The sequence below is a fragment of the Hemicordylus capensis genome, chromosome 5 (assembly GCF_027244095.1).
Source record: "Hemicordylus capensis ecotype Gifberg chromosome 5, rHemCap1.1.pri, whole genome shotgun sequence".
Lineage (NCBI taxonomy): Eukaryota > Metazoa > Chordata > Lepidosauria > Squamata > Cordylidae > Hemicordylus > Hemicordylus capensis.
In genome coordinates this window covers 10,170,862-10,242,950 of record NC_069661.1, presented here as the reverse complement: position 1 = coordinate 10,242,950, position 72,089 = coordinate 10,170,862, and the positions used below count along the sequence as shown (strand labels likewise).

The 72,089-nt window shown below is 45.9% G+C and overlaps 1 long non-coding RNA gene across 1 annotated transcript; it reads right to left on the bottom strand.

Annotated features, from left to right (window-relative positions):
• Positions 1-44,920: 44,920 nt before the first annotated feature.
• Positions 44,921-52,508, bottom strand: LOC128328012 (uncharacterized). The gene is made up of 3 exons (XR_008308945.1): positions 52,436-52,508; positions 51,069-51,189; positions 44,921-46,107 (listed from the first exon to the last, which is right to left on the bottom strand). It is a non-coding gene; the product is annotated as an uncharacterized LOC128328012 (long non-coding RNA).
• Positions 52,509-72,089: the final 19,581 nt, after the last annotated feature.

The window sequence follows — 72,089 nt, the reverse complement described above, 5'->3', positions numbered from 1 at the left end:
TCTACTTCTAATGTATTTAAATAAGCTTTTGTTATTCCCCTTGACACTTCTAGCTATATGCTCCTCAAACTCTTTCTTTGCATCCCTTATTGTCTCTTTGTATTTCTTTTCCAAGAGTTTATGTTCCTTCCTGTTCTCTTAATTTGGGCAGGACTTCTATGTGTGGATCAGTAACTGGTTGAAGGACAGGAAACAGAGCAGGAATAAATGGACAGTTTTCACAATGGAGGTATGTAGGAAGTGGGGTCTCCCAGGAATTGGTACTGGGACCAGTGCTCTTTAACTTGTTCATAAACGATCTAGAAGTTGGGGTGACCAGCGAAGTGGCCAAATTTGCAGATGACACTAAACTATTTAGAGTAGTAAAATTCACAATGGATTGTGAGGAGCTTCAAAAAGATCTCTCCTAACTGGGTGACAAAATGGCAAATGCAGTTCAATGTAAGCAAGTGTAAAGTGATGCACCTTGGAGCAAAAAACCAACTTCACATATACGCTGATGGGATCTGAGCTGTCGGTGTCTGATCAGAAGAGAGATCTTGGGCTCATGATGGACAGCTCATTGAAAGTGTCATCTCAGTGCGCAGCAGCTGTGAAAATGGTCAATTCCATGCTAGGGATCATTAGGAAGGAGATTTAAAATAAAACTGCTCATATTATAATTCCCTTATACAAAACTATGGTGCGGCCACACCTGGAGTACTATGTACAATTCTGGTCACCACATCTAAAAAAAGACATTGTAGAACTGGAAAAGGTGCAGAAGAGGGCAACCAAAATGATCAGGGGCCTGGAGCACCTACCTTATGAGGCTAGGCTACAGCATCTGGGGCTCCATGGGATGTGGTGATGGCCACCAGCTTGGATGGCTTTAAAAGGGGCTTAGACAGATTCATGGTGGACAGGTCTATTAATGGCTACTAGTCTGATGGCTGTGGGCCATCTCCAGCCTCAGAGGCATGATGCCTCTCAATACCAGTTGCAGGGGAGCAACAGCAGGAGAGAGAGCATGCACATACCTCTTGCCATGGGCTTCTCAGAGGCATCTTGTGGGCCACTGTGTGAACAGGATGCTGGACTAAATAGGCATTGGGCCTGATCCAGCAGGGCTGTTCTTATGTTCTTATGCTTGGGGAAGGGAACAATCCCCCCCCTCGGTTTTCTGCTATGTAAGCCACTCTGTGAACATTTTGTTGGAAAGTGCACTTGAAATATACTAAATGAAAAATAAATAAATAAATAAATAAATAAAACAATTGAATACAGCCTTGGAACATTTTCATATTAAAGGCAACAGATACAAATGAATGGATGGATGGATGGATGAAAAGCATCCCACACAAAAGAGAAAGAGAAAGGAATCATTCTGCTGTATCTGCTGCTGACACACCCAAGCCAGGTAAGGTCATCTGGAGTCTTAGAATCAGCTACAATTCTTGTGATTGTGAGAACCTGCCCATTTAAAACACATCACATACATTATTTAAATATTCTTCACAAGAGTCCTGTGAAGTGCTGGTTGTAAGCCCATCTCCCAGCACCAAATGCTATTGCATATAAATCGAATGAATGAATGAATAATATTGTTGCTAAGGGTCAGGGGGGGATATGACTGACTGCTCTCTGGGTAGCATGGCCAGTTTGCATGTTGGGCCTCCCTGTAGGGTTGGAGCTGGCTGTGAAGACCATGGTGATGAGGAAAGGTGGATCCTTGAGCAGGAAGGGATTCTGTTGTCAGCCCTGTCCATTATCTCTGGAGGCAAGGAGAAAGGAGGAAGTGAGAAGCTAGATACAACTCCACGTGCTGGCCGACCTACATGCTCCAAGAAGCCCGAGGGAAGCTACGAGTGGGGAGCCCTTGTGTACAGAGATGAGGAAAGCAACAAGTCCAGCCTTCTTAAGGAACCAAAATGCTTCCCAACATCCTTCAAAAAAAGCACCGCCACCTAAAACTACCATTTCCAGTACCCAGCCATGAGACTAGGAGGTTGGATCAGATTTGTTTATATACTTTGTTTATATTTTGATTTCAAGACAAGATAGCAGACATGCTCATATATTCATTCATTCGTTCGTTCGTTCGTTCATTTATTTGACATATTTCTATAATGGCCAAAACCTGCATCTGTTTTGGTTTTTTTCTCTCTGGAACAGTCTTCCCTGGGCCATTTCTCTCTCACCACAACCGCACACTGCAACAGTTTACTGCACTCATTGTGCCAGGTAGGACACTGGAGGGTGGACTCAGACCTCCAGGATTCTGCAAGCTCTGTCCTGTCCTGCCCTCTGCCCATGGACCACGTCTGAGGTCCTTGGCATATTATGTAGAGTAGAGATAGTCAACCCAGACACTCTAGCTCTTGCTGAACTACATCTCCCATCATACCCGGCCACAATTCATTGTGTACCATGAGTGCAGAAGGTGAGTTAAAATGACTAAGGTCATTTAGTATGTTTGTGGCAGAGAAAAGATTTCAAATGGGAACTTCTCAGTTCATGCTCTTAGCCACTATACTATGTTAGAATTAAGATTAAAATGGCAAAGTCCTTGGCTTTCCATTTCCTTTTCAAACACGCAAGTGCCCCACCTTCTCCAAATATGCTTTGAAATCTTTATATACCATTTCAGAAAGCCATTGTTTTTATCACGCAGAAAACACACACACACACACACAATATTACTTACCAAAGGCGAAGCAAGGATGCTGAGCTATCCAATTTGAAATAAAAATAATTTCCACATCAAAGGGCCTTCTTGATACAAAAGCCCCTTAGACAGCTAAGCTCAGTGAAGCTTGTTTGTTTAAAGTGCAGGGTACAGCTCCAATTTTAAGGATCATGATGAAGCGCCACAGTTGTGAGGGCATGCATGGTGTTATAACTGATGTGCAACTGGAAACTTTTTTTGAAAAAAAAAATCTTGATAAAAGGCATGATGAGGCCATTCACACAACCGCAAGGGGGTGGGTTCGGGGTAGGCAGGGCTACACTGCCCCCATGCCCGCAGAAGCAGTGTGGTGGCAAGCCCAATGGCAATCAAGAGCAGGTGGAAGGCAGCTGGGCTGCCAGATATCCCACAATGCACAGCGTGAGCAGCACAGTGCATTGGGGAAACTCCACACTGCCCAGCCACTCCTTTCCCTTGCTTTATGACCAAGATAGTTGCTGGCAGCCCTTTGAGCAGCTGCTGGCAAGACGGAGATCCAGCTGACCAGTGAGCAAGGTAGGAGGCAGGGTCTTATCCTCCAACCTCACTTTAAGCCTGGGTAGCAGATCAGGGCTACCCAGGGGAGGAGCAGCGGGAGCAGGAGTGAGGCCGGGGCTTCTCACGACCAGTTCTACCTGGGCTTGCCCTGTCCTACCCAGGTAGGGCTGGACGTGAGAACGACCTCCATAAATATCAAATGGAGTCACAACACGTTGACCACTTCTGGAAGAGCACACTTGGTTCTTTTCGATGGCCGACATCCTGACTTCACTTGAGCTTGTGCTACACTAGTGCAAACTTAGATGAGCTTGTACAACAAGGCATGCAACCTGTGACACGCCACATATGTTTTTCAGGGACGTTTTTCACGAGAGCACAGTTCTGATACCTGGTTCAGATATTATGCTGTTCAAGTGTACAGATGTCTGTACACTCGTACATGCGTTTGTGTGAATGACCATACCTCGGTTTGTTTTAAAAGTGAACCTAGATATAGTCATTTCAAATGCATGGTACAGGTAGGAAATGTACTTCTGGATCTGCCTTCGACATAACTTGTGAATTACTGTACCTGTGTACAGATATGTACACTTGTTATATGAGTGTTGAATATAATATGTGAATTGGACTTCAAAGTCCCTGTCTTTTAGTGTATCTACAGCCACAGTGTCAGGAAAAGGGGATTATTTTCTTCTCATTCTGACTAGGTACATTTTGGGCTGCTTCCCTTGGCTAGTACTACTGGGTAAGTGGAGTAGATAAGGCTGAAGTTGTTTGCAAGAGAGAAGAAAGGGGAAATCCTGGTCCCCCACTAAACTAGTTTAGGCATATGAAGGACTTCAGATGTAGGAACACAGGAAGCTGCCTTATGCTGAGCTAGACCATTGGTCTATCTAACTCCATGTTGTCTGACTGGCAGTGGCTTGCCAAGGTGTCAGACTTAGAGGTCTTTCCCAGCTTGACCTGAACATTCCAGGATTGGAACGTGGGACTTCCTGCCTGCAAAACAGACACTCTGCCACTGTGGCCCAGATATGCCTGAGGTCTATTTGGTCTGAAAGGGAAATCCCTGAGGAATGTGACAGCCTCAGTTCTTCTCCTGTGGAGGAGACCTGGTCCTGTGGTAGGAAGCATGAATTGCCCCCTTTGCTGAGCAGGGCCTTCCTGGTTTGCATTTGAATGGGAAACTACACGTGTAAGCATTGTGAAATATCCTCCCTAGGGGATGGGGCAGCTCGGGGAAGAACATCTGCATACAGAAGGTTCCAAGTTCTCTCCTTGGCCTCTCTACACTCTCTAGGGCAGGGATTCTCAATCTTGGGTCCTCAGGTGTTATTGGACTTCAACTCCCATAATCCCCAGCCCCAGTGGCCTTTGGTTGAGGATTATGGGAGTTGAAGTCCAATAACATCTGGGGACCCAACTTTGAGAACCACTGCTCTAGCGAGACTCCTGCCTCAGAGAATCTCGGAGAAGCTGCTGCCAGTTTGTGTAGACAATACTGAGCTAAATGGACTAATGGTCTGACTCAGTAGGAGGCAGCTTCCTATGTTCCTATGTTCCCATTTCCCTCCAGAAAAAGTATATTCTAGCCATACTTATCAAAAACACCCTTTAAAGATCAGATGATTTATGGTACTACTGTCAGAGCAAAGGGAGGCTTGACTAAGAAGAGGTCCATATTGGAGCAGGCACAACTACCACATAAATGTATATACTGCTTTTCAACAAACTTTCTCAAAATGGTTTACACAGAAAAATGATAATGCTATAAATAATAAAGATAGCTCCCTGTTCTCAAAGATGCTCACCGTCTAAAATGAAACATGAGGTAGACACCAGCAACAGCCAGTTACTTTCCCCCTACTAAACATATGAGAATCACCCCTTTAAAAGGTGCCCTTTTGCTCACTTAGCAGAGGCCATGCCCTAAGACATCTAGGAACCAAATCTCTTAGAGCAGGGGTTCCCACCTTTTATGAATCCAAAGGGGAAGGTCTCCAGATTTATCTAGAAACATTAAGGGTGGGTTATTTGTTTGTTTGTTTATTATTAAAAATTTTATATCGCCCTTCCAAAAGGCTCATGGCGGTTTACATTAAAACACCATTAAAACCAATTAACAATTAAAACAGAAATTATAAAACTGCATAAAATAATAATTAACAATTAAAACATCATAAAACACCAATTAAATTGCCCAAGCAATTTAAAAAACAAGTTTTAAAAAGCTGAGAAAGCTTGGTTTAAGAGATGTGTTTTCAGAAGTTTCTTAAAAATTGCCAGAGATGGGGAGGCTCGTATCTTAGTAGCGAGCGTTTTCCACAATCTCGGGGCAGCAGCTGAGAAGGCCTGTCTCTGTGTAGCCACCAAACGAATTAGAACTTTTGGGGTGCTGTGTGGCTTAGCAGCAAGCCATCACATTATCATATTCCCATGGAGTACCAGCAGGAGACCTCCCTGACTTTGTGTTTCCCAAACCCTTCATCAGCTGCAGCTTGAATTTCAGATGGCATGAAAGCTCAAATCTTCCACTCCCAAATGAGAGAAAACGGCACTGCCTCTGCAAGCTTGGAGAGGCCACTGCCAGTCTGTGCAGACAATACTGAACTAGATGGACCACTGGTCTGATTCGGTAGAAGGCAGTTTCCTATGTTCCTGTGTAACTGACCACCCAGGAGACTGTCAATCAATTGGTCACAGAAGCAAGGTGCCCTTCAAAGGCAGAAGCAGAATTTATTGGAAATGTGTGGGAAAACAATAAATAAAGATGGAGCAAGGTACAGAGAGTGATTCCCACTGGGAACGCTCCTTAGCACAGATGACAAAGGCAGATCCAAGAGAGATGTAGCATCCTTCCAAGCAGGAGGCAGATGCTTTATTTAGCAGCTTCAGCGATGAGCTCTGGGAATTTGCAGGTATTCAATTAGTCAGCAGGGGGAGCCCCTATTATTCCATAAATGCTGCCGAAGCATGCTGTGCATTAGGAGGGGAACAAATTGTCCATCATGGGGCGCGGGAGTTCAGGAAACCTGCTGTGTGTGGCACTGAGACACAGGCACAGTGTAATTCAGGATTGCAGTAATTTGCTAGAAAGCGTCACAAGGGTTGGTATTATTGTTCATTCAAGGAATAGACCACTGTGATTTTCATCATCATCATCAGCTTCAATCCAGACACCCTTGTCGGCATGCAGAATCAAGACTCTGTATGTAGAGCCGCTGTTCTCTTTAAGCATGTGTTGCATGCAAAGATCTTGTGCAAGGAGAAACAAGCTGCATCCAAAGAGCATTCTCCACAGCCAGAAAGAAGCTCGATTCACACGCAGTTCATTGTGGGTGCATGGATTCATGCTGCTGCATGCAAAACTGTACAGGGATTTTTTTTCCCCTCCCTTGTGCTTGAAAACCGCTGGGTCCCAGCCATCAACTCCATGACTTCCGGGCTCATTATGAAAGGCAGTGTCAGAGTTATCCCTCTCACCAACTTGAATGGAACACCCTTATCCTATGTTTAGCTTAGCCCTCCTCCTTGGAGGTAAGCCAAACTTGAAATGGCTTGCACCCCACCTCAGCTGATCCCTTACTCTCTTGGTTGTGGTGCCCACTCTCTCTATTTCTCCACTTTTTCAACTTCCCCAAGGGGGACAATACCATTCGAAAACTGGGGTGTGGGGTCAGGACAGGCAGGCCAAAGGAGCCTCTCCTCAGTTACAAATGACAAGCTCTGGCCTGATAAGAACAGAAGAACAGAAGAATAGCTCTGCTGGATTGTGCCCAAGGCCCATCTAGTCCAGAATCCTGTTTAACACAGTGGCCCACCAGATGCCACTGGAAGTCTACAGCAGGAGTTGAGGGCGTGCCCTCTCTCCTGCTGTTACTCCCCTGCAACTGGTACTCAGAGGCATCCTACCTTTGAGGCTGGAGGTGGCCTATAGCCCTCCGACTAGTAGCCATTGATAGACTTCTCCTCCATGAAGTTATCGAAGCCCCTCTTAAAGCCATCCAGGTTGTTGGCTGTCTCCACATCTCATGGCAGAGAATTCCACAAGTTGATTATGTGTTGTGTGAAAAAGTACCTCTGTTTGTTGGTCCTAGATTTCCTGGCAATCAATTTCATGGGATGACCCCTCGTTCTAATGTTATGTGAAAGGGAGAAGAATTTCTCTCTATCCACTTTCTCCACTCCATGCATGATTTTATAGACCTCTGTCTCCCTGGAATCTTTTTTCTAACTATGAATCACATTGCAGACATTTGTCCGACCATGGTTCAGCAACCTCCATTTTCAGGGCAGGGGATGTTCTCCCTGGTCTGCCAAGGCTGCATCCCAGCATGCTCCATGGCTCTTGTGTTGCCAGACTGTGGGCAACGTGTCAGTATGTCACAAGAGTGGCAGCCATTGGCCATGAACTTGAAGGGGCCATGCTGAGCATGATCATGCCTTTTAGGAATGGTCTGTCCACCCTCAGCAGAGAAAGCACCTTTAGATCTCTTTAAATGCCATGCTAATTGCTGTCGTCTTCTGACAGCAATTGCTCCTAAGAGCCCCGAAACAAAAGTGTCTCATACAAGCACAATTTCTGGTGGGGTGTGGGGTCTTGGGGGCACTATTTTCCTGTTACTCAGGAAAGGGAAGAGAGTTTGATGATTTCCTAGGAGGGGATATGTATCTGAGGGAGGGCAAAGGATCCTCGGGTCTGACCTGTTGTGACCAAGAATGCTCTTGTGAGGGCTCATCCTGGCAAAGCAGTCCATGGAGACCAAAACACACTCCTACCCCATGGCAACTTGCTGCCAGGGAACTAGCACTCTCATGAAAGGTCCAGTTCACTGGGGAGGACCTAAGGCTCACCAAAACCTTTGGTCTTCCATCGGATTGTGTGCTCATGAGTTGAGCTAACCCAACAAAGGGCCCCTGCTTGTGTGCGGTCCCCGCTCTCTCTGCTTAAAGATAGAAATTTTGCACTTCTTCAGGGGAGGCTTTCACACATCCAAAGGAGATTTTAACATTCCATGTGTCCAGGCGTAGCTGGGTGTGCACACTGGGGAAACACTGGGATCAGGGACAGAGCTTGACTCTGATTTGAAATTTGTTGATTCGGGCCAGCATTACATCATATGCAGATCTACCACTGCAGGGAATCATGGGAGAGGGGAGCCCTGATTTCCAGCAACTCTGGGAAAGCTGGGTTGGCATTCTGGGCAAAAAAAAAAGGTGGATATGTTCAAATTGGTGGACAGGCTGAGAGAGGGCATACTTTGACAGATTTTTAGTGGTAGTGGCTTAGACTGGAAGAGCAGTTGGTGGGATACCCATCCACGTGGCTTGCTTGGGATTGTTGTCACACACTATTAGTGATTCTGCTCAACACCCCTGTCCCCACAGGCAGTTCTTCTCCTGAGTTGTGAAGGGGTATCCCCATTGCCTTACTTACACTTTCATGAGTTAGCAGTCTGCTCAAGAACAGCATCCATCCTCATCACAAAGGAGGAAATCACTCCTTTCACTGGGGCAATGATGATCCTGCTGCCCTGCCCGTCTCAAGAGTAAGACTAGAGACACCCAGGTACCCTCAAGGGGAAGCAGCTGGGCCTCCCTTCCCCAACATCACTGTACAAAAAGTAGACCTTAGCCATTTAAGAATTCCTGGTTGGGGCTGCCTGTTACACCCAACCTTGGGTATCACCACCCTGCCATATACTGCCGTACCAGCACACTAATGAGGTTGCCCTGTTTCTGTTTCCATCTTGAGTGAATGTGTTTGTGAACAGACATCTTTACATAAGAACAGAAGAACAGCCCTGCTGGATCAGGCCCAAGAATGCCTATCTAGTCCGGCATCCTGTTTTGCATAGTGGCCCATCAGATGCCGCTGGAAGCCACAGGCAGGAGTTGAGGGCATGCCCTCCCTCCTGCTGTTACTCCCCTGCAACTTTGTTGCCATCCTGTCCCATTTCTCTCCTGATTGCCCGGAGGGAGGAGCTACCCAGGTTTTCCTTTTACCTTGCTTCCACACAACTGAAAATTGGGCATGCACACAGCTCCCAAACCCGGGTAGAACACAGCTTTTGATTGTGTGAATGACCTGACTGTCTTCTTCATTAACTCATGTGTGTGAGAATCAAAGTACACACATACTGTATGAAGACTAGGAAGATTCTACAAGATGGTGGGGATATGTATGAAAATATAGCCATAAGAAGATGAGCTATAACTGAGTGGATGGGTGATCAGCAAGAGTTTCAAACATATCAGAGATTGGCCGCATTCGCATGTAACTTGGTACCGTGAATCCAATGGACCTGCAGTTCTGCTCTCCACCTCTCCCCCCACTCTCCTGTCTGGATTCAGACATACTGGAGAGCTCCCTCTCTGCAGTCAGTGAGACTGCAGAGAGAAGGGAGCACTGGATGTAAAGGCTTCCTTCTTTCATGAAGGACGCCTGCACAGACAATCATGGGCAGAGTTGAGGGAGGAGCTTCCTCCCTCCGCTCTGGTTCTAGGGGATGTAGCCTATGGTTCAAAATCCAGACATATTGCAGGCTTTGTCAAATCTCAGGTTGCAGTGACAAAACTCACTACAATCCAAGGGATCATATTGTACTTTAAAAATCCCAACCCCAGGTAGGTCTCCACCCCAAACCACAATTACTCACTTTTGCACATAACACTTTAGGAACCTCTGGCCCCTTCAACTGTGGTTCCATGTTATATGTGAATGTGGCCATCGTATGGAACCAAGATTTTATGACCAAACTCTAAAAATACAATCTGAAGACCTGGTTACAGTGATTATATTTATTGTATTGTTTCAAATGCAAAAAAATTTGACCTGTGGCTGAATATAGAGCTAAAATAAGATTCTTGCACATCAGACAACAGCAGTAACTGCTGATAACACAATTTTTGCATCTCAATTATTACAATTAAAAGGGAAGAAGATGTATTTATAGTCATGAGTCTAACTCCATGTATACAGAAGTAAATTCCATCAAATACAATGCTTCCCAGTAACTGCAGAAAAAAGCAAAATAAAATGCCACAAAACATTTTTTAACTGGAGGGAAGGAAGAAAAGGTAAGAGGATCTCAATTCCTCTCTCTCTCTTTCTCTCTCTGCACAGTCCTACATTTTATTTATTTATTTAAAATATTTATATCCCACCCCTCAAGCACACAGCTGCTCAGGGTGGCTAAATTAAATAACTTAGCTAAATATAGTTAATCTGATTCATTCCATAGTAAATATGTATTGAGTAGAATGGGTACAACATGAAAAGCTTGCCATTCCAATATGTTTTTTCTCTGGGTGGGTTCAGACATCACATGAAACCATGGTTTATTTCATATGATCCTTGTTAGCTGGTATGTCTGAACGCATGCCAGTCCTCAAACTGTGATTTATTTCAAGCAAACAACTATCTGAAGGTTTGAAGTTGGTTGGTTTGTCCTAACCATGATATGTCTGTCCTAACCTTTATATAGTGTGACACCTGAACTTGCAACAGCGGTTGAATCTTGGTTTGTTTCTAAACAAACCAAGAGCTCAGAATAGGGTTGGAATATTCCGTCTCGGAGCGGGTCATTCTATGCCAAGCAGAACAGCCCCTCCACACACACACCATTTAGGGGTGTTCTGTTCTGAGCTCAGAAACCTCACAATGGCCCGTTTCAAGGTGGAAGGTTCTGAACTCGGAATGGTCTGCACACCCCTATTGAAGAGCGTATGCTCTTCATTTCCAGTACTGAGACATCCCAAGTTCAGGCCAGCAGCAATACTGAAATTCTGTGCCAGAGGCCCCACCTCCTCCTCAGATCCATTTATTTGTTTTGTGTCTTTGCTTTTTATTTGCCCTGTCAGGATCATGCTCTTGAGCACCAACTGATGACATCTCCACTCCTTTTTTAAAATGAGGTGGGGGGAGGAGCAGAGCTCCATGCTCATCCAGCTTGACTTTACCCATGAAGAAGACCCATGCTATTATCCCTTCACTGCTAAGTTGGTTCAGGAGCCTTTAGTGAAGGACCATAGCCCTGTTCAGAGCTCCCATCCCATGTTCATTGAAAAGATGGAGGGAGAGGGGGAAGTATGCCTGATAGCCATACCCCAGGTGAACAAGCCTGCTGGCCTTTTCTAACGAAAGTCTACCTTGGTTTGCATTTGGATGGGAAACATGTGAGCGTTGTAAGATATTCGCCTTGGGGGATGAGGCCATAGCTCAGTGGAAGAGCATCTAGGTCCCAGGTTCACTCCCTGGCATATCCAGGTAAGGCTGGGAGATACTCCTGCCTGTAACCTTGGAGAGCCATTGCCAGTTAGTGTAGACATTACTGAGCTAGTGAGACCAATTGTGGCTTCCTATGTGCCTAAGTAGCATTACAAAAGAGTAAACCCATTGAAAGTAATAGGCTTACTTTCATGCAACATCAGTTGTGCAAATTTCACTTGAATGCAATGTTACTGGGCTGACGTACTGCTGTGCAGTACGTCAGCCACTGGTTTTATTAGGTCCAACCCCCACAGCTTTTCTAGATGTCTCTTTTCTTCATCTCACACAAGAAATTTCCACGGCAGAGTAGCTCTGTCCTTGTCATTCTGCTTCAGCTCCAACGTACATTTCAGCTCAGACAGATCATTAGCCTGGCCTCTGAGCTGACATAGTTTGGCAGCCAGGTTTCTTGAATAAGAGAGGAAGTTATTTAACCCATCCACTGGGAATTGGGATGATCTCCTTAGAAACTTTGGTTTGGGGTGATACGTACCTCTGGGGAAGTCAAGAGGCCTTTCAAGGCATCATAAATGGGACCTCAAAAAAGATTTAAATATAACTCTATACGCAATTGCAGATCATTTCCATTTTGATATGTGATTAGTCTACTTGGAATGCCTGCAATTCTGTTAGAAAGGGAGTTGATTTTATACCCATTCTTTCTGGGAGACAGCGATTGCTTTACTGAAAAAACAGATTTCAAAAATAGAAACATTGCTTATCCTTTATGGGCATTCTTGATAATGTTGCGGAACACGTCTCAGAAGCTGGGTGGGGTTGAGGTGGGCACAGATCAATTTTTCATCACAACCCACTGCAGCAGACACAAACCAGAAGAAGTGAAAAGGCTCTCGCTCTCTCTCTCTCTCTCTCTCTCTCTCTCTCTCTCTCTCTCTATATATATATATATATATATATATATATGAAATTTGCAAAGCCCACAGCCAAGGAGAGAAGAAAGGTACTACTGTACAGCAAGATGACTCATTTTGGACAGAGAAGTTGCAAACTGTGGGGAATTTAATTGCCTTTCAATTAAAGGGTGAAAGCAGAGATAGGATGATATATTCTCTTAGGCAGGAAGACAGGCCTACCATAGTGATTCACACTTAGCATTAAAACAGGCCTTCTGGAATACTTTGATCATTCATACATGTCTGATAGCCCACATGCTTAGGGAAATAAGGACCTTCTCAAAGGCTATTATGAGTACTGCACAATTACCTTGAAGACTGTCATGAATGGTTTTTGCAGACTCTTCAATATATTACAGGAAAACATAAGGGCACTCTTACCCACTTTAATACCTATTCTGGTAACATCCTGTTCTCACTCTACAGATCATTGCCTGAGCACCAGTGTTCCCTCTAACAGGGATTCCCAGATGTTGTTGACTACAACTCCCAGAATCCCCAGCTGCAATGCCTTTTCCTTGGAGATTATGGGAGTTGTAGTCAACAACATCTGGGAATCCCTGTTAGAGGGAACACTGCTGAGCACATGTGTGTACATGCGTGCACATGCACATGCGCGCACGCACACACACACACACACACACACACACATTATTGAAGGCTCTGGTTCATCTGCTGGATTGGGATGGATTCCTCATTGGGCTGGTTCTCATGGCTGACAGCCAGTCAGGGGGACATCCAGCCAGGCTCCTTGCCCAGTGTACATTCCCAGTAAATGGTTGTGTGTCAGCAAAAATCGAGATAGGAGAAGGGGAAGTGACGGTCGTTGTGATCTGGGTAGGATGGGGTGGGATGTGCTTTCCCTCCACCCTCAATACAGTGCTGGGTAATGCATGTGGGTTGAATGCCATCACACCACACTACCCAAAACACTGCTAACCGACAGATACAACAGATAAGTATATAACACTTTGCAACAAAGTTTCCAATGCCGTTTACACAGTGAAATAATAAATAAATAAAGATGGCTCCCTGTCCCCAAAGGGCTCACCATCTAAGAAGGAAACACAAAAGAAACATCAGCAACAGCCACAGCCACTGGAGGGATGCTGTGCTAGGGGTGGATAGGGCCAGTTACTCTCCCCCTACTAAATACAAGAGAATCACCACTTTTAAAAGTTGCCTCTTTGCTCAGTTAGTAGGGATTACCTGCCTGCTCCCCCTAGTATAGTGGCATTCAAGCCACATTGTTCGCCAACACATGGTCATTTCTCTGGAGTGTGCCCAGGGCATAGAGCCTGGCTGGATGCTTCTTCTATCTGCCCTGCCATCTTTCCCAGATATTCCAGCATCTTCCAGGAGCATTTGTTGGTGATTAAGCCAGTCTTACAAGCCAGCATGACATGGGATTAAACCAGCACGACATGGGAGCATGTAGCCTGCTGCAAAATATCAATCTTGGGAGATGAAGTTGTAGCTCAGTGGCAGAGCATCCCAGGTGCATCTCCAGAGAGGACTCGTCGTATTGAAGCTGGGGTGAGTCTCATAACTGGGAGGCCAACGTGCAGTTGCTTGCTGGATGTCAGCTTTGGAATTCTGCATGAATGCAAGGATACACAAGCAGGGGAGAGCTGGTCTCAGGGAGGAGGGCTGTTCTTGTGGCAGCAAGCATGAATTGCCCTGTTTGCTTAGCAAGGTCTGCCTTGGTTTGCATTTAGATGGGAGACTACATGTGAGTGCTGTAAGATATTCCCCTTAGGGGATGAGGCCATGAGGCGAGTCTCACGTTCCATGAGACTCACCGAAAGGAGGTCTGCGGGGAGAGCGGGCTTAGCCCGCTCTCCCCGCAGACAATCAAAGGGAAGCCCTGGGTGGCTGAATCGGCCGCCCACACGACTGCCGGCTCCGTCATGGAGCCGGCAGCGGCTGCGGGGATCAGGAGCCGTGTGGTCCCCGGAAGTTCCAGGATGCCCTGTGTGAGTGCCCGGGGCATCCTGGAGAGACCCCAGGGCTGGGAGGCTTGTTACATCCTCCCAGAGGGGGTATCCTCATGTGTTGCCATGGCGCGGAGCTGCAGTGCAGCAATAGACATTTTTTTAAAAAAAAGGGTTAGCGGAGCACTCGTTCCACTAACCACGTTTAAGGGGAGGGGTATTCAAGCAGGTTACCTGCTTTGGTGAAACCGGGCTCGCCTGCAAGCCCAGTGGATCCCACAATATGTGGAAAGTAGGCTAAGCTCCCTTAGCCCACTTTCCACTGACCATGAGAATACCCTGCATAGCTCAGTGGAAGGTCCCAGGTTCAATCCCTGGTGTATCTCCAGGTAGGGCTGGGAAAGACACTTGCCCGAAATCTTGAAGAGCAGACAATTAGGGATGTGCAAATAGGTTCAATGTTGAACCTGTTCAGTTTGGCGGTCTAGTGTTGAACTAGTCCCCCACCCAGCTGTTCAGGTGCATTCGCGAACAGATTTTTTTAAAAATTGGGGTACTTACCCCTTCTGGGGGGGGCTTCTCTGAAGCTGTGGGTGGGGTCTATGGAGGTTCCCCCTCCCCTGCTGGCCTCTGTTATGCAGCCAATCACCCTGTTTGGGTGGTCTTTGGCCTGTGCTGGGCCTCACCCCCATCTCAGTGGCAATTTTGGAGGCTGCCGCGCATGCCCAATGGGCCCCTGCGTGGCCAGGTCAGTCACTGCCTGTCAGTGTGGATAATACTGATGGAGGAGAGCTGGTCTTGTGGTAGCAAGCATGACTTGTCCCCATAGGTAAGCAGGGTCCACCCTGGTTGCATATGAATGGGAGACTTGATGTGTGAGCACTGCAAGATATTCCCCTCAGGGGATGAAGCCACTCTGGGGAGAGCAGAAGGTTTCAAGTTCCCTCCTTGGCTTCTCCAAGATAGGGCTGAGAGAGATTCCTGCCTGCAACCTTGGAGAAGCTGCTGCCAGTCTGTGAAGACAATACTGAGCTAGATAGACCAATGCTCTGACTCAGTATATGACAGTTTCCTATGTTCCTATGACCAATAATCTGGTTCAGCAGCTTCCTGTGTTCCTACTGAGTAGGGGGAAGTTCATCTGAACTGCCACTCTCCTGAAATATAGTTTAAGCTGTATTTCAGTTCTATGCAGAGCAGTGGTTGAAATGAACCACCTTCCCATGTGATGAAGGAACTCTCCAGGGGGATGTCAAGGCACCTGTTGAAAGGTATCAGGATGAGCCTTCTCTCAGCACGTCCCCTTTCCTAATCATGTGGGCTGTTTGGGGGAGAAAAGTATCGTCCTAACTGGCTGACTTCAAACGTTACATCCTTTAAAATGTAGACGGGGCAACGGTGGTTCAGTCTCAAGTGTGGTGATGGTGGGAACTCTAGAGCTCTGTCCAGGAAGTAGGTCGGCAGCTTTTAGGTCACAGATCCTGGCCATTGCATGAAATTGAAGGCCAGGAAATTTAGGACCAGCAAAAGGAAGTTTTTCACACAGTGCTGGATTAAACTCGTGAATCCTCTGCCACAGGATGTGATGATAGCCACCAGTTTGGATGGCTTAAGAAGGAGCGTAGACACATTCATCTAAGACATGTCTATCAATGGCCACTGGTCTTTATGGTTGTAGGCTACCTCCAGCCTCAGAGGCAGGATGCCTCTAAATACCAGTTGCAGGGGAGCAACAGCAGGATTGAGGGCAGGTCCTCACTTCTTGTCTGTGGGCTTCTCGGAGGCATCTGGTGGGCCAGTGTGGCAGACAGGATACTGGACTAGATATGCCTTCTTATGAGTGCCCTCTCTCCTCATCCAGCAGCAGAAGTATCTGCCAAGGCTGACCAATGGAAAAGGTGCTGCAGAATGTGCTGGAAAGGGATGAAAGCTCAGTCCTGATGGAGTCTCTGAGGCTCTTCCCAGTAGTAGGAGTGTGCATGGACCAGTTGGGGCAGTTTGGTCCATATTTGAACCAATTTTGGACTAAACCACAGGTACGCGAACTGCTGCGGTCAAACCAATCGGCTAGGCTGGTCGGTTTGATGAATCGACTCAAACCATCTTGAAGTAGTTTGCGATCAAACTGCTTGAACCAGCCCAGTTTGCAGCAAGTAGACTGGTTCAAGATTAAACTGGTCTGTACACATCCCTACCCAATAGGTCCTACATTTAAAACAACAACAACAACAACAACAACAACAGGAAAAGGGGCTTTTATCCTAGCATCTTCCCCCATTCCTCTTCCCACTTTACTTAATGGCATGGCATCCTCTCTATAAAATTTGCTAGAATAATGGCTTAAGTGAAAGAAATCCTTTATGTCTGTTGCCCTTATAAATAAATGTGACCGTTCCAGAGAGAAATTGTAGCTAAGAGATTAGAGGAACATTTTGCAATTGCTTGAGCTTTTATTAAGCCTCAGAATGAGGCAAAGGCAGGAAGCAAGTTGTATAATGCTACTTGCAACGGTTAGGAAAAAGTGAACATTACCATAGAATGCCAGCCCCCTTTCTAATATTGTAGAAGTAAGGTAAAGTGTGTTGTTAAGTCGATTTTGACTCCTAGCGCCCACAGAGCCCTGTGGGTTGTCTTTGGTAGAATACAGGAGGGGTTTACCATTGCCTCCTCCTGCGCAGTATGAGATGATGCCTTTCAGCACCTTCCTAGATCGCTGCTGCCCAACATAGGTCTTTCCCATAGTCTGGGAAGCATACCAGTGGGGATTCAAACTGGCAACCTTTTGCTTGTTAGTCAAGCATTTCCCTGCTGTGCCACTTAGGGTGTAGAAGTAGTGACATTTTTTCCTCTGTTACACAACTATCAATTTCTGCGTAGGTGTCAGTGCCTGAGTCTGAAACAAAGGAGGAGAAACAGGGACATGAGTTTGCTGGGAGGAAAGCTGGTTTTGCGGTAGTGAGCATCAATTGTTCCCTTTGCTAAGCAGGGCCCACATTAGTTTGCATTTGGATGGGTGACTACATGTGGCTGCTATCTACTGTGAGATATTGCTCTTAGGGGATGAGGTCGTAGCTCAAATGTAGAGCATCTGCTTGCATGCAGCAGGTTTCAGATACAATCCCTGTCAACATGTCTAGGTAGGGCTGGGGCGGGAGGGGGACGGAGAGACTGCCAGTTTGTCACTGCCAGTCAGTGCAGACAATACTGAGTTAGGTGGAGAAATGATCTGACTCAGTATAAGGCAGCTAGCTATGCTCCTAGGAGCCAATCATCCTTGAACCACCTGCCTGAAGCCACCATTCCTGTGGAAGCTGCTGTGGTATTGAGGGGTCCTGCATTGAACATTTAATTCTGGATTCTCTGCAACCACCACTATCACCCTGTCAAGAGTAGAGGAGATGATGGACTCATGCCATGTCTCCTCCTCCTCCTCCTCCTCCTCTTCTTCTTCTTCTTCTGCTATTGAGGACTACTATTACCTAGGGATGTGCATGGAACTGGTTGGTGCCAGTTCGGTCTAGCACCCCCTTGAAAGTGCCTCGGTTCAGTATGTGTGTGCGTGTGGGGGGGGGTGTTCACAAGGTTTTCTTTTGTTTTTAAACGTACCACCTCTGGGGGAGTTGTCCAAGGTGGTGGTGGGGGGACCTCACTAGAATCCAGACATGGATGTGTTCTGACCTTTGGATTGTTCTAAATGCAATTCAGAATGCTGGTTGTTACCTTCAAAGCCCCAAACGGCTTGGGCCCCAGGTACCTTAGGGACTATCTGCTACCAGATGAATCTGTGCACCTGACTAGATCAGCTGGGAGGGCTCTGCTCTGTGTGCCAACACCGACGGAGGCTCATTTGTCAAGCACACAGGACAGGGCCTTCTTGGTGATTGCCCCCGGGCTGTGGAACGTGCTCACGGTTGAGATCTGCATGGTTCCCTCTCTCCCGGGCTTTTGGAGGAATCTGAAGGCTGCCTTTTTAAAACAGGCATTTGGCTAATGAGTGGCCCCTGTCAATCCTTTTAATGTAGCTGTGTTTGTTTTTTAGCAGTTTGTTTTTATTAAAGTGTTATCACTGTTTTTATCTTGTTAACCAACCTGGGGTCTTTGGGTGAAGGGCAGTATAAATAAACAGATAGATAAGATTATGTAAGATGAGACAGATAAAAACCGATCTCCTGCTATTCCAGGCCTCCTGCCGGCTTTTGAGTGCTTTAGTCCTGATGGGCAACATTGTTGATGAGCAACATTGCTGATGGGCAATTTGTTCCTTGACTTGAACCTACTCTAGAAGTACTTTTTCACACAGCACATAATTAATCTATGGAAATCTCAGCCATCGGATGTGGTGATGGCCATAAGCATGGATGGCTTTAAGAGGGGCTTAGACAAATTCATGGAGGGGCTTATTCATGCAGGTCTCTCAAAGGCTACTAGTCTGGTGGTTATAGGCCACCTTCAGCCTCAGAGGCAAGATGCCCCTGAATACCAGTTGCAGGGGAGCAACAGCAGGAGAGAGGGCATGCCCTCACCCCCTGCCTGTAGGCTTCTAGGAGGCATCTGGTGGGCCACTGTGTGAAACAGGATTCTAGACTAGATGGGACTTGGGCCTCATCCAGCAGGGCTGTTATGTTCTTATGTACTACCACTGTCTAAGTAGGGCTACTTGTTTGACCCAAATATGGTAGTTCCACTGATGCAGACAGTTATCCTTTTATTGGAATCCTGCCTTTCCTCTAAGAAATTCAGTGTGCAGGTTATCCCCTTTTATCTTCACAACAACGCTGCAAAGTGGGTTAGACTGAGAGGCAGGAACTGTCCCAAGAATACCTGCAGCGGCCAACCAAAATGGTTTACCCAGCGTTGTATCCAGGGTGGAGGAAAAGCATGTTGTGAACCATCCGACTCAGATCAGGGCTAGCACACAATCATTCCCCCCTCCGCCTACCTCGATGTTTGCTGACATATGGCCCTTTCTCAGGAGTGCACACGGGACATGGAGCCTTCAATACTTCCCTATCACCCCCCACTTTTGCCGCATGAGAATGCTAATAATACTGGCCTACCTTATGGGGCTGTTGTAAGGATTGCTCAATGAACTTAAATGAAGCACTCTGAATATTTCGAATATCTGAATTAGGAACATAGGAAGCTGCCATATACTGAGTCAGACCATTGGTCTATCTAGCTCAGTATTGTCTTCACAGACTGGTAGTGACTTCTCCAAGGCTGCAAGCAGGAATCTCTCTCAACCCTATCTTGGAGATGCTGCCAGGAAGGGAACTTAGAACCTTCTGCTCTTCCCAGAGCAGCTCCATCCCCTGAGGGGAATATCTTACAGGGCTCACAAATCAAGTCTCCCATTCATATGCAACCAGGGTGGACCCTGCTTAGCTAAGGGGACAAGTCATGCTTGCTACCACAAGACCAGCTCTCCTCACTCACTTCCTCACTCTCCTCACTCACTCACTTTAAATATACCACTTAAACATGGAGGGTTATTGTTAAGATACCTTTTCCACCTTTTCCGAGCTGTTCCTGAATGCAAAGACGTCACTTGCATTAACGAGATTATTCTTAGTCTCTTGGCTTTAAGGTCTCCCAACCAAAGGCCTCAAAGTTATTTTTGTGCCTTTTTATAGGATGGCATTTCCTTCTTTAAAATCCACTTCAGTTATTTCCTCAAGAGTCAGCACATCTTGCGTCTGACTACGCAATATATTTCCATAAAGTGCACCCATGGCCGAGACTTTGCTCTACTTTAAGGGTTCCGCCAAGCTATAAATTTATTATAATGGAAGGTGGAATCTCCTGACTCCCTCCCTCAGCAAGAATATATATAGTTATATTTTAATGAAATGGAAGATGTGTTGATTATCATGTAATACAAAGGCATTATGTTCGAGAAAACACGGTGGCTCATTTCCCCCCCTCGTGTTTTTGAGGAAGTGAGAGAATTGCACATTCATAAGCCAACAGCATAAAATGTTACATTACATTTCCTTAATGTTTTTAAGCAGCAGAAAGCTACCGTATTTACCCAAATAGAAGATGACTCTGAATTTAAGAGGAGGCCTTAAAAGATGGCGGTGAAATACACCCAAAAGAAAGAGGACAATGAATTTAAGATGACGCCCGCTCCATATTTAACAGGAAGTAACTGGGGGGAAAACCTTGTCATGGATTCAGGTAAGCATGATAGGACTGAGCTGAAATAACACAAACGGGCCTCCGGTTTAGGAAACTGTACATATGAATGCGGATAGCCGCAGTTCCGTCAAGAATGGTATCCTCTCTGTTTTGTACCTTCAGTTTTGTAGTAGTAAGGTCCTCCACCTGGATCACCAGTTCTGTGGTGCCAGCACTATGCCCAAACACTGGCACTGCAGCCTCCCCCTTCTGCAATTGGAGTTGAGGGAGAAAGCTCCTTCCTTGCTCTGGCTGCTACTGGCTGCCCGGGCTGTCCTTCAGTAGAGAAGGAATCCCTGACTGCCAATTCTCCCTCTAGTTCTCTGAGAGGGAGCTCTCCTGAACAGTTGAATTCAGAATTTATCCTTGGCATCTCCAGGTAGGGTTGGGAAAGACTCCGCCCTGAATCCTTGGAGAGTTTCTGTCAGTCAGTGTAGACCAGGGATTCTCAACGTTGGGTCATCAGATGTTATTAGACTTCAACTCCCATAATCCCCAACCAAAGGCCACTGGGGCTGGGGATTATGGGAGTTGAAGTCCAATAACATCTGGGGACCCAACGTTGAGAATCCCTGGTGTAGACCATAGCTGCACAACTTTGGCCCTCTGGCAGATGTTGACTACAACTCCCATAATTCCTGACTATTGGCTATTGTGGCTGGGGATGATGAGAGTTGTAGTCCAACAACAGCTGGAGGGCCAACGTTGTGTGGCCCTGGTGTAGACAGTACAGAGATGGATGGGCCAATGGTTTGATTCAGTATAAGGCAGCTCCGCATGTTCCTATTACCTGGTCTTCTTTCTGAAGCTGATGCCCATCTAGCTACTGACCACACATACCTCTGGCAGACATAAACCTGCTTAGCTGTAACAAGGGGGTGCATTCTATGCCTCACATCCCTCACATGAACAGATCTGATCAATGTGCACATGTCATGCATATCAGTAACACAGAAAACATGCCAGGGAACTGATGTAACTTAAAGCTGTAGAAAATATATTTCATTAATGAAATAGATTTTAGAAACTTTCCTAGACTTCAAAGGGGGATGGGGTAGAACACGGGGACCAGGAACCCACAGAACAAGGCACAGAATGGGAAAAGCTGCCCATCCCTTGAATTTAATGCACTTTTATCTGCTTGTGCACAGTAACTAATACCAAAACATTACACCAATTCCTTTGCATATCCTGCTAGTTTGCTATTACATTCTTCTCCATTTGCTCTGATATTCAAGGGACCTCATATTGTTTATCTTAATATTCCTAGATAGTGGTGCTTCATTATTCCCATTTGCACTTTCAATACCCTTTTTACAGGCCCTCTGTTTCCTCTCATAAAACTCTCGTAATGCTGTAGAATTTTTCCACCCTATAATTTTTAGCACTTTTTTTGTGTGTGGCTTGCCTTTAACTTTAAAGCAGTATTACTCATCCAGGCTGGTTTTGTGGCTTCAAATTCCTTTTAAAAATAACAACAACAACACAGGCATGGGTCAGCTCTTCCTTCTAAGCAATATTTCCCTGTTGCTGGTCAGTACTGTTGGTCTATCATACATATACAGTATTTAGGTCAGGAATGTGTGGATCTTGCTCCGAAACATTGGTTTAGATCTCAAAGAAGTAGTATGTCAATATGTGTCTGGATGCATTATTTAAGTTTGCTGGTGGAAACCCTCATTTTCACATGGTGTAAATCTTCTCCATATACAAAACTCCATTCCATACTGAAAACTGGCATGTCAGAATGAAGATTAGGCTAAAACCTTTCTTCCTGATCCTATGTTTTTCCTATGTGGGGGTATTCTTTGTGTGTTTGTGTGTGTAGCAGGGCAGTCTCTGATGTGAATCCTCACGTTGTCTGAAATGGTGCAGACCAGACAGAGGTTTACCATCTCATCAGGCATTTCCAGACAGCAATGTATTCATGAACACAAACTGCAATGAGAGATTCTCTGGGGGATCCAGATGATGTCAAAAGGTGTTGCTATTTCTTAGCACCATCTGCTGGTGATTTGCTGACAATTCATGAAAAAATACTATTGAGAGGGGACAGATTTTCAATGGAATTTCCATGGATTGCCAGCAAATTGCTAGCAGATGGCACTAAGAAATAGTGCATCCTTTGACATCATCTGGATCCCCAGGGATGTCCTCCATCATAATTTATGTGTTCATATTAGAATAAATTACTATCTGGAAATGCCCATTGAGAAATAACCCCCTCACACACATAATGAGGCACTTCACACAACATGTGTATAGTGCCTGATGAGATTCTGCAGGGTGAGCGGGCTTAGCCCGCTCTTCCCACAGACGAGCAGCCACTTTTAGCTGGGCGGCTGGATCGGCCACCCACACGGCTGCCAGCTCCGTCATGGAGCCAGAGGGGGCTGTGGGGATCGGGGGCCACGTGGCACCCGGGAGTCCCAGGATGCTCCACGCAAGCATGCGGGACATCCTGGTGAGACCCCCAAGCCTGGGAAGTGCAGCCTCCTGGTGGCAGTCTCCTCATGTGTTGCCGTGGTGTGGAGTCATGGCATGGCAGCACACGAGCAACCAAACAGGGTTAGCGGAGCATTAGCTCTGCTAACCTCATTTAAGGGGAGGGGTACTTTAGGTGGTTTGCTGCTGGGAGCTGCGTGGCTCCCGTGGTAGCAGACGACCAGGAGAAATCAGGCTAGGCTTCCTTAGCCTGATTTCTCCTGGTCGTGTGGATAGCTTCAATGCGTTTATCAGAAGGTTCCTGAATGAGGACATGAGTAATGGAGGCTATGCAGTGGTGGATTAAGGCAGAGGAGGCATCTGCCTACGGCAGCCAAATTTGAGGAGTGGCAACTTTTGCTGCTCCTCAGATTTTGCCGTGCCTCTCTGGGGGTGGCGGTAGCTGAGGGGAGAGGTGTGTGGATGGAAACCTTCCCTTTCCCCCTAAATAGCTCCTCTGCTGCAGCGGGATGGGATGTGGTGTCGGTGGCTGGCTGCAGGAGGGTGGAGGTTGAGGACCATTTTTTAAACTTTGAAAGTTTCAGAAGTGGCGGTGTCTCTGTCACTGCCACCCTCCAGTAACATCCTGCTTTCACGGCATCATCTCGGGCTCTGCCTCTGAAGCTGAGAGACCTCTCCTCTCCCCCACTTATTTGAGGCAGTTTCCTGCCTGACAGTGTTTATTTCCCTTTTTCTACCGAGAAGAGTGGATGCCCTGGAGATTCACTTGGAAGTCCAGGGGGAAGAGCACCTCTGACCACAATTATCAAAAGGAAAAGAAAGATCTTTGTAAACCATTTGCCATTGCACAGGCTAATATATTAAGCAATACAATTCCCCCCCTCCATCAGTCAAATATTTAACCAGAGCAGCAGTATGAATTGACTGCAGCTGCATAGCAAAACACAGGTCTTCTCAGCTGACTGCCCTTTAAAACAAGATGATGCCATTCTAGTCCATGCAAAACGGTGAATTAAACCCAGGATCAAAGAAGATTACTGAGCAAAGACCAGAAGCTCTGCTAATAAAGCTTGGGAAATCCTAAGTTCTAGCACTTAATTGATTGCAGGCTAAAGAGTCAGGATTTTCCGGCAATGTATTTATTTGCTCACCATTTGACCATTGAATCAGTGATGTCAGAGAGAGAGAATTCTCCTAGCCTTTCCCCTTCTTTCCTTCTCTGTTACCCTTTCCAACAAAACCATAATCTCTGTTCTGGTTCACAGATGCACATGGGAGTCGATTGTCACAGATATAACATCAGATGTAGGACTTCTGTTTTGCCTCATGTCTTCTCAAATAAAAGGCTTTTCAGTGGAGTCAGTTCCCACATTTAGCTGCTGGTCATCAAGTGTTTGGGAGCCATGTATAGAGAAAGCAAAGGATGTAGATACATGTGTGAACTAATATATTCTCTTTAGACTGGTTCACACAGATAAATGTAGCAGTCCGCTTCAGCATTAGTTGATGACTTACATGTGCCACTTTGCCTTCATAGATCCAACACCAGGGAGGTCTCGTAAGGCTGAAACCTAGAAGCAAGTGCATTGCTCAGGCAGGAGCACAGCTGCTTTATACTGAGTACCAGTTGCAGGGGAGTAACAGCAGGAGAGAGGCCATGCCCTCAACTCCTGCCTGTGGGCTTCCAGTGGCATCTGGTGGGCCACTGTGTGAAACAAGATGCTGGATGAGATGGGGTTCCTCGGGACTGATCCAGCAGTGCTGTTCTTATGTTCTTTTGTTCTTATAGTGAATCCATCTAGCTCAGTATTATCTACAATGACTGGCAGTGGCTTACCAAGGTTTTCATGTTATTTCTGTCCACCATACGAAAAACATATTCAGTGCTCCATTCTACTTTGGCTTTCCTTCTGACCACAAGCACTTCTGTTTTGTCTTCATTGTACCTACTTTGAATTGTATTTACTTTTTAGGGCTAAAGCCATCAAGCCTTGCAGACAGAAACATGCAAATTATCAACTTCAACCTCTGTCCATTCAGGAAGGCAATTTCAAGGAATGGGTGGGATCTAAACACACGGCCATAATTTTGCCTTTCTGCTTAATCAAGTTTGCTCTTGCTTAATACATGACAATGCTGGAGAATTACCTGAGCTTCTGTATTTTTATTATATGCTGATTGTTTGGTCTGCATCCTAATAAACAGAATTATTATAAATTGGGAGTGTTATTACCGCTCATGCCTCAGTCTCTGTGCATTTGGTTAGTCTCATTATAATATTGACACAGAGGGCTGAAACGTGTTTGAAAGTATATTTCTATCTGGGATGGATATTGTTGAATCTGTTGGAGGTGAAAACTCCGGGCACATTTCTTCTGGATTTCAGGGGGCAGTGGGGAAGTACCTGAGACTTTGCCACATACAAGATTGGTTTAGAAAAATAGACAGTGCAATTGGAAACAGGAAAGAGTTGTAAACAAAAATAAAAGGCATCCTGAAATGTATATACAATAAGTGAAATTGAAGTTTTAAGAATTCTCTTCTCCTAAAGTGCCTGCAATCTCCCTCTTCCCCTAGCCCACACTCTGAGTACTTACCTGTAACCTGGGGGGCTGGGAAAGGTGATGGTAGCATTTGTTGACATAAAGAATGTTGGGGACTGCACGATCAAAGGGAAGCACATACAAGCTTCATTATTGGCCAGAGCAGAGATCATCAATGTTGGGTCCCCAGATGTTGTTGGACTACAACTCCCATCGTTCTCCAGTTACAGAGGACCCCTGAGCAAGAAGAGTCACAGGGAGGTTTCACTCTGTGCCTCCATGGAAAGACCAGCCTGGCTCCAATCTTCAGTCCTTCAGCCAGAGTAGGAACAGCTCCAGGCCAACCCCAAACTGCCTTGGGATTGCTTTAATGAAAGGCGGTATATAAATTTAACAAATAAATAAATAAATAGGGATCAGAAAATAGTCCCCCCCCCGCCCCCACTGGCCAATAGGGTCAATTGGAGCATATGAAAATGCAATGACTAGGAAGAAAAAGGTAGAGAAATCAGAGATGAAAGGTAAGTTGGTGCTAGAGACTGTATATAGTAGGAAGTAACATAATCTGAAACTGAATGTGAAGAAGGAAACGTAACCTGTGAAAGAGATCTCAGTGTGTTAATATTGTGAACTGCCCAGGGACATGCGTATGGAGTGGTATAAAAATGTATAAAATGTGATAGATAGATAGATAGATAGATAGATAGATAGATAGATAGATAGATAGATAGATAGATAGATATCTGTGATCAGGAAAAAATGACTAGTAGTGGGGAATCTGTGATCAGGAAAAAATGACTAGTAGTAGCGTAAGGAAGACCAACTGTATTGATATTAGAATAATCCAGTTGAGAATATGTGACTTTGTGTCAATCCAGAAGCCTATTCACATGATCCCTGCCAGAGTGGGGAGAGCATTGGGAGAGGGGAAGGCAGGGTTCCACCTACCTTTCCCCCAGATGATACTTAGTCCTCTCGTGGGCACGCCATCACCCAGATAATCCATGCTGCTCCATGCTGTGCAGATCGCTGGAGGCCAGGGCTGATTTTCCCAGCCTCCAGGAATCCCTCAGTGCAGTGCGTGATGAGTGCAGTGCATCTGGGGATTCCCCCAGAAGTCTGACTCTGGGTATGCTAGGGCTGCGTGCGGTCGAGCATACATACAACTCCAGCGCTGGGGTTAAAGGCTAAAGGCCAGGTTTAAAAGTCAAGCTATCCATGAGGGAAGCACCAAGATTGGGCTCAATCCCAAGGGTGCACATGGGCAGCCAATCCCAGGATGGGCTCCCCTCACCTGAGTCGGGCTGCTCATGTGCATAGCCATAAGGTCTGCTACAAACGACTACAAATATTTATATACTGTTTTTCCACAGCTGTTCTCGAAGCAGTTTACAGAAAAATAAATATTTCATCCATCAGATGGATTCCCTGTCCCAAAATGGCTCGCAGTCTAAAAAGAAACATAAGGTAGACACCAACAACAACCTCTAGAGAAGTGTTTCTCAATATTTGGGGGGTCAGTTGTGTTGTATTTACTTTGGATATCTACCTACAATAGTTGGAGAGGATCTCTTTACCTGACCAGTTATCTCAGCATTAAACACCTGAGAGGAGAGCTGGTCTTCTGGAAACAAGCATGCAGGGGCGTAACTGTAATAGGGCAAGTCTGGGGGCCCACTGTCTGGGGGCCCACTGCCTTGGGGGCCCCCCCAGAGGCAAGTCACATGACTGATTCCCCAGACGCCCACCCACCCAGGCTTCCTTCAGTTGTATTCATCCTCTGAAATTGATGTGAGTGTTTAGACCTGGAGCTACCAGAACAGCACGTCTGAACTGAGCTTCGGGGGGGGGGGTTTAAAATCTTGTCTCTGGGTCCACTACAACCTGGCTACGCCCCTGCAAGCATGACTTGTTCCCTTAGCTAAGCAGGATCCATCCTGGTTGCATATGAATGGGAGACTAGAAGTGTGAGCACTGTAAAATATTCCCCTCAGGGGATGGAGATCTCTGGGAAGAGCAGAAGGTTCCAAGTTCCCTCCCTGGCAGCATCTCCAAGATAGGGCTGATAGAGATGCCTGCCTGCAACCTTGGGGAAGCCGCTGCCAGTCTGTGTAGACAATACTGAGCTAGATAGAACAATGGTCTGACTCAGTAAATGGCAGCTTCATATGTTCCTATGTACCCAGACTTTATATTCCAACTCTTTCTAATATACAAGTTCAGTTTTTAACCTTGTCTAATTAGCTGAGTGCCATACTGTTGTGGATTTCTCATCAACTGCAGATAACCACCCCACTCCATTTCCCAGTACCTGAATATGTCATTTATTGGTGAATAAAGATGCTATTTATTGGTGAAGGTGAAGATACCAGATAAGATTGGTGAAAACACCAAATTAAAGCTCATTCTGAGGAGCCGTGCTAGGTGCATTATAATCACCACTGAATTCTACAATTGACCATACAAAACTGGTGCTAGGGATTAAGGCTTTCATGCGTAAGCCTTGCCACTGTCACATCCTGAGAAAAGTACATAAAATGTAACAAAATTACTCCTTTTGATTTAGAATACAAATATAGGCTGGAAAAGAGCAGCGGGCAAGAATTCATGGTGGCTTAAAGCAAAATAAACACACACAAAAAAACAAAATATCTGTAGAAAATAAATGAAAACTATACTAAGTTTGAGATATTAATAGCAGGAATCGAACAGAAAATACACTGAGCTTTTCAATTAAGGCTGCAATCCTATGCACATCTGCTTGGGAGAAAATCTGATTGGAACCAATAGTACTTACTTCTAAGTAGACATGCATAGAATGGATTGCACTATAAAGCCAAAAACTTTAAACATTACAATACACAGGTAGGCAGTGATTTACATCAAAATCAAGCTGTCTAGGGATGTTCGTGGAACTGGATTGCCCAGTTTGGCTCAAATTCGGACCAGATTCAAGTCACCCCAGATGGTTCAGGCTCAATCAAGCCGGGGCCTGATCCAGTCCAGCCATTGAGCTGGCTTAAGGGGCACAATGAACATACTTGTAAAGGGGAATCTGGCAAAGATTCCGGCAAGTAGTCCAATGGAAGACTGAAGGTTTTCAAGTATCTTATCCTCCCCAGTAGACTGGCCCACTCATGAGAGGGCTAATCCCTTGGCAGCAAGGCAACATGGCAGCAGAAGTGTAGTTTGGTCTCCATAGACTGCTTTGCTGGGTTGAACCATCGCAAGACCATCCTTGGTCACAATGGACCATACCCTGGGATAGTTTGCCCTCCTCCATATACATATCCCCTCCTAGGAAGTCATCATGTTCCCTTCCCGGAGTAACAGAAAAAAAGTGCCCCTCCATATCTCCCCACTGCCAGAAATTGTGCTTGTGCAATACTGTTTTGTTGTGGGGTTCTGACATGGTCAGTGGTGCAATCACTGTCAGATGAAGGGCTTGGATGGCATTTAAAGGGATTTAAATGCCCTCTCCCTGCCAAGGGTAGGCGGACCATTTTGAAAAGGCATGGTATTGATGCCTCTCAATACCAGTTGCAGGGGAGCAACAGCAGGAGAGAGGGCATTCACACACATCTTACCTGTGGGCTCCCCAGAGGCATCTGGTGGGTCACTGTGTGAAACAGGATGCTGGACTAGATGTCCTTATGTGTGGAGAAAGTGGATAGAGAGAAATTTTTCTTCCCCTCACATAACACTAGAACCAGGGGTCATCCCATTAAACTGATTGCCAAGAAATTTAGGGCCAACAAAAGGCAGTACTTTTTCATACAACACATAATCAACTGCTGGAATTCTCTGCCATGAGATGTGGTGACAGCCAACAACCGGGATGGCTTGAAGAGGGGTTTGGATAACTTCATGGAGGAGAGGTCTATCAACGGCTACTAGTCGGAGGGCTATAGGCCACCTCCAGCCTCAGTGGCAGGATGCCTCTGAGTACCAGTTGCGGGGGTAACAGCAGGAGGGAGGGCATGCCCTCAACTACTGCCTGTGGCTTCCAGTGGCATCTGGTGGGCCACTGTGTGAAACAGGATGCTGGACTAGATGGGCCTTGAGCCTGATCCAGCAGGGCTGTTCTTATGTTCATATGCTACCATGAGTTCCTTGGTGAAATGGTGAGATAAAAATATAATGAACAAATAAAAGGAAGCCTTATAAAGATAGAAAACTCTGAGGGGAAAATGGGAAATAGTAAGAGAAGTGTCTAATTGTAACTAATCTGAAAACAGACTAGATTGAGACCAGAGCAAGAGAAAGGTGCAGGGACCACAGATAGAAACTGACGTCTCATGTGATTGCACAAGAAGTAATTAAAAAGAGAAAAGCTATATGGAGGACCTTTGAATATGAAAGCCATGCAAACTTCTCATGGGAAACAATGCCAAAGCAGTGCCTGGGGAAATTCCCAGCTTTTTGCAAAATTTGCAAGCTCTGAATTGAAGCCAGCAATAAATTTAACCTGTCAGAGATAGTAATTTTATTGTAGAATCTAGAACTACTTTAATTTCAAATGACTGTGTTTGCCAACTGACTTATGTTTGGAGGCAGACCTTAATGAGCTTTAATAAGAACTTTCCACGTAGCATTTTTATATTTAACTGCAATGGGTAATGACCCAGCCATTGCTCTGAAGATTACAGATAGGCAGAAACAATGGGAATCCTAGTCCCCTTTGCTAAGCAGGCTCCACCCTGGTTTGCATCTGAATGGGAGACCACATGTGTGAGTATTGTAAAATATTCCCCTTAGGGGATGGGGCTGCTCTGGGAAGCACATCTGCATGCTTGCATGCAGAAAGTTGCAAGCTCTCCCTGGAGATATCCATGATATCTCCTGGTAGGGCTGGGAGAGTCTCCTGCCTGTTACCTTGGAGAAGACAATACTGAGCCAGGTAGACCAATGGTCTGAGTTGGTATAAGGCAGCTTCCTGTATGGCAGCAATTAGCAACCATTCATTCATTTATATCCTGCTCTTCCTCCCATGGAGCCCAGAGCAGTATACATGGTTCTGTTTTAACTCACAAACGTGCTGAGGCTGAGAGAGAAGTGACTGGCCCAGAGCCACCCACTGAGTTTCATGACTGAACAGGGATAAGAGCACAGGCCTCCCTGCTCCTAGACCAATACTCAAACCACTAAGCCAAGCTGGCTCCATTTGGTTGTTTGTGACCAACAGGAAAACATACAGAGGCTATTCACATGATGGGAGAAAATTGGGCTAGTGGAGACTAGCCCGATTTTCTCCCATTGTGTGAACCACCGGGCTCGGCTGCAAGCCCGGTGGTTCCTAAGCGGGTCACCCGCTACAGTGCCCCTGCCCTTAAACCAGGTTTGTGGAGCGAGTGCTCTGCAAACCTGGTTTTTAAAATTGTGAGTAGCAGAGGCGCAGCTCCGTGGCATGGCTACTCACGAGGAGACCCGCTACCGGGAGGCTGAAAAGGCTCGGGGGTCTCTCCAGCATGCCCTGCGCGTTTGTGCAGGGCATGCTGGAGCTCCCGGGGGCCATGTAGCCCCTGCCGGCTCCATCACAGAGCTGTCAGTCATGTGGGTGGCCAATCCGGCAGCCTCCCTAGAGGCTCTTCTCTCAGATCGTGAGAAGAGCCTCACAGAGTTTGAGCCTCTTCTTACGAGCAGTGAGAAAGGCTTCAGAGTGGGTTATGGGGAAGGTGGGTTAGGCGGATCACCCGCCCAGACGGGCAATGGCTCCTGCCGGCACCTCTGAGGGTTGGGGTGTCGGGGGGTGTTGCCTCGTGTCACCCCACCCCCGAAGTTTCAATAATGCACTGTGAGAGTGCACAGCGCATTATGGGGATCTGAATCTGTCAGCCGTGGCTAGACGGGGTTAGGAGAGTGCTCGCTCTCCTAACCCCATCCAGAAGGGTGGCTCTACAAGTGGGTTCACCACCCAGTTTTGCATGTGTGTGTGAATAGCCTCCCAATGTGACTGAAAACAGGCCATAGGTCAGGTCAGCCTCAGATGGAGTTTCTGAACCAAGATGAAGGTTCTCATATTTGAGGTGAACAAAAGCCTGCTTTCTCTTCTGCTCCCACACAAACAAAAACGTACACCACACATTGCAAACAAGCATCTCCGCAAAGGGCTAGCCAAGATATCCCCCCCGACATTCTTTTTTTCTGAGTGCAGAAGGCTTTTTTTTTTCATGAAGAAGCATTCCAACGTGACATCCTCCTCTTGAAGTCTGAATGGGTATGCTCCGGAAAGAAGTACACTACGTGATTCTGTTGGTTATGCACTGCAGTTGAGCTCTAAGGAAGTGAGGGCCAGTTTCCATGTCTCTGTAAGTTTTCTGCCAGCCCAGATCCATGATGCTGTCATTTCCTTCTCCTTGCACATACCTTCTTGCTTGAAACAAAAAATTATTCCTGCTGCTGCTCTGGAAGAAAAGTCTCCACCCCCAGCTCAGTATTTCCAGTGACTGTTGCTGGTGTCTATCTTATGTTCCTTGTTAGATTGTGAGCCGTTTGGGGGCAGGGATACATTTTATTTATCTTATTTATTTGTTATTTCTCTGTGTGAACTGCCCTGAGTCATTTTTGGAAGGGAGGTATAGAAATTGAATGAATGAATGAATGAATGAATCATATGTCTTGCATTCCAAGCTCTTGGATCAACCAACAATCTATCAGTGCCCATCAACTCCTATCAACAACTAGAGCCTGTTTTCATGACCACAGGTTCCTGGATAGGAGAGTTAACCTAGGTCTGGGGCAGCGAGATACTCCAAGTCCAGCAGTTCCAAATCTGGGTAGCCCAGATCTGCTACCCAGGTTAAAAGAGAGGTAAGACGGGTTCTATTTTTGTCCTACCTTTTGTTTTGGTTGGGTAGGCAGCCAGCATGATTTAAATTGTTCCCGGATTACTGGCAGCCATGTTAACCATAGAGTCAGGTGGAAAGTGGGGGACAAGCAGAGGAGAGCTGTTGTTGTATTAAGGGGTGCCTCTCTGCTAATTGCACAATGCATTCTGGGATAGCATAGCTGAGGGCCCCAGTTCCCAAGTTCAGCTCTGGAAACCACTGTTGTGACTTTTTTGTGGGCATGCAAGCCACAGAGCCAAGAGGAGGCTCTAATTGTCTGGGAGCAGGAAGATACGATCCTGCTTTCCCTCCAGCCTACCTCCATTTGGTCATGAGATCAACCTCCTAGTCTGTACCAAAACCTAAAGGGCTATTTTGCTTACTAATGCAGCATGTGTTTCAAGACCCATCTCATGATAACTCCTCAGGGATGGGAGGAGCTGGAAATGATATTCAGAGGAAGGAGAGGAGACTGAAAAATGAATTGAATCCTCTCATCGGTATGGCAAAAGTCGTCTATTTTCCAAGATGCCTAAATGGTTAGAGTGAGAATTCTTATTTTTTAAAAACTCAACCTAATATCTCCAGATAATCTCTTGGGCTGAACTTCTTTACCCCAGATCATACTCTGCTGTGGGAGGGTTTTAATGTTTCTCCTCACACCCATCAAAATAAACAGTAACTGGAACATGTTGTATGAAATGCAAAATAAAATAGGGCACTGTCCTAATCTCAGGCAAAGCAGGAAGGAACACTTTTTTTTAAAAAAAAAATAAAATTCTCCTCAGATAAGCTGTGTGGAGTTTAACATAAAACCCTTCTGTTGAATCAAGCCGTCAAGGGTCAAAGAGGAAATCAGGACTGAATGGGAGGTCATATTGCCTAAACATGAGCTGTTAAGGGCTGAAACCACACATTTGTGTATATCTCAGAGTTCCATATATTCAAGGTGACCACAAAGGCCAAAGGAACATATAGTCCAGAAGGAAGACATGAGTATGAAAGTTGAAAATTGGGTTCAAGACTCACCACAGCCATGGAGTTCATCAGGGGCGTAGCTAGGGAAGAGGGGGCCCTTGTTCATCCCTCTCTCTGGCAGTCCCCCAGAGTGAGGGAGATAATGAAGACAATAGGGAGGGGTGGAGCTGGAGGGCCCTCAGGAGCTGGGGGCCCATGCTCTTTGAACGCTTTCACTCAATTATAGCTACACCCCTGGAGTTCATGTAATACCTTTAGCCACATCTATTTATTCAGTACTGCATTATACTATAGCCCTATTCAGACATCATGTTGTACGTGCATGTAGATGTCTGTACACATGTACAAGTTTTTATGTGAATTAATGCATGTGCAGAGGCACTCTTACCCCTGGACTTTGGGGCCAAAGTCCAGGGCCTCCACAGCCCCTGCCCCACCCCAATCCTCTTTAGTCTGTCCCAGGTGGTGTGGTCACCCGGTTGAGCATGATGATGCTTAATTTGCAGGGGGGTGGTCTCCAAAGGCTTTTAGGTCCAGGCTCCAAAATTACCTCAGTGCATCTCTGCACATGTGCACTCATTTTAAAACTGAACCTTGGTACAGGCCCCCTGTAACAGTGGTGGAGCTATAATAGGGTGGATGGGTTCAAAGAACTCGGATCATTCAGCTGCTGTGAGCCGCCTGACTTGGCCTTCCCCCGATTTCCAGCCGAGCAAGGTTGCTGGGTGCATGTATTGCTGGGTGCACATTTGTTGCTGGGTGTGCATTTCGTTTGTTCTCTTGGAAGTGTTTTATATAACAGACTCTTCATGTGTTAAGATCTCCCTTTCTCCATCAACCTGACAATAACACAAGTATCTTTGGATTTCTTTCTTTCAGTTTAGGTTAGAGGAAAATTCCAAACCGATTGTACTGAGCCAACAAGTATCTTAACTCAATGTGATGTGATTTGTCTTACCAGAGTTTGGATGCCAACCTGTACTATCAAATCTGGCAGACATCATGAGGCATTCAAGCAGAAACAAGCTGCTGAATTTGGAAGTTTCCGTCTGCTCGGTGTTTTGAGAAACACTTCCTTAAAATAAAAGTTACAAGTTCTGAGTTCTTCCTTTGACTCTGCACAAGTTGTGGATCTGAATATTTGAAATGAGTTTGGGAAAGCCTATTGTCTGACTGAGTCTGCCCCAAGCAGGGTGGGAGAACGTGGTTCCAGGGCATGGTAAGAGGGCATATGATACAGCCAGCTTGCTGAAGCGAAACAGATCTAGATTTGGACAGTTACCAGGGGGCAGCACCACAAAGCAGAAAACAACAACTACAAAAGACTTACAAGGTGCAGAAGATTTATGGGAGGAGATCTGGTCTTGTGGTAGCAAGCATGACTTGTTCCCTTTGCTAAGCAGCATCCACCTTGGTTGCATATGAATGGGAGACTTGATGTGTGAGCACTGTAAGATATTACCCTTAGAGGGTGGAGCCACTCTGGGAAGAGCATCTTCATGCTTTCATGCAGAAGGTTCCAAGTTCCCCCTGGCATCTAAAAGACTCTTGCCTGCCACCTTGGAGAAGCCAGTGTGTGTAGACAATACTGAGCTTGATGGACCAATGGTCTGACTCAGGAAATGGCAGTTTCCTATGATCCTAATAAAAAGTAAGTATATATCAATAATCCCAACACATTTCAAAATATATCTTCATTTTGGTTGATCTATCTATCTATCTATCTATCTATCTATCTATCTATCTATCTATCTATCTATCTATCTAATAATAACACCAATACATATGTCTCAAGGTGGTTTACACTAAATTAAAAATGCAAAAATTACAAAAATTATAAGATTCAAAACAACTGAAAATGACACAAACATTTTAAAACAAAATATACCCCAAAGCCTCGTTAAACAGATGCGCCTTAGGAGCTTATCTAAAAGCTGTCAAGGATGTTAAAGCTTTCCTACATTCCAGAGCCTCAGGGCAGTTACAGAGAAGGCTCAACTCTGAGTCACCACCAGATGTGCTGGTGACAACTGTAGGCAGGCCTCCTGAGATTATCTTAATGCATGGTGGGACCCATGGAGAAGAAGGTGTTCTCTTTCTGGGTCTGATCAGTACCTGGATGGGTGACCACCTTAGACCCCAGCTATTCTCCTTGAGGTCCTGCTGTCTGTCAGGACCTAAAGAGAGGGAGCAGGTACTGAGCAAAGTGGCCTGTAGCAGCCTATGAATGATCTAGCATAAGCCCAGTTTGCTAGGCTAAGTGATGGACCTGTCCCCATGGATCTGTTGCACCTACAGCTATAGGACATACCTGAGATGTTTATTCATGGATCCAAATGTTCTGCCACTTCCTGGTGTTCAGCTAGTCCTTGCTTCCTCCTCTTGAGTAGGGTTGTTTTTTGGTATTTGAGTAGCTTGGATATAATGACCTTTGTCCATAATATGGGCGAGAGGGGGCAACATCTCTCTATCTCCATTTATAGTCAACAGAAGCCTGTAGCCAAGCTTTTCCTAGACTGTACCACTTCAGACTACAGGTGGATCTCTCTCTCTCTCTCTCTCTCTCTCTCTCTCTCCCTTTACCTATATACCTATACCTTTACTTATATCTGTAGCTATACCTAAACTTCCCCACCCCCAGCCCTACTGGGGTAATCTTCCAGTAATTGAGCCGGCAGTTGTGTGGGTGGCTTCTTCGGCTGCCCGGAGCAGACTGCCTGCTCGTGTACAGGGAGAGAGGGCTAAGCCCGCTCTCCCTGCTCACCCTCCCCAGGCTCTTCTCACTGATCGTGAGAAGAGCCTCATCATCTTCCTCACTCTGAGGGGACGCCGGGGAGAGGGGTGAACACGGTCCCCCTCTCCCCTAGCTACATCTCTATCTCTGCTGCATGTCAATCCAGATGGGAAGGGTGAGGGGAGAACTGGCCATACCTTCCCCAATCCTGGATGAGCCTGGCCTTCAGCTCCTGTGTGGAGATTGTGCTGTGTGTCTTTGTGCAATTTCAATACGGGGTTTGATACAGAGTAGATGAACCACCTGAAAGCAAAACCTCAGCTGCAAATGGCTGGAAAAGAGAGATCAAGCACAGCATTGCTTACCAAGCTGGCAGGGAGGTTAACTTTCTATCATGCTTCATAACAGCCCCAATTGGAATTGTGTTAGAGTGCAGGGGGAACGTGAACAGCGGAACCACTGGGAATTCCTCTCATGATTGACCTCTTGTAGGAGAGAGAAATCTATTTGAAGAAGCAAATTGACCTTGCTGGCTATACAGAGCAACAACTCCACCCAGTGAAACAACAATGCCTCCCTCACCCACTCCATCCTCATGCAAGCAGTCTAAAAGCAAATGCAAGGCAATGCAAATGCAAATTCAAGGCAAGCAGCAGCCTTTTAAAGTTTGGGAGAATGGAAATGGTGTGACTTGTCACCTGGACCTGTCACCTGGACCATTCAAGTGTTGGTGTCAGCTAAACCTGAGAGGAGAGAGCAATCGGATAGAGAGTTGGTTGTGATCAGGGTACCACCACCAAAAAGACTCTACCCCTGGCCACCACCCACTGAAATTATATAAGCACAAGAACTAATGGAGGAGAAACCACTATGTAGATCTTAAATTCCAGGCAGATTCTGAAGATGGTGCTTCAGGTATACGCCCAATATACTTTGATGTATTGCTTTCTTCCGGGGCAAAAAAATGTTCTGTGATCGCACATAACATGGAATCGAGGGTCCAATGGAACTACAGTTCACACACACACACACACACACACACACACACACACACACACACACACACACACAGAGCGCACTAACCTCAACTCATTCAGATGAAACAGAAAGGAACAAAACTACAGTCAGGGAGACTGCAGAGAGGAGAGGGAACTGGCTGTGCAGAGGAACTGGCTGTGTGGGCTTTCTTCTGTCATGAAAGACAGCTCCAACAGCCAATCACAGCTTCCTTCCTCAACTCCAGTTACAATGAGCACAACCTGAAGTTCAGCATTTGGATGTATCACAGCCAGCTGCAAACCACAGATAAGGAAAAGTGAAACTCACTACAGCCTGAGGTTTCAAATTGGAGTTTGGGAAGGGAAACCTCGGATCGCTTTTCTGACGGGACTGGGCTTTCACTAATTTGGACATAAAAAGAAAGTCAGGCTCCTTTAACTCTGGTATCCCATTACGTGCTAATGGGGCCAGTGATGAAGTTAGGGCTTGGTTCCAACATGATTCACTTCGAACTAATACAATGGTTGGGGGGGGGGGGAATGCTTTGCAGATTTTTTTTTTTTTAAGGGGAGCCAACAGTTTCATTTCAAGAAATTCTTGTTCTTGATTCTGTGGGGTGGGGTGGGAAAAATTATTCTTTCCCATGTGCAGCTCCTACTCTGCCTGTCATAACAGATCAGGATGTGCATGTACCGAGGTTCGTGCACGGGTTCAGTGTTGCACCATTTTGGATGAGGTCCAAACCAGCTTGGTGTGTGGGGAGGGGAGCAGGGTGCAGGATCTTTTTTTAAAAAGGAGAACAGGTCCTGACCTACTCTCCGCCATAGCATGTAGCTTCCAGCTGCGGCAGCACTTGGCCCAAGAAGCAGCATTCACATGGTGTTCACACATGTGTGGGTGCCATTTGCATGGTCAGCAACACCCATGCAGACCACACAAATGTCGACCGTGCATGTCCAGACACCATACTGGTGCCGTGCATGCTGGTGCCGTGTGGGGGTTCTTGGTCCGAGAGCTGCCACAGCAGGAAGCTGCATGTGGAGGTGGAGAGCAGGTAAAGACCTGTTCTCCTTTGTTTAAAGATCCCACTCCCCACTCACCTCCCCATGACACTGAACCAGTTCGTACCTCATCCGAACCGGTTTGGTGCTGAGCCTCTGCACAGACCTCAGTTAGTGCACATCCCTAATAACAGACAGTGCTAACTGAAAATGGAAGCCTAGCTGTTCAAAGCAAACTTGCCTAGAAATGTAAATACTATAAGCCGATCACAATTACCTTGATTTATTCCAAATGCAGAAACTGAACTTCCATAGTACAGAAAATGGAAGGGAAGCACAAATTTCTGCTTATTTGTCTGCTTACTTATCATTCTTAAGGTTAGAGAAAGCCACAGGTGTTTCCCCTCATCCTAACAGCCTTTTGAGATATTGATGTGTGTTGTGGCATTCTTCTTCTAAACCTCTTTCCCCCTAGGCTAAACGCAAAAGGTTCTTAATACATTTTCTCACATCTTGCATTCTATGATCCTTTTCATCTTGAATGGTTTAACTATGGGATAGTGAAGCCCTCTAGACAAAAAAAGATCTAGATGAGAGTCCTTGAAGAAGAAGAAACCACCCCCACCCCACAAAAAAGCCCACTAGGTTTTCTAAGTGCTTTTCAAGCATAGTTTCAACATGCTAGAATAGGCCTAGGAGTTTAGCTGGTCACTTCACACCAATAAGGAAAAGAATAAGAACAATGTAAACCTCTGGAGCACTTCTTATGCTTTTGAATTATGTTTGTTTATTTTTAGTAGGGTTCTAGCAAAATGTATCGTATTTTTATTTATTGTTACATTTATATACCACCTTTCATTAAAACAACCCCAAGGCGGTTTACCCCCCAATTAAAACAAAACTATTAAAAATACACAATTAAAATATAAGCTAAAATATAAAAACATAGATCTGACTAAAAAGATTTAAAATGCAAGCATACAATAACCATACAAAATACAAAGAAGCAGCAGTAGAGACAATCATATACAAGCCTGGATAAAAAGCTAAGATTTCAAATGCTTTCTAAAAACTGTGATGGGGACCGGGGAGCAAAAAGCCACTGGGAGAGCATTCCAGAGTCTGGGGGCAGCAACAGAGAAGGCCCTGTCCTTCGTGCATGACAGTCGAGCGTCCCTCATTGTCAGCACTTGGAGCAGAGCCTCCTCAGATGACCTCATCAAGCGGGCAGCAACCCTTGGGAGCAGGCGGTCTTTCAGGTATCCCGGGCCCAAACCGTTAAGGGCTTTAAAGGTCAAAGCCAGCACCTTGAATTGGACCCAGAAACAAACTGGTAAGCAGTGCAGAACTTTCAAAATGGGTGTGATGTGATCCCAGCAGGCAGCTCCAGATAAAACCCTAGCTGCTGCATTTTGCACTAGCTGCAGTTTCTGAATATTCTTCAAGGGCAGCCCCATGTAGAGCGCATTACAGTAATTCAGCTGTGATGTGACTAAGGCATGGGTAACTGTGGCCAGACTGCCTTCTTGAGAAGGCAGTCTGGCATCCTGTTTCCCACAGCAGCCCACCAGATGCCTCAGAGAAGCCCACAGACAAGAGCTGAGAGCATGCCTTACCTCCTGCTGTTGCTCCCTTTCAACTGGTCTTCAGACATATATTGCCTCTGAGGCTGGAGGTAGCCCATAGCCACTGGACTAGTAGCCATTGATAGATTTATTCTCCATAATTTTGTCTAAGTCCCTTTTAAAGTCATCCAAGCTAGTGGCCATCACTGCATCCCGTGGCAGAGAATTCCATAGATTAATTATGCGCTGTGTAAAAAAGGACTTCCTTCTGTTGGCCCTAAATTTCTTGGCCAGCAATTTCATGGGATGATCTCTGGTTCTAGTGTCGTGAGAGAGGAAGACATATTTCTCTCTGTCCACTCTCTCTTCTCCATGCCTAATTTTATAACCTCTATCATGTCTTCCCTTAGTCGCCTCTTTTTCAAACTAAAGAGTCCCAGATGCTGTAGCCTTGCCTCATAAGGAAGGAGCTCCAGGCCCCTGATCTCATTGGTTGCTTTTGGCAACTTTTCCAGTTCCATTTTTTTCCATAGCATTGGTCAGCCATGGAAATGGAGGGGAAGCCATTTCAATAGGAATCGGGCCTGCTGAAAAATGCTGTGGAAATGGGGGTGAGGGTTAGGAAGCTTACCAAGAGTGGCAGTGGAGGTATTTCTATTGATTTAAAAGCACAAAAAGTTCTTCAGCAAAAGTAGAAGCAGCACTAGTGGCAGATGTGCTGCCCAGTTCCACATCAACACAATTTCACTTGCCAGAATGCAATGGGATGCATCACATGACACAATATGACATGTTTTCCCTGTGCATTCTGGGAAGGAAAATAGTGTTGGTGGAGAGAACCTCTCACTGGTGAACCTCCCACTGTGACTGCTGCTCATTTCTGCTGAGAGCTTTTTCTTAGTATCAAGAGGACTTCATGGATTTACACTCACAACCCCAAACACACAGTCACATGTGAAGGGGCAGTTTGGATTAAATTCCCTCATGGGATTAGGAGAAAAGGGATGTGGTGCCAATGCATTATCTGAACTGGCCCAAAGATGGAGCATGAAAAGCATATGTTGGGAGGGCATTCCATAAGTCTTAGGGAAAGCAGCTTGTGGGGAAAGGGATAACGCCTCCATCTTCTAGTACTGCAGCCCACATCTGATCCCCCCTCTCTATGGCTCCCTTTAACTTTTTTAAAGGTAGGAGATCTGATCATGCTTCTTCCATAATGTTATCTAGCATAGGTTTGGAATAGACTTATAAAATAATGTTATCCCGCATTATTTTGCATAGGAGAGAATATTTCGGAGACATATTCTACCCATTCTATTAAATGTATCAGAGAATATTCTTGTATTCTTGTATCAGAGAATATTCAAACAAGTCTGGTTTGGAATTATCTGAGATATATTCCTAAGAAGATGTTACCAACATGGGGTCCCCAAACATTGTTGGACTACAATCCACATCATTTCCAGCCTTCAGCCATTGTGGCTTGTAGAGGTAATCCAACAATATCTGGGGATGGGGTCATAACCCAGTAGTAGAGCATCTGCTTTGCTTGCAGAAGGTCCCAGATCCAGCCCCTGGCAGCATCTCCAGGCAGGGTTGGGAAAGACTCCTTTCTGATGTACGAAACCTGGGTGTTGGCCATTTGGAAATTCAGTGCATTCCATGGTCGTTTGGAAGGAACCAGAGCTTTTGAGGGACATTCTCTGTCATTCATTTTAGTACATTCCCTAGAGCATCTGCTTTGCATGCAGAAGCTCCCAGGTTCAATCTCTGGCATCTCCAGATAGGGTTGGGAGAGACCTTGGAGACCAGCTGCCAGTCACTGTAGACAATTCTGAGCTAGATAGACCAATGGTCTGACTTGGTATAAGACAGCTTCCTATGTTCCTAAAATCTGGGGACCCAAGGTTGAGAACCTCTATCCTAAGCCATAAAGGCTTAGAAGAGAGCTGTTCTTGTGGCAGCAAGTATGATTTGTCCCCTTAGCTAAGCAGGGTCCACCCTGGCTGCATATGAATGGGAGACTAGAAGTGTGAGCACTATAACACATTCCCCTCAGGGGATGGAGCCACTCTGGGAAGAGCATCAAGGTTTCAAGTTCCCTCCCTGGCATTTCCAAGGTAGGGCTGAGAGAGATTCCTGCCTGCAACCTTGGAGAAGCTACTGCCAGCCTGTGAAGACAATACTGAGCTAGATAGACCAATGGTCTGACTCAGTCTATGGCAGCTTCCTATGTAAAGGACCATGGAAGTAAAAAAGAAAGGAAAAAGCTTTTTGAATCAGTCTCAGAGATACCCCAGGAATCAATACAGTTGCCCCCCTACTTTATTATGTTCCCAAAGAAAGCCCCCTCCACAGGCCCCACAACATTAGCAAGCCAAACAAACCTTACTGAGGAAAACCCATTTTTAATTAAGCCACCATTAAATACAGGTAGCATCAGCTATGGGACATACAGCCAAGTTGACGAAAGCTAGTCATCTTCTTGAGGAAACAGCGAGCCCTTTGCCAGACAAAACAAGCTCCCTTGACGCATAGACAGTCTTAACTTCACCTTACCTGTGCATAGTTGCCTCATTTTAATTAAAGTACCAAAAGAGCCGCTAGGACTGTGTAGGGATGGACACTTTCTCATCGTGACATTTACATGGAAATTAAATTCACACACATTTCGTTTGTACAAATCTGCCTGTCAGTGAAAATGAAAATGAAACTGGTGCATGGGAAACACTGAAATATTATTAATTCAGAGAGCTGACTCTTAAAGCCATACGGTTTTAGGTGTTCCGGGCCCGACTTCCTCCCAACTGGACCACTCAAGGTCTCACACAATTCTGTCCTTTCTCTTCTTTTTTTCTTTTTAAAAAAGCTTTTCAAATTGCCGCTGCTGGTGGCGGCGGCGGCAGCGAGAGATTAAGCATCTTGTGGCCCCATCGCCACAGCGAGGAGGGTAGGGTGGTGAGGATGAAGCCCCTGCTTTCTACTTCTGAATGCGGCTGCAGCAGCAGGATAGGTGGCAGCCCGTGAAGGCTGCACAGCGGCTGCTGTGGAGAGTGGGGGACGAGAGGTGCCCCCCTTTTACATTAAAATGCCACTGCCTACACGGTGGAATGGGACAGCTACAGCAGGGACTGGGAGAGTTGTGGTGGGAGAGGAAGTTCCCCCATTTTACCTTAAATCAGCTTCTAGCTCCCCTCCTCCTTCCCAAATGAGTGCACGCTCCTCAGTGGCGGCATGCCTGGTGGCCATGGCACCCCATGGCATGTGTTCTATATTGAATACATACAAGGGTGTGTGCATGTGGGTGTGTATGGGTGGCCCCCCACCCCCTGTACTTGTAAAGGGGAACCCTCACTGGATTCCCCTTTACAAGTATATTGGCTGCATGAACTCCCTGAACCAGTTCGATCTAACAGAATGGACCAGCCAGTCGGTTCTACCAAACTTGTTTGGAGCAAGGCGGTTCGGTTCGAATTGCTTCAAATGTGAACCGAACCGCGTTTTTTGGTTCGTGCATACCCCAGCATAGGCCTTTTGAGGTCTTCTTTCCTTCTTCTATGCAAATGGTTCCAACTGAAGGCAGCCACCATGGTTTCTATCCATGAAAGCTCACAGGAGACCTTTGTAGTATGAGGGAGACTGTTTCTCTGCTTCTGTGCCCCTCATTCACTATTTTCATGTTTCAATTTGTTGCTTTTAGAAGCCATCCCCTTGGTTCAGCACTCCAAAGGATTATTTTGCCATGCTGCTAAATTACTCAAAAATGCACACATTACAGAGCAAAACCCGCCTTGGCTATTTTTTCCTTTTTTCCCCTTTGAAAAGCGTGGAGAGAATAATTATCTAATTTACAGCCACTGCAGCAAATGACTGTAATAAAGCAGGGCTCTCCTATTTAGGATGAAACACATTACGTGCCTCCTCTAAAACATGTTTAATTATCGGGTGGGGGTGGGAGTAAACATACCATTTCCCAAGGAAAAAAAGGACCAGTCTCTCGTTAAAATGCTAGTGTGACTAAATCAGTAGTGGAGAAAAAGAAAATAAAGGCTTCCCACCTAAAACATGTGATAAGTGGCACATCTGATGGCAAACACTCGGCTTGATAAAACATATGCCTATTGTACACACTGGGGAGCTGGTAATAAGCAGAGCTCACACAGTAAGTGATGTCCTCACTGTGACTTCTTCAGAGGTCAGGTGCAGTGGATGCTGATGTGAGACAGGAAAGCTGTTCCCACGAGCAGCCTAACCCAAGATAGGGCAGCCCAGCCTGGGTTAGGCTGTTCATGTGCAGCACCAGGATCCATGCGGATCCTGTCGCTGTCTGCCCACCGGACCCAGCTTTTAATCCCAGCCTTTTACCAAGGTTAAGGACATGGGTGCATACTTAACCCCAGTTCCGGAATGGTGTGACCACTTGGGCTGCTGGCTGCTTGAGCAGACAGAGAGACAGGCTCCTAGAGTGCCCATCACATGGGGGGTATCCCCCAATGCACCACGTTCAATTCATGGTGCATTGTGGGAGATGCAGAGGCGCTCTTACCCCCGGACCTTGGGGCCCCATTCTGTGGCCTCCAAGGTCTGGGAGGGCATCCAAATGACTGGGGGGGGCATCTCCTGCCACCCTGCACCCCGCTCCGCTACTGCCCCACCATGCTGAACCACAGCTTTTCTGTAATTTTGGCCTCCATGTGCATGCCCGGGGGGTGGGGGGTGAGCTGAGCAGGCTTCCCTCCCCCATGGCAGCGGTGGGTGGAGCAACTGCTGGGCCTGTCTTTCTGGCCCAGCAGCCCTTGAACATTGAGGCACACCTGCGCAATGCAAACAGATCATTGCAAGGCACAGTTTGTGCCACCTGCCGCCACCATGGGAGAGTGTGGGAGGCCTGCTCGGCTTGCCCCCTTGCGGCACACATGGTGGCTAAAATTACAGAAAAGCTGCAGTTTGGCACAGTGGGGCCTTGTGGTGGCAAGGTGGGGCTCACAGTGGTGGTGGTGGGGCTCGTGGGGGGCTCGCGGTGGCAGAGGGGCCTTATGGCGGGAGTGTTCCAAAATCACCTAGTTGTGCCACTGGGGAGATGTGGAGGCCGGGGCGCATCATCCAGGCCTCCAGAGATCCATGTAGCATGCAGCAGCATGAACTGTGTGGGAGCATGGTCCATGCTTCCCACCACCATCGAAAGATCGTTGGTGGGGGAGGTAAGGTTGGCACAGTCTTCCCCTCACCTGCTCACCCGCCCTCCCCTCCTCCTGGTCATGTGCATAGCTTTAGGGTCTTCTCTGTGGTGGCAACAAATTGAAGCAATTCACTCCCCAAGGAGGCTCCTCTTTCTCCTCTTTATTAGCTTTTGGGCACTGGGGAACAACAGAGTTATTTCAAAGGGCATATGGATCTCAATAATTTTGAATTCAATTACCATAGTTTCTTGGGGTTTTTCCTGATTGTACTTGTGAATAGTTTTACTGACTTTGTGGGCATAGTTCTGTTTTTAACTTCGAAGATGACTTGGGGACTGAGTTTGCACTGAAAAGCAGGCTCACAGGGCTGGACCATGGGCAGCAGGCAAGAGGAGATGCAAGTCCAAGTCCTGGATTGGGCAGAAGGAGACAAGCTGGTAGCCAAAAAGGACAAGAACCAGAAGCTCTAGCCATGAGCCAAGAATCAGAGGTTCACCTAGCAGACATTCAGGAGTCAGAAGGTCAAGTCAGTAGTCATACACCACAGTAGTCACACCAGAGGCCATGCCGAGAAGCGAATCAGGAGCCAGAGAGGCAAACCAGTCATTAGAAGCCAGGAGCAAACATAGGTCACACCAAACAGGCACAGAACAACACACAAGCACCAAGCAGGTTTTGGTCTGCTTCAGTGAGCCTCTTATCATCTTCAGGTCAGTTCAGACATAGCAATAAACTGGAGTTTCCTTCACCTCCTGTTCCCAAACAGGAATGTTTGAAATGGGAATTGGAGTTCCTAAAACAAAAATTGAGCCACGTTTTCCCTCCCCTAACAGCACTTGTTACATTCAGTATATATTGAGTTACGCTGCCAATAATGGCATTTTGGTGGTGCCTCCAGTACATCTGATCCAGGGATTTGAGTTTGCCTTGACTCAAACTGGAGTTGAGGGAGGAAGCTTTTCCCTCGCTCTGGCTCCTATTGGCTGCACGAGCTGTCCTTCAGGACATAAGGAAACCCACAGAGCCAGCTCCTCCACCTCTCTGCAGTCTTGCTGACTGCATTCGGTGAAACTGCAGTAGATCTGAACTCAGACTGGAGAGTGGGGCCAAGATTCCTGATCATGGAACCAAGATTCCACTGGATCTGCAGTGCCATGTGTTATCTGAACCGGCCCTTGCTGTCAGCAGAGAAGGGAATAGCAAGCCTCAAGCAAGGCCACCATAGGGGTTGGAGATTCTAAAGCTGGTGTAGTGCAGCAGGTCATCAAAGGGACAGTGGTAAGCAGAATCTCAGCTTCAGCGAACTCTGACACAGGATATAGGTCGCCTAAATAAATAACAGAATGAATACATAAGGGATGTGCAGAACTCCCCTGAGAAATGTCAATTGTCTCATAGAAATTTGTTCGGCTTCCCTTGAAAATTCTCAGATGCTTCATATTGGGAGGCAACCCACCATTCGTTTCAAATTCCACTTTGTGTTGAAGTTCAGTGCTAAGTTTAGGGAGGTGCAGAAACTGCCTCAGAGATGTCACCTGCCTTGCAGAAATGCATTCATGGAACATGTTCCCACTCACCCAAGCATGTCTTGATCATGCCAGATTTGCCCCACCAGGCCTTAAGGGAGCACAAAACTGGTAGGGTGCAGTGATTGGCTAAGGGGTCTGGGCAGGTGGAGTAAGCCAGTTGTTGTGAGGCAAGCCTGCCTTCGCTCAGTTTTAGAGTGGCATCCCTTCTTCCTGCCCTCGAGCAGATGTGGGCTGCTCTGCTCATCCCTTGCGGGGGCTGGGTAGGAATTTCCAACTTCTGCTTAAAACTGGCCTAGTGTGCGTGCGTGTGTGTGTGTTTTGCCTACATCATACTTAGTTACATAGGTCTTCCTGATCACAACGAGCAGGAAAAGTGTGGGTCTGAGGATGTGTAGACCACTTTAACAATGAGCATCCTAAGGTCCATGTTTGGCATAGGGAGGTGTTCTACTCATTCCCTAGAGGCTGTCTGGCCCAGGAAGCCATGGCTGGGATGCAGCCATAGCTCAGTGGTAGAGCATCTGCTTTGCATGTAGAAGGTCCCAGGTTCAATCTCGGACATCTCCAGGTAGGCCTGGGAAAGACTTCTTCCTGAAACCTTGGAGAGCTGCTGCCAGTCAGTGTAGACAATGCTGGGCTATATGGACCAGTGGTCTGACTCTGAACAAGGAAGCTTCCACTGTTTCTATGACTCCTCCATTTGCGGGGAAGCTTTACCAACCTTAAATTCTGCCTGGTTTGTGAGGGAGGTAAAGCTTCCTTCTCATACCTTGACCTGATTGGGTTGGCTAAGGAGAGCACCAAGCAGTCTTAGGGCTGTATTGATGCTCATACTTGCAGCTGGACTTGCAGCTGGGCCAGCCTATTAGCTTAGAGCTGAGATCCTACACTGTAATGGGGGGTAGAGGGCCAAGCCCCTTCTTTGATAATAATTGCCATTAATTAATTAATAATGATGTGGCCCATTTCATTCAGCTATTGCCTTGTGTCTTCATTGGTGTGGGGATAATCCTTTCTTCTTGGAAGGAACTCTGAAATTTGTCTTGAATGTCACTGTTCTAAAATGTCAATGCCAGCCCTAAAATATATAGGTTCTATTTGTCTTCAGCCTATGTCTGCTTATATTTTAGGCTGTACTTCCTGCTCCAGCATGTGGTCTTGTGGGCTTGGGACAATTTTACTGATCACGCTGTTCTGTTAAGGCAGGTGGTGGAATCACCCAAATGCTCAAATAATCTAATCTCCACTGCAATAACAGAGATGTCAACTGGACTGCAATCTGCTACTTCTTTTATCTTTCTCATAAGCAAGGATATTCCTGGACAACGAAGGAAGGAAGGAAAAAAGGATGGTCTGTCCCACTTCATATAAACAACTCCTAGAGCCAGAAAAGCAGGCTGGCAAAATGAAAGCAGGAAACAAAATCTGTTCCCTACAGCCAACCTTTGAATATTGATGATGAAAAGTTTGAAAAGCGATGGAATGAGGATGGCTGAATTAGAGGTATGCTGTGGAGTTATTGGGGGCAATTTGAAGGGTTCGCATATGGAGACAAAGACTCACCAGCAAAAAAGAGATTTACTGTCAAGCTGGAGATAGATAATAGCTTTTTCAGAGAGTTGAAAGTAGTATGGCAGAAGCATCGTTGCCTGTGGTATGTATACTCACCCTATTATTAAATCTGAGTCACAATGATAACTCAGAGGCCAACTCATGTAAAATCAGAGTGGTTTTTCTTTTCACAGGAGAACCACGATATGCAGTGCATTTGCAGCCAGTATGTGCCACAGCTCACACGAGTAGACCACTCACGGAACATGTTAGGAACATAGGAAGCTGCCTTCTAATGAGTCAGACCATTAGTCCACCTAGCTCAGTACCCAGACCAGCAGTGGCTTCTCCAAGGTTGCAGGCAGGAGTCTCTCTCAGCCCTATCTTGAATTGCCAGGGAGGGAAAGTGGTACTTTCTGCATGCAAGCATGCAAATGCCCTTCCTAGAGTGGCCCCATCATGTATGGGAAATACCTTACTGAGCTCACACATGTAGTCTCCCATTCAAATGTAAGCCAGGGTGGACCCTGCTTAGCAGAGGGGACAATTCATGCTTGCTCCCACAAGACTTGCTCTCCTCCCATATTGTCAGAACCCACTACTGATTCACTGACATCCTGACTTCTTAAGCATGTGCATGGAGCACACAGACAACTCCCCCAGCCAGAGGACAGATATGTTAAGCCACTGAGGATCAGTGCTGTATTTCCTCCCTCACAGAGAGCTTCCAGATTCTGAGCAATGCTTGAAATTAGTAGCCCTCTGGCACAACAACACCACACTGGTGGAACTTGCCAAGAACTGGGGGAGTTGCCAAGGGCTCCGGGTATGCCCCCACAGAGCCTCCGATGTTTTTATCGAACATGAATGGTGTATTCAATTATTATCATACTGTGTTTGGATCTGCATTATTTTAAGAGCTGCTGTGGTTGCAACTTCAGGGGGAAAGTGGGATATAGTTTAAAAATCTAATCAAATCTTTGCATATGTTTGACATGCTAAGAATACCTGGAACAAAATGATTTTATCAGAGATGAATTGAAAATTGTGGCTCAGGATGATAGGAGTTATAGTTCAGCAACATCTGGGGGACCACAGATTGGGAACACCAGGAATAAAGGAACCAAGAAAATCCATGCCTGGGATCTACTCTGAACTTTGGCATCCAGCATCATAGAGGGGAGAGGAACACAGCTACTTGAGAGGCAGCAGTTAGCTTGCAGGACAAAAAATGCAGCCATTGCTGTAGGGATGCAAGCTGGGAAGCTACAACAGTTGAATGACGATGCAGCTCCATTGCCAAGACACCAGGAATGCTTCTCTTGGAAGGGTGGATCCTGGATATATAGCAGATTAGAAATCTACTGCAGTGTAGTAGATTCAGGGTGGGAATAACTCCCTCCCCTTAGAGCAGGGATGCTCCACTTCTGTCCTCCTGCAGATGTCGGCCTACAACTCCCATAATCCATAGCTATTGGCCACTGTGGCTGGGAATTATGGGAATTGTAGTCCAGAAACAGCTGGAGGGCCTAAGTTGAGCAGGCCTGCCTTAGAGACAGAGGATCAGGGATGAAGGGATGAGGCGTGACTTCAGATGGGAAAGGTAAGAGTAGGACCTTGAGAAAGGCGGTGGAGAACATGCCCATCCATCCTAACAGGAGAGCCCCAGGACACAGGGTGTGCTCATGCTCTGGGCAACAGGGCATATACCACCTGTCTGCTCTTCCATTATAGGAAGTTTCTTGGCAACTGGGTTTTAGGATTCTGCCTTCTTCAGTCATGGCTGCATAGTATTGGTTCTGCACATTCACTCAATAAGAACATGGACACATCCGGAGACTCAGTGGTCGGCATCCTGGCTTATGATGTGTGCATGCAGCAAAGGTAGCATGGGTGCATTCACTGTGTTCCAGAGCAAAGGATCATCCTTAAGCATCCTCTCCGACCCACTTCAAAATTGGCCCCTTGGTACATAGAAGAACGACAGGAGCGGAAGCAGCAAGGTAGATAACTGGAACTCAAATCCAACAGATTACAACACAGAGCGCATTTGAATGCCTTTGCTCGAGCAAGACATGTAGCAAAGAAGCAATCCTTTTCTGCCCACATCAGTGGCAGAGCGAGGACACATAGCCACATTAGCAAACCGGGCTGTGTGCTCCATTTGCAAGTAAACTCTGGCTGGTGCCACAATTGCAAGGTGGCTGGTAGTGCCTCTCCCTGCCCCATGGTTCTGTTTTTGAAAGGCTTCAGCCAGTGCTTGGCCCTGTTTGCTAATGTGGCCACACTCCCTCCATCTGAAGTCAGATGCAGGGTGTGTGGCTGGAGCACCAGGTGTGGCCTCGGAGCATGGCAGCCTGGGTTCTTCGAGCCCCACCCCACGCCATTGTGGCTCTGCCCTTGGCCCACATGCATCCACAAGCTTACATCCAGTGGAGTTGTCTAGGGTTCTGAGAGGGCTATGACATGCCCCTAGTCACTTGAATCAGAATTTGGAACCATCACTTACATGTTGTGGTGTTTTAATGAGTTTTTGTGTGGATAAAATCTCTCGTATTTGCGCCAAGTTAGAATCAGCCTCCACGATCACTACAGAGTCTACTGCTGCAGAGGTGTCCAGCAACTCCATTTATCCGATTAGGCTGGATCAGTTTCAGTTTATGACTCCTGAGAATTTGGGCAAGCTTTTTGGAATGGTGCAGCCTACTTCCTGACCTCTTGGCCCTTGTCCAAGATGGCTTATACTATCTGGTAGAGGGATTGTTGTAGAAGCTTGGCAGATATTATAAATCTTCTCTGAGGGAGGGCAGGATGCCTTCCTGTCTTAAGCAGGCAATTATTAGACATATTCTGAAGAAGCCTACATTGGATTCCTCAGAGTTAAGCAATTATAGGCCTGTCTCCAACTTTCCAAGGCTGGGCAAAGGAATTTGGAGGTTGGTGGCCTCCTAGCTCCAGATAGTCTTGGGAGAAACTGATTATCTTGACTCATTTCAAATTCATTTCCGGTTGGGCTATGGGGTAGAGACTGCCTTGATTGGCCTGATAAATTATCTCCAATGGGGAATTGACACACTCAGAGAGAATAACTCTATTGGTCCTTTTGGCTCTCTCAGTGGCTTTCAATCCTACAGACAATAGTATCCTTCAGGACCATGTGAGAGGTCTGGGAGTGGGAGGCAATGCATTGCAGTGGTTCTGCTCCTACCTTTTGGGCAGATTCCAAATGGTGAAGCTAGAAGAGCATTTTTCTTCAAAATTTGAACTTTCATATGGCGTCCCAAGGCTCCATACTGCTTCCAATGCTCTCTAACATCTACATGAACCTGCTGGGAGAGATCATCAGGATATTTGGTACAGGGTGTTATCAGTATGCTTACAATACCCAAATCTATTTCTCCATGCCAGAGTCATCAAGGAAATGTATAATCTCCCTAAATGCCTGCTTGGAGGAAGTGATGGGCTGGATGAGGGATAACAAATTGAGACTGGATCCCAATAAGGTGGGGTTGCTTATTGTGCAGGGTTGAAACTCACGAAACAATTTTGATTGAGGGGAGCAATCAGGTACTAGCGTGCAGATGCTCTGTGCGGGATAAGCTAGTAATCTATAAAGCCCTAAACAGCTTAGGCCCAGTCTCTTTAAGAGAGTTTCTCCTGTCAAAATAAGAGCCTCCCCATCTCAGAAAGCTTTTCAAACGTCTTTAAAGATGCATTTATTCACCCAAGCTTTTTTATGAGACATTTTTATTGGATGTTTTTAATTGTCTTAATGTTTTTATCTTGATTTGTTTTATGTTGTTTTAAACCTCCCAGAGATATTTGGGGCAGTACACAAATATTATAGACTAGCTTAACCCACGCAAAGCATCTGCGCGCTAGTACTTGATTGCTCCCCTCACCCCCTGCCACAGCCCCCCTCACCTCAGAGATCTCTCCACCCTCACCTGAGCCACATTCCTGCTGCTCCTCCTCCATCCCTTTACTCCATTCCCCTCACCCCTCTTCATTGCAGCTGCAGTGTTGCTGGCACATATTGGCCAAGTTACAGCCAACTATTCCCAGAGAACTCTCCACCCTTACCCAAACCCTGCTCCTGCTCTTCCCCAAAGGAGCAGCAGCAGCAGCAGCGGTTGACTGGGCCCTTCCGTGCTGCTGCCACAGCCATGGCCACTCATTCCCCTCAGGCCGCTGACAGGCCTGGGCCCATCCCTTGACTGCCTGCCTCCCTCTGCCAATAGCCCTGGTAGCCCCAAACAGTAGCAGTGGTTGACTGGTCCCTTCCTTGCTGCTGTTGCCGCCACTGCCGCCATGGCTGCTCATTCCCCATAGGCTGCTGACAGGCTCAAGCCTGTCCCTCACCCTTTCTTCTTTCTCTCTTCCCCTCCCTCCTTTTTCTCTCTTTCTCTCCACTCGCTCGACCCATCTGTCTCTCTTCCCGTCCCTTCTTTCTCTCTCTCTTCCTCCCTAAGTTAACAGATCTTGTCCATCTTGTTTCCTCATATAATTCACACAACGGCAACCTCCTTCTCCTGAAGGGGCTATTTCCTCCCTCACAACCCCCTCTTTGCAGACCTCTGCCCACTATCCTTTTATATAGAGAGATTCCCCTCCTCTACAATCAAGAACATCTTCTGACCAGTAACAGTTGCATTCCAACTGACCTTAACCATCACAGGCTCCTCCTCCCTATCTGCATATGGAATCCACACTGCCCAATCACCATGGTGCTTCTGCTCTCACAAGCTCCTCCTCCCAATCTGCATATGGAATCTCCACTGCCCAATCAGGTGCTTCTGCTTGAGAACTCTCACGAGACCTGCGACACACAGGATTAGCCACAGGTATGCCTTAGATAGATAGATAGATAGATAGATAGATAGATAGATAGATAGATAGATAGATAGATCAAATTGGCCCGTAGCATGTTCTATATGCCAAGGGTAGGGGGATCAGGAAGAGGACAAATTGGCACACACAGTGCACTCCATGCATCACAGCTGTGGGGAGAGGGTCAGTGGAGTATTCCACTTGAAGGATTAAGGGGGTTCAGGCAAGGCCTGCCCACACCCATGCCTCCCACGTTTCCTTCCCTTAGTCCTCCACTTCTGCCTTATCTGCATCCTTTCCGTCATCACTTTCTCATGCAGTTTTTAGTCTATTGTACACATAGGCTAAGGAGACAAGTAAAATGCACACACATTTGAAATAAATTCATTTCTCACATCCTGAGCTTTTCAAATATGCCACACACACAAAAGATCCTTTCTGAAAGACACCGACATTTATAGGCAACGTGTCATTCTGTTCTTTCAAAATGAGTTGAAGAGGGTGGATTTTCTTGTTTTGTTTTTCCAAACGTTAGCAGTCAGAAAATTTGCATTTGCACATTCAAATTAGCTTCCCCTTCCTGTGTGTGTTTATAGCCACTAAAATTCTATAGGCAACACCTTTCTGCAAAACAAGCAGCATTTAAAACATTTTAAAATGGCCTGTGAGATATCCCCGATTCAATATTGACCTTGTGAGAAGTGTTAGTTGTCCGTCCACATCCTATCACTCCTGTAACAGAATGAGGGGGAATGGCAAACATTGATTGAGGCAGGCTGTGCCTTGCTGTTCTTATTTTATTCAGTCCCCAGGGAAAGACAAGCCTCTCCTTATAATGGACACTGAGTTTCTTGGAATAATGGTTTCTGCAAAGGTAGTTCCCTTGGAGAACAGGACGCTTGATGGAAATGAATGATGAGAAGCAATGTGTTCCCAAGGATTAGTGTCAATACAGGTTTTCTCCTTAACAGTAACAAAATACTCTACAATACTTTGCCAAAAGTCTCTGTCAACTGTCAATTGTCTTAATAGACATATTTGCCACCATAAAATAGACACATGACGGTCAGATTATGATGAGGGAAGAGTCTGTCTACTGTGAGACAAAAAAGGAAAGAGAAAAGATACGAGGAAAATGTGATGGGAAATCAAATTGCAGCTGTTCCAGCTATTTTTCTTGTACTCGTCCCCAAGTAAATAACTGTCCATTTATTTGTTTGTTTCCATTTTGGAGATGACCAGAATTGTACACAGTACTCCAAATGTAGCCACACACCATAGATATGTATAAAGGCATTACAATATTAACAATTCTATTTTCAGTCCCCCCTTTTAAGGATCCCTAGCATGGAATTTGCCTTTTTCACAGCCACTACACACTGAGTTGACACTTTCAACAAGCTGTCCACCAGGACCTCAGGATCTCTGTCTTGGTCAGTCACAGACAGCTCAGACCCCATCAGTGTATATGTGAAGTTGGGATTTTTTGTGCCAATAAGCATCATTTTGCACTTACTTATAATGAACGGTATCTACCATTTTGTTGCCTACACACCCAATTTGGAGAGATCCTTTTGGAGTGCCCCACAATCTGCTTTGGATTTCACGACCCTAAATAGTTTAGTGAGGCTGTTTGCATGGACAGCCTAACCCAGGCTGGGGAAACCCAGCCTGGGTTAGACTGTGTGTGAGAATTGCCGGGTTCGAACCCAATCCTAGCAGGGCAGTGCTGCCTAGCCCTGCTTTGTAGCCCAGCTGCTAGCCGAGGTTAAAGGAGCAAGTACTCTCTTAACCTCGCCTACAGGATTGTGTGTTTGCTGGGGCCATGTGTAGCCCTGGTGGACACAGAGATGAGTGCCTAGAGCACTTGTCTCCTGGAGGAATCCCCCAATTCATAGCGTGTGTCTTGCAGTGTATTGTGGGATCTCTGGAGGCTGTGGCATGTCATCCCAGACTCTGGAACTCCACATTGCAGGCATGCAGTGCAGATCATCTGGGAGCATGGTCCACGCTCCCAGCAACATGAAATTGGTCATCTGGGGGAAAGGTGAATTTAATAAGCCTTTCCCCCACCTGTGCACTACCCTGCCAACCCTGTCGTCCCTGTCATTTGCAAATCTGACCATCTTGCTGCTAATCCCAATTTCCAGATTATCTGTGATTAAATTAAAAAGCACTTGTTCCATTACAGATCTCTGGGTGACTCCACTTCTTACATCTCTCCATTATGGTCATGGGGAAAAGACAAGTTCTTTGTTCTTTGTAAAAGTAAAGTGTGCCATCAAGTCGGTGTCAACTCCTGGCAACCACAGAGCCCTGTGGTTTTCTTTGGTAGAATACAAGAGGGGTTTACCATTGCCTCCTCCCATGCAGTATGAGATGATGCCTTTCCGCATCTTCCCATATTGCTGCTGCCCAATATAGTACCAGCGGGGATTTGAATCGGCAACCTTCTGCTTGTTAGTCAAGCATTTCCTTGCTGCACCATTATATATATATATATGAACACATATATATTCGATGAACACATATATTCATCAACACATATATATTTGATTCCAAAAATGGCTCAGGGAGGTTTACACAGAGAAACAACAAATAAATAGGATGGATCCCTGTCCCCAAGGGGCTCACAATCTAAAAGAAACATAAGATAGACACCAGCAACTGTCACTGGAGGTACTGTGCTGGGGGGTGAATAGGACCAGTTACTCTCCCCCTGCTAAATAAAGAGAATCACCATGTTAAAAAGGTGCCTCTTTGCCAGCAGGGGTTTAATGGTAAACCCCTCCTGTATTCTACCAAAGACAACCACAGGGCTCTGTCGTCTCCAGGAGTCAAAATCGACTCGACAGGACACTTTACCTTTATGTTTAGGGAGAAGGTAATGTGGTGCGGTGGCTAGATTGCATTGGACTGGTATGTGGGAGTTTCAGTTCCAAATCCCCATTCACTTAAGATGTTTGGTGGGTGATTTGGAACAAGTCATGAGCTATCCCACAAGGTAGTGATAGCTCCCAAGTTCCATGCTTTATTCCCACATGTGAAGCTGCAACAAATACTGGGGCTGTGTTTCTCAGGTTCCCACCTGGCAGCTAAGAAGAAGCAAAAGGGTAGCATCACACCAAAGAGAAAAATAGGCATGGCTCATGTTTGGTGCAGTAAATGTAGTGGACCCTCACTTTTTTCTCTACTGCAGAGCTTAGCCTTGAAATGTCTTTGGATTTTGGAGCTGGTCAGTAAATCATATGCAATTTTCTCTTCTCTACGCTCGTCTTTTCTTCCTCAACTTTTAATTCCAGTGGTTCCTTAAAGTGACTTACATAGAATAGCAAGATGCAATCAAACTCATTTAAACCCATGAAGAACTTCCATTAAAACCACCATAGTTGCCAATGACTGCAACTGCCTACCTTCTAACATCCCGGTAATGCCCCAATATTAAAACCAAAAATCACTCCCACCAACACACCCACTCCCACTATCACATATTGCCAAAAGCTAGAATGTGCTGTATGCTTTTTGTTTACACTTCAATAGCCTGTAGCCTGCTGATTTAAAAAGCTTGGAGGGTTTTGTTCTTTGGGCTAAATATATACTTGGAAAACATAATTGTCTACAAGATGTTATCAGCAGTTCAAAATAAACCTCTGCAGATGCAATGTATAAAAAAGGTCAGGCTGTGCACAGTGCCTTAGTGTTGATGTGCTTTCACATGCGTGAGCATTAGGGACATCCACAGCCAAAAAAGGTTCACTTCAGGGTCCTATTCAGTCTGAAGGTTCATTTTCTTGTTTTTGGCCCCTTCTGAAATATTTTAGGACTCAAATATTTGTAGGCTTTAAGGCTAAATTAAAGACAAGACAAAACATGGGTTGGTTGGTTTTTTGCCATTGCCTGTGACAATGCAGCAAGCATTCCAGTGTGCAGATGCCTTGGATGCAATTTTCACACAAGAAGAGCCACCACCAGCACAGATGATGAACCAAATAACAGATGGTGCAAAACTATTTCTTGTAGAAGAACAAGTCCCTATGTGTTTCAAGGAATGACCTCTCCTCAGGGAATATGCTTTTTCTGCAGAGTACAAAGAACAAAGAGAAACCTAATGGGGGAACCCTCAGGGAACCTCAGGTGCTGAGGGGGCACCCTGACCCACACAAGCACCACCCCAACTTCAACTGCCACCTCCCTTCTTTGCCCTACTGAGGCATGCTTTTCATCAATTGGGGACATCAAATTTCTTTTTATTTTATTTATTTTATTCAGCATATTTGTTTACACTGCCCAAAATTCATGTCTCTGTGCAGCGTACAATTAAAAATGACACAGATTCAAAATAAAAGTTAAACGCATAAAGCAATGTTAGAGGCTATCAATCTGCTTCGAGTGTGTGGTGCATTATGGGAATCCCCCTCCCCTCACTGAAGCTGGATGGGAGCCGCACATCTGCCAGGCCCGGCTGCAAGATAATCTCTTGGCGGCCTGATTGGCTCTCTTGGCAGCCTTCGATGCAAGCAGCCAGGGCTGGCAGAGGATCAGAAAACTGGGGTTAAGAGACCGCTCCTTCTCTTAACCCCATTTTAGAGGGTGGCTCCAGAGATGGGTTTTCCGCCGAGGCACAGGCAAAACCAGGCTTCGCTTCGTTAGCCCGGTTTTGCTGGTGTGTGAGAACAGCCTCACTGGATCTCATTGATAAAACAGTCAGCGGCTAACATGATGAGGAAAATTACACAGCGTAGTCCCATTGCAATTAAAAGAATCAGTTAGGCAATGCCAGACCTTGCCTGTGTCAACGAGGGCAGCATTACCATGCAGAGCCACCTCCTCCATGAGTGCTATCTTGAATACCTGTAATTGCCCTGGGATGCAGCCTCATCCTGAGGCACACTGGGTAAAATATGGCCACCACCATGAAAAAAACAGTGACTGCTTCTTTGGTCAATTTGGTTCAGGTTCCACTCATTCCAAAAACAAATGCATGCCTCTACAACTTGCAAGCCCCAAAGTCTCCAGCATGGCAAGGGGTCAGTATGTTGGCTGCTATGATGAGGAAAATTACTCAAAGCAGTCCTATTGAAATTAAAACAACAAGTTAGACATTGCCTAAGTTGTCCTTTTAATTAGGGGTATACATGAAACTGGTTTCCATGGTTTTGTCCAAATTCGGACCAAATTAGGACTGAACCGTGGTCTGCTGGTTCTCTCAAACCAACTGGGTGGTCTGGTTCATTTGGCTGAACCCATTCAAACTGGTTCAGCAGTTCAAGGGGCAATGCTTGTAGAGGGGAATTCGGTGAGGATTCCCCTTTAAAAGCAAAGAGAAAGCCTTCACAAAAGGCTTCTAAATCGGGCTCCTCGCTGGATTCCCATTTACAAGCATTGCCCCTTGAACCACCAAACCAGTCCACCAAGAACCAAGCTCAGTCCAGTCTGACTGCAGACTGGCTGGCCTTCTTGAAGGCTGATCCAGTTTGCAATTGGACTGCTTGAACTGGCCCAGTTTGTGTTGGACCAGTTTGTGTTGGACCGGTTAGTGCACACCCTTACCTTTAATTTCAATAGAACTACTTTGAATAATGTTCCTCTTCATCTTAACCATTATCATCACCTTACCAAGATCTTAAAGTATGTGAGAACCAAAGCATTCTGGAGATATTCCTGAGCCATGTGAGGTCTCACTGGGCATTCTGGAAGCGGGTTGCTGAATCCATTCTGGATTTCTTAGTTTGTTCTGGAGCTTGGTGGAATGAATGCATGCATTTGTGTCTCCACTGCTTGGTTTCACTTATCCCTAATCTCCAACTTGTAGAATTGTATTATATGAAGACACATCCAAGTCTTTGGCCAACATCCTGACTAATGAGGCACTGGTGGTACATGAAAAACAGTGGTGCTGCCAGTGGGATTAATATACACAGCAGCAGCACTTGTGGGGCTGGGGAAAAATCTGATTATCTCCCTTTCTCCCAGAAATGCCCTCTGCCACCCAAAAATATATCCCCGAGTCTTGTTTCAGTGTGCATTACTTGAGAATGCAGTACTACCACCACTCCTCAGATAGCATGGGCACTTTGATAGGATGTCAGCCTTCATGTCATAAGAACATAAGAACAGCCCTGCTGGATCAGGCCCAAGGCCCATCTAGCCCAGCATCACACAGTGGCCCACCAGATGCCACTGGAAGCCACAGGCAGGAGTTGAGGGCATGCCCTCTCTCCTGCTGTTACTCCCCCGCAACTGGTATTCAGAGGCATCCTGCCTTTGAGGCTGAAGGTGGCCTATAGCCCTCCGACTAATAACCGTTGATAGACCTCTCCTCCATGAAATTATCCAAACCCCTCTTAAAGCCATCCAGGTTGTTGGCCATCACTACATCTTGTGGCAGAGAATTCCACAAGTTGATTATGTATTGTGTGAAAAAGTACTTCCGTTTTTTGGTCCTAAATTTCCTGGCAATCAATTTCATGGGATGACCCCTGGTTCTAGTGTTATGTGAGAGGGAGAAGAATTTCTCTCTATCCACTTTCTCCACACCATGCATGATTTTATAGACCTCTATCACATCTCCCCATAGTCATCTTTTTTCTAAACTAAAGAGCCCCAGGTGTTGTATCCTTGCCTCATAGGAAAAGTGCTCTTGTATCCTGTATCCTTGTACCCCTTAATGTCCTGTATCTTGGGCCCTCAAATTTTCTTTTTCCATACCGAAACAAGAGTGCAATCCTTTTTAAAGCCTCCCATTTCAGTTCCTTCCCCCGCACACTGCACTGTCAAATTGTTCTTTAGCCACTACTTTAAAATCTCCTCTGATTTTATGAAAAAGGAAAAGTAACTATGTCTTAAGAATCTAAAGAGAAGCAGTATCTATGCAACAAACTAATTTCTCTTTTGTTGGAGATTTTTTCTTTTATTATTAACAAAAACTCCTGCTGTATCGTGTATTTTGTCATCTTCATATTCCTAACAACGTGGAGTGTGATCTGCTGGTTTGTCGGAGTTCATAAGCAAAAAGGCAGTGAAATCACAGAAATCTGTCAAAAATATATGTCTGTTAGTGATCTTATGTTGCTCAGCAAGGAACAGAATGGAGTATGGAGAAAATGGCTGAACTGATTAATAAAGTGCCAAAGAAACTTTACTCCAGAGTTTCAATGTGTCAAGTTTAATCCTTTGATTGCTGTCAGCAATTTGAAATGAGTTTAACAGAACAGTGGTCGTTCATTATGCTAAATGTGCAAGGAACATAAGAACCCTAAAATTGCATGAGACCAAGGTCCATTGAGTCCAACATAGTGGCCGACATCCTGACTAGCAAAGCATCGGGGCTAAGTGAGATGTGTCAACGCTGCTGATGGGTTTGACTAATGAAGCACTGATACTCACACCACGGGGTGAATTTCAGTGACCTCCCCTACCCCTGGAAGCTCTCTGTGACACCCAAAAAATATGTCTCGAGAGTCACATAGCCTTCAGGGATGTATTTTCAAGTGGCACAGAGGGGTTTTGGGAGAAGGGGAAGTAACTGAAATTCATCTTTCTGTGCAAATGCCTGTGCTTCGTTAGTCAGGAGCTTATAGCAGAACTGATGCACCCAACATAGCCCTGGTGTTTCATGAGGATGTCAACCCTGTGTTGAAGGAACTACACTGGCTGCCGATATGTTTCCGGGCAAAATACAAGGTGCTGCTTATTACCTATAAAGCCCTAAACAGCTTAGGCCCTGGGTATTTAAGAGAACGTCTTCGCCATGAGCCACACTGCCTACTGAAATCATCTGGAGAGGTTCACCTGTGGCTGCCGCCAACTCGTCTGGTGGCTACTCAGGAACGGGCCTTCTCCGTTGCAGCCCCTGGACTTTGGAATGCGCTCCCTTCTGAAATAAGAGCCTCCTCATCTCTGGCAACATTTTAAAAGGCACTAAAGACACATTTATCCGCCCAGGCTTTTAATTAGATTTATAGTTTTAATATTTTTAGTATTAGGTTTTATATGTTTTCAATGGTTTTAATTGTTTTAAATGATCCAATGTTTTAAATTATTTTAATTGTAAACCATGCAGAGACGCAAGTTTTGGGTGGTATAGAAATATCTCAAATAGATAGATAGATAGATAGATAGATAGATAGATAGATAGATAGATAGATAAAAGTAAGTCTGTTTCTGAGAGTGCTCTACCAAATTCTTCTGGACGTTAACAAACAGGATATGAAGGTGACAGTCACCCCCCCACACACACACACACACTTGTTTTGTTTCTTGCCCCCAGCACCTGGAATTCAGAGGTATACTGCCTCTGGAAATGGAGTTTTCATTTAGCTGTAACAGCCAAAAGCCATTGATAGAGCTGTAGCTAATAAGTCATCAAAGGCAGCTGGGAATAACAGCAAGAAAGAGGGGATGTGTCATGCCACACCTTCCATTTTAAAAACCAATCCCTGACCTCATTGCACCAACACCTTAAACCTAATGCTGCTATGCTTTGCTACCACTGCACAACAGTATGCAATTTTGCTGCAAAACGTTCTAAAAGCTTGCAGATTTTTAAGTGCAAGGACAATGATGATTGCAAAAAGAGGTAGAAAATGCTATGCGGGGCATAATGTCATTGCATTTTATATCACTGAGGAATTAAATGTTACCCCCTCCCCCACCCCCAAAAAACCTCCACCAAAGAACTCCACACTCAGCTCTCACTGAAAATGCTGCAGGTAGAACACCCCACCTTTCTCTCATGACATCTTGTAGAACGGATGCCAAGCCAAATTTCTGTTGGCAAGCATTTTCAGTGCAGCAGCAGTAACAAGATTTTGCAGCGAATTGACTATGTCATCCAGCCAGTCAGGGATCACATAGACAGTGGGATCAGGTGGATGAGGGAGGGGCGAAGGCTGCTCCAACTCACCTCACCCCTAAACAACCACAAAAGGCCTGCTATGCAGTGTGGAAGGCTGGAATAACACATCCCGTCCTCTGGCGCTCCCGCAATGAACCTTGCCATAAGCGTAGTGCATGGATGGGATCCCCCATCAGACGGACTCTCTAGGCACCTGTCTCTGTGTCTCCCCAAGCTGCGTGGAGCCCAAGGAGACACACAAGCCTGGCAGCTTAGAGCAGAGCTTGAGAGCGGGGTTAGGCTAGGCAGGAATGCCAGGACCCACACGGATCCCGGCACTCCACACAAGCAGCCTAACCCAGGGTTGGCTGCCCTAGCTCATGAAAACAGCCTCAGTGTGTTGTCACAATGCTATGTAACCAATCAGACTTGACTAAGTGACTAAATTGCAAAGCTGAATCAGAGTCAAAGCAGTGCCTCTAAGCCTCATTCTGAGATATGACTGCATTCACATGACATGCGGAACTATGGGTCCAATGGCCCCATAGTACTGCTACCTCCTCCTGTCTGCATTCAGACAACAGGGAGATTGTCCTCTCTACTGTCAGTGAGACTGCATTGAGGAGGGGAAACGGGCTGTGCAGGCTTTCTTCTTGCTTGAAGGATAGCCCACACAGCCAATCACAGAGGGAGAGAGGGAGGAGCTTCCTCCCTCAGCTCTAGTACGACGTCCAGTGCTGCATTCAGACACAATGGAAGCTCCATGGAGCCTCAGTTTTGAGCAGTGAAGCTCACTACAAACCAAGTGTTCAAATTTGAGTCTCCGGAGTGAAACTTCGGATGGCAAAATGGATGGGATCGGAGTTGAACATGTTTGGATGTAACGGTAAGGAAACCTCAGGTCCCTGCAACTCCGGTTCCCCATTATGTGCAAATGCAGCCACTTATGACCAGTGTTCCCTGTAACAGGGATTCCCAGATGCTGCTGACTACAACTCCCAGCATCTCCAGCTGCAATGGTCTTTGGCTGGGGATTATGGGAGTTGTAGTCAACAACCTATGAGAATCCTTGTTACAGGGAACACTGCTTGTGACCCAATTTGTAGCCCCTCCACCAAAATCTCACCCCCAAAGTTGGCCATGTTGGGAAGGGGGTGAGGAATTTCATGAAATACATACTCCTACATTTTGGATCATTTCACATCCTAGTGAATTATGCTGAGCTCAGCCCAAATCCACAGCATTGGCTACTCCCAACCAAGGGCATGAAAAAAACTCAGAGCAATGTTTTATTAGCAGTTACCAATGGAGGAGCAAGGTTCTGCTCATGGCTGCCATTTTTTTAGGCAGCCACATATCTTTGTAGCATTTAGTTCTGCCTTGGATTCATCCGAAGTTGAGATATCTCATGGCAGTTGAAGCTCTCTACTCTGTTCTGCTGCTGTGTCAGTCCAACTGATAGCTAGTTCTGTGCATTAGAGACTAAATTTAATACCACAAGAGACATTTAAGCATCATGTAATTTCAGTCTGTTCTGTGTTATTAAACGCCAGCTCCTCTGTATATGGGGTGCTGGTACTAAACTCTGGTGTTTTCATAGGTGCTATTACATTGCAGATTACCCTTTTTATGGGCCAGGCAAGAAAAGCAGGGGAGCTATCTGTGTGCTGTAAATTGAACAAATTGGTGGCAATATTTTGTTATATTCAGCACGGTGTGAAATAGAGGCACTTTATAGATTTAACTACAAAGTACTCCTTCAACCACACCAAAGTAATCTATATTGATAATGTTCCATGTTGAAAGGGGAGGAGGGGAAAAGTTCACTTAATTTTTTTTTTTGTAATTAGATTGATTTCCTTATCATTTGAAAACTAAAATGAAAATATATAACTATACTTAAGTACGAGTAACTAGAGATGTTAGAGCTTTTCTCTCTTCCTGAACTTCGCAACAGAACACGTTTTCTTATTACTTCCATTTTCCAGCAGATCACATTTTATAAGATACAGAGATGTAAATGAATTATCAGTACTCTGACGTGTGCAGAACACAAATGTGTATTTTACAATGCATTATTGAACCAGCTGTTTGAGTGCAAAGACTTGAAAAAAATCATATTTAAATACTGATTTTGGGGTTTTTTTTAGGTGATTGGGGGGAATCTAAGGATTTTTAGCAGAAGAGAGTGGAATGGAATGCAAAATAAATTGTACAATGTTTGTAGAGAGATCTGTCAATCACTACATATAAGTGCAATAATCACATTATAAGGCATGGCTAATTGCATCAAAAAATGTTTTTGCTGCCCTCCAAATGTCTTATATGTTTCGGTTAAGAAAGAATTCCCAAACCCACTTCCAAACTTTGCTTTGGTTCTTAGGGAAAATTTGTCAGATCTCATTAGGATATCATTAGAAGCACCTTCAGAAACTCTGTAAATTAGGGGTGTACAATTTGATTTATCTCAAATCAGTTTTGGTAGAACTGGGTGTTATTCAGGGTTTGACCACAAATCAAATCACCCTCAAAATGAGACCCTGATTCAGGGCCGAGGAGAAACATTCACGATTCGACACAAATCAATTTGGATGAATTGAGCACTAGGGGTGTGCATGGAAGCAGCTGACATGGTTCGGTTCAAGTCCAAACTGGATTCGAACCTGACCAGCCCCATTCAATTTTGCACGCCCTAGAACCCCACTGGTCTGGTTCAGATGGTGGTGGGGTTTCCGCGATTTTATTTTTTATTTTTTTTTAACCTTTCTAACCTCCAGGGGAGTTTGTTGGGGTGGTAGCGGGGGGGGGCATGGAGGATTCCCCTCTCCCTGCCAGCCTTCAAAATGCCTCCCTCCACTCTGTTTTGGCCAGTTTGGGGGCCCGTTCGGGCCTCCATGTATTTGTGTGGTGGCCATTATGGCAGCTGCTGCGCATGCGCAAATGGCCTCTGTGAGGCCTGGCATGGGCCAGGGCCTGCACGGTGGCTTCCAAAATGGCCACCGTGCAAATATACAGAGGCCCAAATGGGCCGCACTGAGGCATTTTGAAGGCTGGCGTGGGGAGAGGGAACCTCTGCGGACTGCCCCACCACCCCAACTACACCCCCCCCCCCGAGGGGAGAAAGGTTAAAAAAATATATTTTTAAAGAAATTTGCAAACTGGTCAGGGGGTTCAATCCCAGTTCAGATGGAATGGGCTGGGGTTGGAACATAGGAAACTGCCACATACTGCCACATAGGAAACATACCACATACATATTGGTCTATTTAGCTCAGTATTGTCTTCACAGACTGGCAGCGGCTTCTCCAAGATTGTAGGCAGGAATCTCTCTCAGCCCTGTCTTGGAGATGGTGCCAGGGAGGGAACTTGGAACCTTCTGCTCTTCCCAGAGCGACTCCTTCCCCTAAGGGAATATCTTACAGCGCTCACACTTCTAGTCCCCTTTCATATGCAACCAGGGCTAATCCTGATTAGCTAAGGGGACAAGTCATGCTTGCTACCACAAGACCAGCTCTCTTCCCTGGTTTGACCTAGAACCATCAAACCCCCAAACCAGTTCACGCATCCCTATTGAGCACCATTTATCTGGGGAGAGCTGGTCTACCAATTGTCCTGAGCCCTCCGCTCTGGACAATTTACAGTTCCCAAATATTCCTGCATGCCTTTCTGACTAGTGATGTGCACAGACCAGTCTGGAGGCCATTCTACAGGGCTTGGGATTGGTCCGATCTTGGGGCAGTTCGAGGTTTGCACACCGGGGTCGGGATTCCTTTAAGGGCGGGGGGAGGGTGTACTTACCCCTTCCACTGCTTTCCCCCCGCTGGCGTGTGTTATTTTTGTAAGCCTTTGTGGTGGCAGGATACCTCCCTCTTGGCAGCGATCTGCACATCGCGAAGATGTAGCATGTGCAAAAGGCTTTCCGAAGCCTTTTGCTGCCAAGAGGCGGAAGGGGCCACAGGGAGGTATCCTGCCGCCGCAAAGGCTTACAATAATAATGAGCGCCGGTGGGGGGAAAGCGGTGGGAGGGGTAAGTACACCCTCCCCCCACCCTTAAAGGAACCCCCACCCTAGTGCCGGACTGCAGCTCCGCGGATCCATGCACATCCCTACTTCTGACAGGCCCACACATCTTCCCAGCATTTCTGCATGATGTCTTCATCTCCTGTCTGTGGGCTTCCCGCAGGCAATTGGTGGGCCACTGTGGGAAGCAGGATAGGCATTAGCCTATCCAGCAAGGCTCTTCTTATGTTTGTATGTCGTACAGCCAAACAAATATAATTGCATTGGATATTAGGGGTGTGTGAAACGTTTCGGGTACAGAACGATCTGTACCTGAAACTGCCCGTTTTGGGTGATTCGTTGCCAAAACAAATCACTCTCTTGCCCTCCCGAAATGTTTTGGAGCCAAAACGAATCACCCCCGTTTTGGCTCTGAATAATTTATAGTATTGGCCCTCCATTTTGTGGCCAATAAAGTGCTTCTTCCTCCTCCATTTTGAGTTTTGACGTCTACTTGAATTTCCTGCCTTTTTGCCTCCCATTGACTTCAATGCAAAAAGGTCTCATCTGACGTCTACTTGAATTTCAGGTCCCAGGGCCAAAAGAGTGTGGTGGGGTGGTATTATTATTATTATTATTATTATTATTATTATTATTACAATTTCTATACCGCCCTTCCAAAAATGGCTCAGGGCAGTTTACACAAAGAATTAACAAACTAATAAGATGGATCCCTGTCCCCAAAGGGCTCACAATCTAAAGAGAAACGTAAGACAGACACCAGCAACAGTCACTGTAGGTACTGTGCTGGGGGTGGATAGGGCCAGTTACTCTCCCCCTGCTTTATAAAGAGAAACACCATGTTAAAAGGTGCCTCTTTGCCCAGTTAGCAGGGGTTTTTGTTGTTGTTGTTGTTTTAAATCAGAATACGTGTTACACTGGCTAGAATTGTGCATCTTGTAAAAAGAACAAGGAACAAGGAAGGGATTTACAAAAAAGGGGTGGGGGAGTGGGAAGTGGTACTAAAGTTGCTACTGATTGGGTATTTTGTAGGTGATAGACAAGAAAATGGAAGCACTGGTCAGGCTAGGGAACTTAGGTTCATGAACCTTTTGTACCAATAATATTCAGCTGCAGACATATAGCACAACCCTTCTCTAGGCAGAAGCTCAGTAACTGCAGGAGGTGACCGGACTTCTCCCTTCTTTGGCCACAGCAGCCAGACATTGCCATGAACACAGCACTTCAATGGCCATAGCGGCTGCTACTGAATAGATGCAAGTGATACTCTGTTTGCTTCTCTAAAGAAGCAAGGAACAGCCACTGCCAACAAGATGGAAAGAAACCTGGGGAAAAAAGAAAATACGATTTGGGAAGCCTGCTGTTCTCCAGTGGAATTTCTTTTTCTATACCCAATCAAAAACAATCAGACATCTCCGATTTTATCAGCCAATTCCCTTTACAGAACATAAAAGGATTGATTCTGCCAAGTGGGCCAGCACAGTGTCTTCCAAGCACAGACTCTTAAATGGAAAGCAAGTGATGTACTCACCCTCTAGGGCCCTATTAAGTATCAGTGCAAAGACAGCATATAATTATTCATGCACTGAGATGTTTATAGGATTTCCACTGATGTGGTGCTAGGATATTATTCCCTGTGTTTCCTCCCATTGTTTTATACATTTCATAGAATCATAGAATTTTAGAACTGGAAAGGACCCTTGGAGGTCCTCTAGTCCCTGCCCCCTGCTCAGCACAAGAAACTGCTACAATATCCCAGACAGGTGGCTGTCCAGCCTCTGCGTGGAAACCTCCTGTGTATGGAAGCCCACCACTGCACAAGGCAGTCTGTTCCACTGTTGAACAGCTCTCAGTGTTCGAAAATTCTTCTTAATCTCTAGTTTAAATCTGTTTCCGTTTAATTTAAAATCGATGGTTCTAGTTCTGTCCTCAGGAACAACAGAGAACACATCTGGCCCTTCCTACATAAGAACATAAGAACCTAAGAACAGCCCTGCTGGATCAGGCGCAAGGCCCATCTAGTCCAGCATCCTGTTTCACACACTGGCCCACCAGATGCCTCTAAGAAGCTCACAGGCAGGAGTTGAGGGCATGCCCTCTCTCCTGCTGTTACTCCCCTGCAACTGGTACTCAGAGGCATCCTGCCTCTGAGGCTGGAGGAGGCCTATAGCCCTCCCACTAGTAGCCGATGATAGACCTCTCCTCCATGAAGTTATCCAAACCCCTTTTAAAGCCTTCCAGGTTGTTAGCTGTCTCCACACCTTGTGGCAGAGAATTCCACAAGTTGATTATGCATGGTATGAAAAAGTAACTCCATTTACTGGTCCTAAATTTACTGGTTTCATGGGATGACCCCTGGTTCTAGTGTTACGTGAGAGGGAGAAGAATTTCTCTCTCTCCACTTTCTCCACACCATGCATGATTTTATAGACCTCTATCATGTCTCCCCGCAATCATCTTTTTTCTAAACTAAAGAGCCCCAGGTGTTTCTAAACTAATGAGCCCCTTGCCTCATAAGAAAGATGCTCAAGGCCCCTGATCATCTTGGTTGCCCTCTATCTCACAACCTTGGCCCTCTGGCAGATTCACATCACCATCACCGCTGACAGTTGGCCACTGTGGCTAGGAATGATGGGAACCTTAGTTCAGCAACCGCTAGAGTCCAAGTTATCCAGCCCTGCTCTATATGATGGCCCTTCCCTTATGTTTCTCTGCTCCAGGTAACATATGAGCTCCTTCAACCAATCCCCATAGGTTTCCTTTTAGATGGTGAGCCCATTAGCAATAGCACTTACATTTATATACCGCTCTATAGCCGGAGCTCTCTAAGCGGTTTACAATAATTTAGCATATTGCCCCCAACATTAGGGAGACGGATCCATCTTATTTATTTATTATTTCTCTATGTAAACCGCCCTGAGCCATTTTTGGAAGGGCAGTATAGAAATTGGATGAATGAATGAATGAATGAATGAATGAATGACTTAGTTTCTAGACCTCTCACCATCTTTTCCCACCTGCCTCTGAGCCTGTTCCTACTTATCAATGCCCTTCTTAAAATGTGGTGCCCAGAACTGCACAAGGTATCCCAAGAGAGATCTGACCAGTGCAGAATGACGACTATTCATGATCTAGACCCTATTCTCCTGTAAATGAAGCCTAGGATTGCATTAGCTTTTTTAGTGGCTGAATCACACTACTGGCTCATGTTCAGCTTTTGGTCCACCTAGGCCCCTTTCACATGAGCTGCTACAAAGCCAGGTCCCCTGCATCCTACAGTTGTGCATTTGGTTTTCTGTACCCAAGTGCAGGATTTTACATTTATCTCTGTTGACTTTCATCTTCTTGGTTCTGACCCACTATTTAAGTCTGTCCAGATCGGGTCTGTCATGGTCCAGCCTGTTGCCACCCCCTCTTCCAATAGTGACTGCGAGTCACATACTAAGGGGATTGTGCTGGCACTGGCCGTTAATCCAACCAATATGGTAGATTGCAGGGAGGCGAGACTTGTGCTGGCTCCAGCTACAGACCACACAAGCCAAGGAAGCCCCAGAACTGGGATCCCACAAGGAATCCCCTTCAGGGTGGGGCCCCCTTAAACAGCACCCGAGAGACCCAAATCCAACACAAAGTTAGCTTCTCCCCATCAGCACAACAGTGCTACCAGCAAGTCTGGAAAGACACAGATAGAATGGAGAAGGACTGCCAGACTCTGGACAGCAGTCCATGTCAGAGCCAGCGTGGTGAAGTGGTTAGAGTGCTGGACTAGGACCGGGAGACCCGAGTTCAAATCCCCATTCAGCCATGAGACTTGCTGGGTGACTCTGGGCCAGTCACTTCTCTCTCGACCTAACCTACTTCACAGGGTTGTTGTGAGGAGCAACTTAAGTATGTAGTACACCTCTCTGGGCCCCTTGGAGGAAGAGCGGGATATAAATGTAATAAGTAAGTAAGTAAATAAATAAAATAAACTCATATAATCCAGGCAGAGAAGCACAGCCCAAGAGCAGTTTGGGTTCCAGAATATTTAAGGTCTCCGTCGGCCTTGGTGTGTCAGCTGTTCCATGGGATCTCTCCAGAGTCCTTAAGTCTTGTGGACAGGAAAGAAGCAGGGCTGGACCTGGCCTTGTTTCTGTCTTCTAAGGTGTTAGCTATCCCACACAGCTTTGTGTCATCTGCAGACCTGAGAAGTATTTGATTTCCTTCTGCATTCCACATTATTTTCTACAGCCAATAGGGATGGGACGACACACAGGAGATAATGTCTTGACATGGGTTCCGTTGCATTAGATGTTAAAGAGGAGAAAGAAGAGCATGTGTGGTTTTCATTTTTGGCAGCTGCGAGTTTCTGATTACGTGTCATTTCAGACAAAGAAAATTTGGTTCGGCGAGAGTGAAGCTTCCAGAAGGAGATAGATCAGTCCATAAGTGGGTGTAGCAACAGGTTTATTCAAATTTGGGTGAAAAAGCAATGTGTTTCAAGCCACAGATGGCCCTTACTCAGGGGAATCGATAATAATAAATAAGCCTTAAGATATATAGCTTAAATCAACTCACAGATTATCAAATGCTAAGTATGCTATACACTGTTAAAGTTTTAATAAAAAGCATGAAAGATCAGAAGTAAAATGAAATAAAGATATTTACAAATCCAGAAAGCAAGAAAACATTGTCTCAGGGTTGTTGGCTTTTTTAAAAAAACCCTGTAATGTTGCTGATATTACAATTATTTTTAAACTGCAACTTTCCCTTTAAGACAGGGAATTGTACAGTAGGGGAGAGCTGGTCTTGTGGTAGCAAGCATGACTTGTGTCCTTAGCTAAGCAGGGTCTGCCCTGGTTGGGAGACTACATGTGTGAGCACTGTAAGCTATTCCCCTTAGGGGATGAAGCCATTCTGGGAAGAGCAGAAGGTTCCAATTTCCCTCCCTGGCAGCATCTCCAAGATAGGGCTGAGAGAGATTCCTGCCTGCAAAATCTTGGAGAAACCGCTGCCAGTCTGTGAAGACAATACCGAGCTAGATGGACCAATGGTCTGACTCAGTATATGGCAGCTTCCCATGTTCCTATCTAATGTTCCTCCCATGTTCCTCCCATGTTATCTAAAACGAACCAAGCCTGAACACCTGAACATTAACTATCATCCAAAAGTTACTTCGTGTACAGTCCCTTAGATAGGCAACAAGCCACTGCGTTTTTAATTTTTCTTCAATGTTAGCTGTCTGATTAATTTTAAGTAAATAAGATATTTTAGATTTATTTTTAGTCAGACACTCCCCCATATTCCCACTATGGGCAGGGCTAATAATTTAAACTAGTATGTTTTTACTGATATATCTAATTGTTAACATGTAGGCTTAACAGTTGTTCTAACAGACGTCGTTGGCATTCCCCTAAGCTCTGCCAAACCACAGGGAACTCCAATGGGACCCTGCTCTAATTGAAAACACTCACACTATACCAGAATACTAGGGGGGAGGGGAACAATTAATAGCATCTGCAAAAAGTGGCTGTAAATTTTATGCACGCTCTGGAACCTAATGTCCTCAACCAACTTTAATGGACAGATAACTTTGTCCAAGGTCTTCACAGGCCTTGATCTGTAAAAAGGTGATGCTCAGCAGGCTGCAAAGTTATTTCGCAGATGCCTTAAATGTTTGTTGAATAGCTCCACCTGGGAACCTTAAGACCAGAAGATAAAACACTGCATGGACATCTTTTCCCAGGTGTTAGAGTTTTTATGAGGTGACAACAGCAGGTGTGACATTAACTGTTAGAAAAAGGACAGCTTCACGGGGTGGGGGGGATGAAGACAGCAATAAAAACAGAGCAAAATGGGAGAGTAGCCAATTAATAGATCTATCACAGATCTAAAATTATTATTATTATTATTTATTTTTACATTTTATATCCCTCTCTTCCTCCAAGGAGCCCAGAGCGGTGTACTACATACTTGAGTTTCTCTTTCACAACAACCCTGTGAAGTAGGTTAGGCTGAGAGAGAAGTACGGTTTCCAGCTAGCTAGCTACAGGGGCTTTTTCATTATATCTCTAAGCATGGCAAGTTCTTGACCTCCTGCTTACTATGTTAGTATATACTGACCAAGGATAGGCCGCCATATGGGAAAGAGGACAGATCTCCCATACCTTTAAGAGATACACAGAAGAAGGAATTTCCAAAGGTGAAGCTTGTCATACATGGGAAAGAAAAGCTGCACCTGCTGAAAATTTCTCTTCTATAGAGAGAATTCCCTGCTGGAATTGTCTCTTCAGTCACCGCTAACTGAGTAAAGAGGCAGCTTTTAAAAGTGGTGGTTCTCTTTATAGCAGGGGAGAGCAGATGGCCCTATCCGACCCCGGGACAGCATCCCTCCAGTGCCTGTCATTGGCACCTGTCTTATGTCTCTCTTTTAGATTGTGAGCCCTTTAGGGACAGGGGGCCATTTTATTTATTTATTTATTTATTTATTTATCTCTATGTAAACTGCTTTGGGAACTTTTGTTGAAAAGCGGTATATAAATATTTGCCGTATTTGTATTCATA